The sequence below is a fragment of the Heteronotia binoei genome, chromosome 3, assembly GCF_032191835.1.
Source record: "Heteronotia binoei isolate CCM8104 ecotype False Entrance Well chromosome 3, APGP_CSIRO_Hbin_v1, whole genome shotgun sequence".
In the NCBI taxonomy this organism is placed as follows: domain Eukaryota; kingdom Metazoa; phylum Chordata; class Lepidosauria; order Squamata; family Gekkonidae; genus Heteronotia; species Heteronotia binoei.
The window spans coordinates 184,248,683-184,320,292 of record NC_083225.1 but is presented as its reverse complement, the minus strand read 5'-3'; the positions used below and the strand labels follow the sequence as shown (position 1 = coordinate 184,320,292).

The following is a 71,610-nucleotide window of genomic DNA, read 5'->3' as shown; positions in this document are numbered from 1 at the left end:
AAGTACTGGTACATGACCCGAGAGCAAATAAGGTACATCCTGCCTGCATTATTCTCACGCCAGCAAAAAAGTTTAGGGAAGGCACAGGATATCCTCCTGCAGTTTTGAAACCCATGCCCGCAAGCCAAACATTCTCTTTATGAGAAGAAATTAAGATCTTGCTATTAAAGAACTAGCAAGACTGGAGACTGGTTCTAGCCAGACACTTAAATAATGTTTTAGCGTTTCCTCGTAAAGAAGGTATTTCAATGCCCTGGATCGTTTTTTGCTTCCTTCTTTGCATCTTTTCTAGCACAAGAATGCCCACGCTAGCCCCATCTTGGAAGCTAAGCAGGCATGGCCCTGGTCAGTATTTGGAAGGGAGACCACCAAAGAATACCAGGAGTATGATGCAGAGGCAGGCAATGGCAAACCACCTCTCAGCATCTCTTGCCTTAAAATGCTCACCGGATTGCCATAAGTCAGCTACAACCATACAGGAAAAACTCACAAAAACAAAACACCCACATATTGCAAAAAAGGGTAATCATAACTTGAAGCACCATTCCAGCAAAGGCTGCCTTGTTTTCACTATTAGGAAAAGCGTCTTCCCTTTCCCAAGAGCCCCTGCCATAGAATTTCGTTTAGAATAGGGGTGTCAAACATGCGATCCGGGAGCTAAATCAGGCCTCTCGAGGGCTCCTATCAGGCCCCTGAGCAACAGGCTGTCACCTGTTTCTTTCTCCCTGTCTCTTCCTTCTGAATAACAGCTTATTTTCAAGGCTTGCTCAATCGCACAGGAACTACAGAGCAAAGCCTCTATTTTCTCCATTGGCTGAGGCTCCTCCCTTGGGAAGGAAGGGGGGGAAGGCAGAGCTTGTTTTTTCAGGCTCTTTCAATCGCACAGCAGAGCTACTGAGCCAAGCCTCTCTTCCTTCTATTGGCTGAAGCTCCTCCCCCTCCTGGTCCCCTGGGGAAGGAAAAGAGCCTGAGCTTCCTTTGCCCAGTTCCCTGGATCCCATGGGAGCGATACAAAGAAAGCGCCTTTAAGACCAACAAGTGCTAACATTTAAGCATGTTTTATTTTTTAAAAAACGTGTCTGTCCTTTATAAAGTTTATCTCTCTGCTCCCCAGGGTTTTTGTAGAAAAAGCCCAGCAGGAACTCATTTGCATATTAGGCCACACCCCCTGACACCAAGCCAGCCGGAACTGAGTTCCTGTGCATTTCTGCTCAGAAAAAGCCCTGCTGCTATCTAATCTTAAATAGGTATACACATGGCCAGGCCCAATGTGGCTCGGCCCGACAAGGTCTCATTTATGTCAGATTCAGCCCTCATAACAAATGAGTTTGACACCCCTGGTTTAGATACCAAATCACGGCAGTCAAGTTTCACGGCAAGACCACTTATTGGTCGCTGTTCCGAGTTCAAGTCTGTCAGCGTCAACAGTGTTTCCCCGGATCCCCACGAAGCTAACGCAAAGCAGTAAATTCAGTACATAACACTCCACCCCCCACAAAAAAAAATATTCCAGTGTGGCTATGAGCACAAAATGATCTGATTGAAACTTGCTGGAAATCTACATGCACAAGTTGGAGTAAAGTTTCAGAGATCAGCTGTGTTGGACCGCTGTAGCAGTGCTAAATTCTGTTCCATTAGCACCTTAGAGATCAACAAAACATCTGATCAAGGGAGCTCTGACTCTCAAAGGCTTATACTCTGACAATCTCGTTGGACTCTAAAGTGCTTCCGGATTAGAATCCAGCAAGTTTTAGTAGAGCATCTGAGAGAGATTTGCCAAAGTATTATTTCAAATACTTTAGCAAAGATTTTAAGATATTGGATTAGTGCGCCCCTGTTGCCTTGATGCATTTTACAGATGTTATATTCCTCCCCACCCACCCACTTTAAATCACTTGGCCAAGCCAGCCAGCAGTTTGAAGAATGCATTTAAAGTTAAAGTTGCTTTTTTCCCACCTCCCCTTCCCTCCCCCCATCTATTTGCTTTCCTTCCTTCCTTCCCTCCCTCCCTCTTTCTGGCTCTCAGACACCTGACATTCTTGTCTTGTGGCTCTCAAACATCTGACGTTTTTATGTGACTCTTCCATTAAGCAATCTTGGCCACCCCTGCCATAGAGTCCACCCTCCAAAGCTGCCATCTTCTTCATGGGAGCTCATCTCTGTAGTCTGGAGATCAGCTGAAATTCCAGATCACACCGGTAGGCTTGCAATCCAAATATACAGACAACTGCCAAGCTGCATCATTTGACATGACAGCTGATCAGGGTGGATAAAAATCAATGATTTTTTTTAAAAAAAAAACCCCAAAACCCCGGATTTTTTAAAATAAAATGCTTTTTTAGGAAAATATATTATCATCCAAAGGTTATTCCATCATTAAATAAGGATTAGCTTTTAATTCTGAAGCATAAGGCTGTATGTTCACGCAATGTTTAAATTTTTGGGTAATAAATTCTATTAATCCATTCACAATGTCAAGCCCTTCCAGAGGTTTCTGTAAGATTACCGGGCAGTTTCTCTGTCTACAAGATATTATCACAGAACACAGATGCCTGGTTTTGCAGTTCTCAAAACTGCAATTTGTGTCTGCAGAGATCACATGCCTCTCCCACACAGCAAAAATGTTATAAAATGAACACAGTTGAGAAAAAGACCTTAATCTCATTGTTCTACAAACCCATGTACACAGAATCAACCCCTTAAGTGCTAAGTTTCAAAAAGTTCAATGAATAGAAAAAGATTGCTCTGAGTGAAATAGATCTGATCAAGAAGGAAATTAAGTGTGAGGAAGGAGGGGCAAGCAGTAAAAATGAAAGTGAAACTTTTTGAGCAGAATACTCCATAAGATCTTTTACGTGTATAACCCAAGGTTTATCACATTATTCTTTCCCTGGAGGAATAAACCTATAATGGCAGCAGGCCGTAAAAGAGACCCAGTTTGGAAACATTTTAATAAAGCTCCTCTACCTATAATTTCATAATTACCTATCTATAATGCGTTTCTAATAGTATTTTTAAAAATCAGTGTTTTTATATAACTGTAAAACTAATATGAACAGCTGCTATTCTAAAAATGAAATCTTCATCTAATTGTGAATATTAAGGTTATATCAGCAAAAATGAGCCTTTATGTAGAAAACTGTGATTTAAATCAAGTCTTACTGACTAGTGATTTAAATTGTAAATCAATTTGACTTAAATCGAATCCACCCTGTAGTTGATATTTTTCTACATTAAAGCAGTATTAGATCAAGTAACCAGGACTCCTTGTTGGCACTTTTAGTTTTAACTGTATTGGGGCACAAGCGACTGAGAAGCAGCCTAGGAATGCTTACACCACAAGACTGAGTACGGTAGGTATCAAAGAAGTCCACTGATTTTCCTACAGAGGATTACTGGCACAGAATTAAGAGTTTAAGAGCCAAAAAACGGAAGTGAAATTGTTATGGGGGCACTCCAGAAAGGAATCCAGCCGAGAGTTATGGCTGTGTTACAGCATGAGTCCCTAACTCGGATTATTGCCCTTGAGCAATACTTGTTTAGAAAAAGGGAAAGCACCCAGAAGTTTCAAAAAAGGGAATGGGAGAACAAAGAAGAGGGAAGAGAAAGAAGAACTGAGGAATGGAAAGAGGATCTAACATTCTGAATGCTGCTTACTTGGAGATGGGTGATTGATGATCTGATAAAGCCAGCCTAATAACAAACGTCGATGGCTAGCTCCATTAAGATCTTCACTGTCTACTCTGACTAACTTTAGGTCTCAAGGAGTGAAAGGTCTTCCCCAGCATCTTTGGAAGCAAGTGCTATTAATTCGAGATGCCAGGAATTGACCCTGAGACCTTCTGCAGGCCAGTGCTCCCTCTAGGCTTAGTTAGTGTGAGCTAGCTCACAGTTTTTAAGCCTCCAGCTCACGCATTGTTGTCTTAGCTCAGGAAAAATGGCCCCAGAGCAAACTAATTTATGCAGTTGCTCACCACTTTAATACCAGTAGCTCACAAAGTAGAATTTTTGCTCACAAGACTCTACAGCTTAGAGGGAGCATTGCTGCAGGCTGTACCAATGTTCTCCAGGATTGCTAAAGTCCAAGAGGGGCCTGGAGATCTCACGGAATTACATCTGATCTCCAAACCACCTGCAAATGGGCAAAATCAACAGCTACCCATACACGGGCTGTCTCCCTTGTTGCTTCCGCCTCACGGAACAGTTTGCCAAAGGCAGTCAGAAGTCCCACTCGCCCAGCTTTCTGCAAACTGTGTAAAACTGAACCATTCAAGATGGTTTCGCTGCACCATTAACAAGGTCGCCGTGGACAACACGGTTTGACAAACTAGCTTAGAAAAATTATTCAGGACTGTGGTCTATACTGCTGTGTATTGTTTATATTCCACTCCTCCCAAAAACAGCTTGGATCGGCTTCCAACAGTATTAAAATTGCAAACAATAAATGCAATAAAAACAACAACATATTTAAAATTGTATACTATAGAACAGGCATCATATTCCGCAAACTACAATCAGTAATAATAGTGGCCACATAACACATTGATCTCAATAAAGCCTTATTAAATATTTCGCTTTACTCTGCTCTGGTAGTATCACTTTACTCTGTTCTGATAGTATCGCTTTACTCTGCTCTTGAAAGACTTCACCTGGAGTACTGTGTTCAGTTTTGGGCACCACATTTTAAGAAGGACATAGACAAGCTGGAACGGGTCCAGAGAAGGGCGACGAAAATGGTGAGGGGTCTGGAGACTGAGTCCTATAAGGAAAGGTTGAAGGAGCTGGGGATGTTTAGCCTGGAGAGGAGACAGCTGAGAGGTGATAGGATCACCATCTTCAAGTACTTGAAGGGCTGTCTTATAGAGGAGGGTTTGGAATTGCTTTCTGTGGCCCCAGAAGGTAAGACCAGGACCAATGGGTTGAAATTAAATCAAAAGAGTTTCCGGCTCAATATTAGGAAGAACTTCCTGACCGTTAAAGCAATTCCTCAGTGAAACAGGCTTCTTGGGAGGTGGTGGGCTCTCCTTCCTTGGAGATTTTTAAACAGAGGCTAGCTGGCCATCTGACAGCAATTAAGATCCTGTGAATTTAGGGGGAGGCGTTTGTGAGTTTCCTGCATTGTGCAGGCGGTTGGACTAGATGACCCCGGAGGTCCCTTCCAACTCTATTATTCTATTTAGTTAGTTAATTTATATTCCACAGCATAGGAGCCAGAGCTGAGAAGGCCCTGGCTCTAGTCAATGCCAGCCTGACTTTTTTCAGGCCAGGGACAGAAAGACAATGTTGCAAACTTGACCGTAGTGCTCTCCGGGGAACATAGGGGGAAAGGCAGTCCCGCAGGTAGAGCTTATTGTAAATAAGATTCTTTTTCTGTAATTTCTGTCCCACTTTATGTGTCAGGTGATTTCTTCTGCTATGCTTCAGTCCTTTCTAGTGCTTTCAGACTTCTAAAATCCTAATGCACGGGTTACTGAATGTCTCATTTTTTAAAAAAAATATTTATTTATTTATTTTACACTATATTGAGACATACAACATACAACACCCCGTGTCACTTTTCTCCACACCTCGTGCATTTCGCCATTCGTAGACCTTTAGTTATCCTTCTCATATCCTAAATGCTATTTACAAAAGCTGACCACACTCGCTCGAATTTCGCCCCCTGTCCTTGTCGTACACAAAATACTTTTTCATGACATGCCAGTTGTAACATTTCATCTTTCCATTGTAGCAAAGAGCCAGAAAAAGGGCCTTTCCATTGTCTTAAAATAATTCTTTTAGCTGTTATCATTGCCCGATATAACAACATTTTCTGTTCTCTTGTTAACCCCCACAGTGCCGGAACATAATTTAAAATATATAATGTCAAGGGAAACCGACCCTGTAGGTTCAACACACGTTTAACATATCGAGTAATCTGATGCCAAAATTCTGATAATATTGGGCATTCATATAGCATATGTTTTATGTCTGCCTCTAAGTTATTACAGCGCCAACATCTCGAATCCGGTTTCATACCACGTTTGTATAGCCGCATCGGCGTCCAGTAAGTTCTAAAAATGATCTTTTGATGTATTAATATTAATCTTAATTCAAATGCCGTTTTCTTTACATTTTGACAGATCGCCTTCCATTGTTGTGGCAATAAGGCACTGTTCAGCTCCACATTCCATTTATGTCTTAATTCATCCATTTCATGTACATTTTTTATTAACAGCTTATTATAAATCTTTTTTCGACCATCCTGTTCATGTATTTTATCAATTACAGCCTGTAGCATCTCTGGACACTCTGGAGCAGCTAGTGCATCTGGTCCATACTGCGCTCTTAATAAATGTTTCAGTTGATAATAATACCATAGCTGGTTATTTTTCAAATTAAATTTCTGCAAAAATTCCTGATTAGTTAAAAACTCATCCTGAGAATTTTTAATTTGATCTAATGTAAGTATACTGGCATACATCCATTGCTTCCATTTAATTTTCTGATCCCCAATTTTTACTAAGGGGTTGTCCCACAATGTCATTTTTTCATGTGAAAATCTTTCAAACTGTAACGCTTAATCTTTCCCAGGCCGTCCTAGTTGCAACGATTGCAATTGGTATTTCCTTGTCATCTGTGTGGACTCAGTGTGCGTAATCTGTCTTGAGTCCCTGTAAGAAAGATGGGCGATAAAAAATGTAAATGAAAATTTTAAGAAAAGGAAAAGAGAGTGCCCCTGAAGAAACTGGATGCTTTGGAGGGTGGACTCTATGGCATTATGTCCCACTGAGTTCCCTCCCCTTCCCCAACCTCCACCCCTCATATCTCTTAAGAAAAGGGGTGGAATTCTAGCAGGAGCTCCTTTGCGTATTAGGTCACACACACCCCTGATGTAGCCAATCCTCCTGGAGCTTACAAGGCTCTTTTTTGTAAGCTCTTGGAGGATTGGCTACATCAGGGGTGTGTGGCCTAATATGCAAAAAAGACCCTGCTAGAATTCTACCCCTGCTTAAGAATCACCTGCAGACAAGAATGAGCCCAGAAAAGCCATTCGCGCAACCGAACAACAACACAGGGAGGCCTCGAGAGATAACAACTTCCTATTGTCTGCATGGCCACAGCAATTACATTCCTCCCACTCTGGGCAGCCAGATAAGGGAAGATGGCATGGTCAGCGTTCACGGCCAAGGCGACGCAGATGTTAGGAAGCCAGCAAGAGGCTTCGCCTTACAAAATTAACAGCAATTGCTCCCTGCTGCAATTAAGTTCCCAAAGGATGAAGAGAAAAACTGTACTGCTGCTTAAGAGCTGCAGAATTTTATTTTTTACCACCTTCAGGGGAAAAACAGATGTTGCGCTTCTCTCACCCTGACAAGGGATCCACCTTCACACCCTACAGCAGGGGTCCCAACTCCCAGGCTGTGGACCGGTGGCAGTCCGTGGCCTGCTAGCAACTGAGCCGTGAGTTGTATAATTATTTCATTATATATTACAATGTAGTAATAATAAGACGACATAGGATTTATATCCTGCCCTCCACTCTGAATTTCAGAGCAGCGCACAATCTCCTTTATCTTCTTCCCCCACAACGGACACCCTGTGAGGTAGGTGGGGCTGAGAGAGCTCTCACAGCAGCTGCCCTTTCAAGGACAACTCTGCAAGAGCTATGGCTGACCCAAGGCCATTTCAACAGCTGCAAGTGGAGAAATGGGGAATCAAACCCAGTTATTTCAGGTAAGAGCCCGTGCACTTAACCACACCAAAATAAAGTGCACAATTGTATCATCCTGAAACCACCACCACCACAGGGGAGGGATGGTGGCTCAGTGGTAGAGCATCTGCTTGGTAAGCAGAAGGTCTCAGGTTCAATCCCCGGCATCTCCAAAAAAGGATCCAGGCAAAAAGGTGTAAAAACCTCAGCTTGAGACCCTGGAGAGCCGCTGCCAGTCTGAGTAGACAATACTGACTTTGATGGATCAAGGGTCTGATTCAGTATAAGGCAGCTTCATATGTTCACACACACGGTACGTGGCAAAATTGCCTTCCACAAAACTGGTCCCTGGTGCCAAAAAGGCTAGGGACCACTGCCCTACAGGATGCTTCAAATAGCTGCCACTTGATGCATTTACATCCATCCTGTGTTCATTGTTTCTTGAAAACACTGAGGAAGCTGCTTATATCTAATTCTGCCCTTGCTGCAATACACAGATGTGGTTAACAGTTCTAATCTTCTAACCCACTATAATCTTCTGAGGACAGAATTATCATCATCAGGTGCCCAAAGGAAAAACAAATAGTGACACAGAAACAGCATTTTAAGCAAGGAAGCTATTTACATAGGTACATTCATGGCAGAAGCACCTTCTCAGGCACGCATTCAAGTGACGCTTGTGGTCAGACAGCCATCGGACAACTCCTTAATGTTAGGTTTGGTTTGCATTTATCACGTGCCTTTTTTTAAGGGCCTGGAGAAGAACTGTAATACCTGGGATTACGTAATCAGGGCTACCTGAGCCATACACAACAGCTTTCTTCTACTGGTTGTCAAGATCCAGACGAGTTAAGCATGTTAATCTCTTGCTGCAAAATAGTAAAAAGTCCAGCAGCACCTTTAAGACTAACACATATTTACTGTAGCATAAGCTTTCAAGAAACACAGCTCTCCTCGTCAAATGCATCTGACGAAGAGAGCTGTGTTTCTTGAAAGCTTATGCTACAGTAAAATTTGTTAAGTCTGAAAGGTACTATTGGACTCTTTACCAGTTGCCAAGAGACCTCGCAAGTAGCGCAAAGGGGCCATCTAAAACCCTAGTACTCCAAAGGCCACGTGATTGGTACATAAGAACAGAAGAGAAGCCTTGGTAGACCAGGTCAATGGCCCATCCACTCGTATGCTCTGTATCACACAAAACCTGGAAATGAGAGAGCTTACATTGTTGAACTCATTTGTTATGAGGGCCGGATCTGACATAAATGAGACTGTGTCTGGCCAGGCCGTGTTGGGCCGGGCCATTTGTGTACCTATTTAAGATTAGGTATCAGAGATATAAACTTTTTAAAGGACACAGACAAACATGACTAAAGATTGCTTAATGCTTAAAATATTAGCACTTGTTGGTCTTAAAGGTGCTTTCTTTGTATTTCTCCCCTGGGATCCAAGGAACTGGGCATAGGAAGCTCTGGCTCTTTCCCTTTCTCCCCAGGAGGTGGAGGAGCCTCAACCAATGGAGGAGCCTCAACCAATGGAGAAAAATTAGGTTTTGCTCTGTAGCTCCAGTGTGATTGAGCAAGCCTTGCAAAGCAAGTTAAGACACAGAAGGAAACAAGAGAGAGAGAGAAGGAAGCAGACAAGAGCCAGTTCTTCGAGGGCCTGATAGGAGCCTTCTGGGGGCCTGATTTGGCCACTGGGCCGCATGTTTGACACCCCTGGTCTACCACATGAATGTGCTAAGCAGACCAAGTTTCTAGTACCCAGTGCTGACTTCCTGAGAACTAGGTCTTGCAAATGGGAAACCAGCCTTGCCGATATGCACCTTTTCCCCTATTCCACGGTTTTACCTTTCTTCCTTCCCAGCCTCGGCCACAATTTTTGGTTAACACACAGATGCCAATCCAAGCCCAAAGTTAACAAACCAAGACCCCCTTGGTCAACACAGTTGCAAGCTCACTTGAAACCATCATTTCAGTCTCCTTTATGGGAACTAGAATGTATATTGATGTACTTATGCTATAACGTAAGGGCCAAAGCTGGGGGGAAGACAGGGTGAGCTGACAGGCTGGTTCCAGATTTGTAAGCTGCGGTCTCTGTGGAGCCAGTCCTAAATCTATAGGAGGACAGTGCCTTGTTCTATGTGATGTGGAAACAAGGGACATATTTTTGCTCTACTTCCTTCACGTTTTGGGAGCTTTATTCTCCAGGGATTTCTTTTTTCTGAGTACCTGTTTAACGCTGCTGGTTAAACACAAAAATCTCTACTAATCGTAGTTTTATTTTTACAAAATGGAAACTGCATTGCCTATACAATGGCTCTCTTTCATTTCCTTTCAACTGCACACCACAAGTTTCACTTGCTGATGCTTTCTCCTGTATATGCCTGGTCTGAGGCAATGTGAGAGCAAGCCCCTTGGATCTAAAACCTCAAGGTTTCCCCAGAATGGGGCTTAATTTTTCTTGTTAAAGAAGGGCAATCTAGTGGAAATGTTCTGCCAGTATTAGAAAGCCCCAATGTTTTTGTTGTTGCTTTTGGCAAGTTTTTTGTGTGAGAGAGAGCTCGCGAGAGAGAGAGCTCGCGCAAGAGAGAGCGCACGTGCCTGGAAGTCATGGTTGACTTCTAGCAACCTCTAGTGGGGCTTGGACGTTCCAGAGAGGTGGCTTGTTTTCCTGCCTCCGCATCCCAGTCCTGGTATTCCTTGGAGATCTCCCATCCAAGTACTTGCCGGGGTCAGCGCTGCTTAGCTTCCGAGATCCAATGAGATCGGGCTTGTCTGAAAGTCCCACTCTTCTGATAAGATCACACAGAGCTCAGGTCTTTTCGTTTGCTTTGAATTTATTTCTTCATTTCTAGCCTGCCTTTTATTAAAATAGAATCCAATAAAAGCCATTAAACTCTCAACAATCGTTAGGCAGTTCAGTGTGCCCTTCATAAAAATGCATTCCGAAAGAGCTGCGTGGCACATCTTGCAGAATGATGCTCACCAGGCTGCACCAGGTGGGAGGCACAAAGAACGCCTGGGTGTGGGCAGCCCGTTTATAGCGTGGCATCTTCAAAAGGCCCCTAAAAGACGTAACCTCTATTGTCCTGACAGGCTGAAAGGCTCCGTCAGCTGTGGCTTCTCCACAGCACGGGGCTATTTTTAACAGGCATTATGATGTACCAGCTCCTTCCCCTCCACGTTGTTTGATTAGTTAAGGACCCTTATTCAATGGCTGCTCAGTGCAGGTTTTCTGTTTGGAATCCTGCTGGGATTTTAATTGCAAATGCAGTCAACTACGTGCAGATGTCCCTTTGCAACTGTCCCCATTTTAGTTTAGTCATTTCTCCGTTTAGTCATTTCTGGAGTGATACTTACAGCGCAATTTGCATCAGTTGCATCCGCCCCGAGCCCGTTTGGGAAAGGGCAGAATATAAATATACCAAATAAATAATAAAAAATCAATCCCAGGACAGCTCAGATTTAGGTTAACCTGCACAGTCCAATCTCTGCCTTGAAAGGAATTTGTTATCTGAAGTCTTCTGGTCTGTTTAAAAACTTGGTCTTGCCTGTAAGACACTGTAGGGAAGCTTACAGTTATCCTTTGCTTAGCACTATACCAAAGGTCCCCCAAGCTTCTCAGCCTGCAGGTACTGGAGGTGGAGCCTGCCACAACGTGGCTGCCGTATCTCACATTCAGTTGTGCCATGAAGATTGCTGTGCTGGGTTGGCAACTGCTGACGAAGGAACGTTTTTAAAAAGCTGCACAGCCTATCAACTCTCCAAAGGCCAATTGGAAGCCCTGCTGCCAAAAAGCCCCACCTGACTCCGCCCACTTTCTAAAACATCTGGCAAGTGCTAGAAAAGGTGTCAGTGGGCACCATGGGCAGAACGAGAAGAAGAAGAAGATATTGGATTTATATCCCGCCCTCCACTCCGAAGAGTCTCAGAGCGGCTCACAATCTCCTTCACCTTCCTCCCCCACAACAGACACCCTGTGAGGTAGATGAAGATATTGGATTTATATCCCGCCCTCCACTCCGAAGAGTCTCAGAGCGGCTCACAATCTCCTTTCCCTTCCCCCCCCCACAACAGACACCCTGTGAGGTAGATGAAGATATTGGATTTATATCCCGCCCTCCACTCCGAAGAGTCTCAGAGCGGCTCACAATCTCCTTCACCTTCCTCCCCCACAACAGACACCCTGTGAGGTGGGTGGGGCTGGAGAGGGCTCTCACAGCAGCTGCCCTTTCAAGGACAACCTCTGCCAGAGCTATGGCTGACCCAAGGCCATTCCAGCAGGTGCATGTAGAGGAGGGGGGAATCAAACCCGGTTCTCCCAGATAAGAGTCCGCTCACTTAATCACTACACCAAACTGGCTTCCAAAGGTGCAAGCATCAGGGAAATGGGCAGTTGAAACACAGCTGCAAATGAAAATATGCTATTCATCAATACTGCTCAGATCACCACCATAAAGGGTGTTGTGTGTGTGGACTCATGAAATATGTTTTCACCAGTGTTCCTGCCTGGCTCATTGGAGCCTGTGGACGGAGCTTGGGGACTCAGGAACAATGGGCGGTAGGATCCAAATCCCTGCTGCTCTGGTCCAATCACAGCCCCCCTTGCTGGTTCAAATGACCCAATGGTGTTCTAGAGCGGGAACCTTGAACTGTATATAGTTGGCCCCGTTGAATAGTCTTCAAGTTTACACGTTACCGTGCTGTAACTAATAAAGACAGCTATGATCACTGCAACTGCGTCTCCTCTCTGCACTGAACCCACTATATTATAAAGGGAGTTTGTTCCAAATTGGCCATATCTGTACCTTGCAAATGGGTTCCCACTCAGCTTTGCTCTCTGTAGGCAGCACATGTCAGAAATGGCACCTCCATACAGCAAAGATACAATTCACCTCCCCAAGGATCGCAGGGCAGTGCACATGATTTGCCACCTCCTCTATTTTATATCTCCCAGTAGTCATGTATGGCTGTGAGAGCTGGACCATAAGGAAGGCTGAGCGCAGAAGAATAGATGCTTTTGAGATGTGGTGCTGGAGAAGAATCTTGAGAGTTCCTTGGACTGCAAGAAGATCCAATCAGTCAGTCCTAAGGTAAATCAACCCTGAGTGTTCCCTGGAAGGTCAGATGCTGAAGCTCAAATATTTTGGCCACCAAAGGAGAAGGGAGCACTCCCTGGAGAAGATCCTGATGCTGGGAAAGACAGAAGGCAAAAGAAGAAGGGGACGGCAAAAGATGAGATGGCTGGACAGCATTACTGATGTAACAAACATGAGCAGACTTCGGAGGATGGTGGAAGACAGGAGGCGTGACTTTGTCCATGGGATCACAAAGAGTCAGACTCGACTGCAACTGAACAAGAACAACTATTTTATATCAACAACCTTGTGAGGTGGGACACAGAAGAACCAGCAAACTTTATGGCAGAGGAGAAATGCCTTTATTCAACACCAGCTCTACTGAGCTGTATGCACAATTCGCAATCGACTTGTTGCATTCTTATGACATAACACATACAAAAAAGGTTCATATTTTAAAGAATGTTAAGCCACATAAACCAATTCTGCTGGACTCTTTGCAGTTATTTACTTCATTTCTGCCCCACCTCTCTCCACAATAGGGATCCAAGGTGGCTTACAGAAGTCACCTTTCCTCCATTTTTGTCCTCACAACAACCTTGTGAGGTAGGTTTCAACTAAGTGTCTGCGACTGGCCCAAGGTCACCCAGTGAGCTTCCATGGCAGAGTGGGGATTAAGAACATAAGAGAAGCCATATTGGATGAGGCCAATGGCCCATCCAGTCCAACACTCTGAGTCACACAGGGGCCAAAAAACCCCAAGTGCCATCTGGAGGTCCACCAGTGGGGCTAGAAGCCTTTCCACTTTGCCCTCCCCCAAGCACCAAAAATACAGAGCATCACTGCCCCAGACAGTTCAAATAAAATGCTGTGGCTAATAGCCGCTGATGGACCTCTGCTCCATATTTTTATCCAATCCCTTCTTGAAGCGGGCTATGCTTGTAGCTGCCACCACCTCCTGTGGCAGTGAATTCCACATTAATCACCCTTTGGGTGAAGAAGTACTTCCTTTTATTCATTCTAACCTGACTGCTCAGCAATTTCATTGAATGCCCACGAGTTCTTGAATTGTGAGAAAGGGAGAAAAGTACTTCTTTCTCAACTTTCTCCGTTCTCCCACATCCTAGCGTGATACTCTAAATCACCAACACGACAGGAACTCTCTCCTAGTTGACTAGAGCCCTTCATCATCCCATCAATGTTTCCTTCTAAGCTGAGTTAGTACATGCGAGCTCACAGATTTTTAGCCTCCAGCTGACACATTTTTGTCTTAGCTCAGGAAGGATGACCCCGGAGCACACTAATTTATGCAGCAGCTCACAACTTTCATGCCAGTAGCTCACAAAATAGAATTTTCCCTCACAAGACTCCGCAGCTTAGAGGCAACATTGCATCCCATATGAATATTTATTGCAACATACAGAAAGCCCAACTAGTGGGATGGAAAAAACAGCCCGCTCCTCTCGAGACAAGCACTCAAAACCCTTCTTCCAGCATGAAGCTTACTGAGTCAATTGCCTTCAGCTCCATCTATTTCACAGGAGTGTAGCAAGGATAAAAGTGAGGAGGGGAGACTACACAGGCTACCTGGAGCTCTTTGAGGGAAGGCCGGGATAAACAAAACCAACAGAAAGAAGGTGCTATTAACCCAGCTTATATGCCACTATGGCCAAAGCAGTCGGGGCGGAGAGAGAGAGATCTGTTGTACTCTAAATTCAAGTGCCTATTGCAATTCTAAAAGAGAAAAGAAAAACAGGCACATCGTTACCCAAGCTGTGTTGAAGCCATTTGGCTGCAAGAGGATCCTATATAGCAAGAGTGGCCAAACTGTGGCTCAGGAGCCACATGTGACTCTTTCACACATATTGTGTGTCTCCTGAAGTCCCCACTGCCCCATCGGCGTGCTTGGAGAAGGCATTTGTCTCTTTAAATTACTTCTCCAAGCCAAGCCAGTTGGCACCCTAGAGAATGCATTTAAAGTTAAAATTGCTTTGAACATATGAAGCTGCCTTATACTGAATCAGACCCTTGGTCCATCAAAGTCAGTATTGTCTTCTCAGACTGGCAGTGGCTCTCCAGGGTCTCAAGCTGAGGCTTTTCCCACCTATTTGCCTGGACCCTTTTTTGGAGATGCCAGGGATTGAACCTGGGACCTTCTGCTTCCCAAGCAGATGCTCTACCACTGAGCCACCGTCCCTCCCCATTTATTGCTTTATTTCCACTTCCACCTCCCCCATCGTCTTTGCTTGGGTCGTTGCGGCCCGGGAAGGGAAATCCCCCTGCCAGTTTTTGACGGCGCACCGTTGATAGCAGCGAGCAGGGTCAAGAGCTTGGGGGTACTATTGGAGCCTTCACTGACGATGGAGGCTCAGATAGCAGCCACTGCCAAGTCCGCATTCTTTCATCTTAGGTGGGCGAGGCAATTGGCCCCCTTCCTGGAACGCGACGACCTAGCAACAGTGATTCATGCTACGGTCACCTCGAGGTTGGACTACTGTAATGCCCTCTACATGGGGCTACCCTTGTGTCGGACCCGGAAACTGCAGTTAGTGCAGAACGCCGCTGCCCGGCTGTTATTAGGGCTCCCAAGATGGGAACACATACGGTCGGGGCTCCAGGACCTGCACTGGCTGCCAGTAACATTCCGAGTCCAGTACAAGGTGTTGGTCATTACCTTTAAAGCCCTATATGGCCTAGGACCTGCCTACCTTAGGGACCGTCTCTCCCCACACGTTCCCCAGAGAGTACTACGATCGGGTTCACAAAACCTGCTGGTAATCCCCGGGCCAAAGGAGGCCCGTCTAAAATCCACCAGGGATCGGGCCTTCTCAATAACGGCACCTTACTGGTGGAACCAGCTGCCGGAGGAGGTGCGGGCCCTGTGGGACCTAGGGCAGTTCCGCAGGGCCTGTAAGACAGCCCTCTTCCGGCAGGCCTATAACATCTGACAATGAGAATATCTTCCGGATGGAACAAAAATGCATCTACAGACCGCTGGTTTTATTCTTATTCTGTTTTATTAATTATGGTTTTAACTTATTTGTAAATGTTTTTAAACTGCAGTTATGTAAATTACAATGTTGTAAGCCGCCCTGAGACACTTCAGTGAGAAGGGCGGGATATAAGTATAAATATAAATAAATAAATCGATTTGCCTGCCTGCCTGCCTTCCGGCTCTCAAACATCTGACATTCATGTCTTGTGACTCTCAAACATCTGATATTTATTCTATGTGGCTCTTACGTTAAGCAAGTTTGGCCACTCCTGCTATATAGACTCTTGTGGAACCGTTTCTCGGTTATGAAGGCAAGGATAGACTGCAGGGGGTTTCCAATCACAGCATTTGCTATTGGGCGTGGGGGGGGGGGGCAGCAATTCAGTAGGGAAGACCCATGCAATTGGCCTACACACATGAACAGCAGAAACACACATTACCCCAGTTGCTTGCAGATCAGGAGCTCAGCTAACTTGTACAACAAACAAAAATGCAAAACCAAGTTCAACTCCAGTGGCACCTTTAAGATGGGCTAAGTTTTATCTTGTTCTGCTGCTTTAGACCAACACAGCCACCCACCTGATGAAAGAATGCATCTTTCTGCTATCTGTAGATGACAGAAACAGAGCCACTTCCTCCATGGCGTTAATAGCTGCCTCTAAACAGTGCTCTCTGTGCACACCACGGACTGTCTGAACGTGGGGGCATTTGTGGCTTGCTGTTCCGTCTCCCTGTAGCTTATGAAGCTAGAAGCAGCTCGCATTTCTGGCCCTTGAACTAAACACCAGATATACAGAACTTTTGAAACCAAAGGTTTCAGGCACTGCTGACGGAAAGAAAACCTAACAGGGTGGTTAACAAGCTATGCTGAGCAAGCTCTTCATGGACCCTGGCGGCACACTTTACTCAGACGTTTCTTGCAAACAAAGTGCTTCTTAGAGAGAAGTCCGCAGTAGGGACTTTCCTGAGCAAACAATGTGCAGGCTCTCATCTGCTTAATCTTCCTGTAAACTATGATCTTGCTACAGGAGGGTGGACGTCCCCCAGTTCCCCCCTTCTGTAACACAACTATGTGTAGATTTGACGGGGGGGGGGCGGGGAGGAGAGAGGGAGACAGAGAGACAGACAGGAAGAAATTCATTTTCTCCCATCACCTTGGAGATGGAAAGTGCTGTCAAGTCCCAGCTGACTTACAGCACCCCTGTAGGGCTCCTATCATGCCCCCCCACCGAGCAACTGGCTGTCATCTGCTTCCTTCTCCCCATCCCTTGCTTCCTTCTGCATAACAGCTTGCTTTGCAAGGCTTGCTCAATTGCACAGCAGCCTCAGAGCAAAACCTCTATTTTCTCCATTGGCTGAGGCTCCTCCCTTGGGGAGTAAGGGGGGGAGGAATAGCTTGTTTTTCCAGACTCTCTAAGTCATACAGCAGAGCTACTGAGCCAAGCCTCTCTCCTTGGGGAAGGAAGGAAAGAGTCACAGCTTCCTTTGCCCAGTTCCCTGGATCCCATGGGAGAAATACAAACAAAGCACCTTTAAGACCACGTACTAACATTTTAAGCATGTTTTAAAGGTGTGCAGAGCCAGTTTGGTGTAGTGGTTAAGTGTGTGGACTCTTATCTGGGAGAACCGGGTTTGATTCCCCACGCCTCCACTTGCAGCTGCTGGAATGGCCTTGGGTCACCCATTGCTCTGGCAGAGGTTGTGCTTGAAAGGGCAGCTGCTGTGAGAGCCCTCTCCAGCCCCACCCACCTCACAGGGTGTCTTGTGGGGGAGGAAGGTAAAGGAGATTGTGAGCCGCTCTGGGACTCTTCGGAGTGGAGGGCAGGATATAAATCCAATATCATCATCTTCTTTAAAAAAATTAATTGTTTTTGTGGTCTTTATAACGTTTATATATCTTTGCAACCTAATCTTTAAGACACATACATGGCCTGGCCCGACATAGCCCAGCCCAACAAGGTCTCATTTATGTAAATCTGGCCCTAATAACAAATGAGTTTGACACCCCTGCATAGGGTTTCCAAGGCCAGAGATGACCAAAGGCAGTCTTTGCCATTTCGTGACTCTGCGTAGCCACCCTGGCCTTCCTTGGTTGTTTCCCATTCAAGTATTAACTGGGGCCAACCCAGCTTAACTTCCAAGATCTGATAAGATCAGTGTGGTCTGGGCCATCCAGATCAGGACCCCGTCACCTTAGCACCACTGGGGGAAGGAGGCAATCAGAGACAGTTCTTCCCTCTAGCGGCCTGATATTCACTACACAACCGTGTTGCTATTTAATTGAATTTGCAGGGAATTGTTTCCGGATACATTTGTTCTTTCTAAATACATGAAAATCTATTCCGGTCTCAGGTCCAAGATGGCAGAGGACAATTATTACAGCCAGTTTCTGCAGAGAGACTAATACGTTTGCCCAATTATACGTGCAACAGTTGATAAGAGACATCCAATACTTGGATAACGGCCAGGGGAACACTATTAAAGGTGTCTGTCTAAAGATTCAATTGCACGGGATTTTTATTTTATCATACACCTGGCTTCTCCCTAGCCCTCCCTACCAGTATTATCCTGGTAATTTTTGCTCGGAGAGATGCTGAGAATGTGCCCCCACTTTTTTTTTTTAATAGTGTGGTTTCTGATATCAGACTTATATCCCTTAATGAGCTGCCTTAGTGACCCTTGTGATGATGCCATCATAAAATATCAAACCATTTTAACGTTCCAGAACATCCAGTTGCTGACCTAAAACTAGGAGTTATCTTACAAAAGAATTTCCAAGGCAGATTAAAGAGACTGCTGAACTGCAACGGATCATGAAGCTCAAAGACAATGCATCCGCCTGGATTTAATCGAGACTTAGGTTTCCTGTCTCATCATCACCAATGCTGATTTCTCCATGCCCACAACCTCTCTGCGCATCCCACCTAATTCAATCACACCTGCTACTGTCATTTGCCTGCTAATGTCATTTGGCTTCTGAAATCACTCCGCTTTCCAACATGTAGGACAGACGGACTCACATTCTAGCTGTAGCTGAAGAAGTGAGCAGTGACTCACGAAAGCTCCTACGCTACAACAAATCTGGTTAGTCTTTAAGGTGCTACTGGACTCTTGCTCTTTTCTACTGCAAAATGAACCAAGGTTGTCTACGGACAATAAAACTGCATGGCTGGGGTTTCTTGGGTGTCAAGTTCCTAGCTGTTTTCTGCATCTCTTTGATGTAGCCAGTGGAATGTATGGGTAGAATGCTTAGATTACTGCGGAAATGAAAATTAACTCGCTTGCCTCCTAGGAGCTGGGAACCTACTTGGTATCAAGGTCGTAACTCCCTTCCTGGGATGTTTTGTAGAAAGCTTGGTAGTGAATGTGTGTGTGTGTGTGTGTGTGTGATTTGCAGCCACTAGATTTGAACTGTCTTCGTGCCCTAAATTAAGGAGCGCTTTTAACGGCCTTTGTAAGAGTATATATCCTGAGCCTACATTATTGTGTGCCACAACACTGTTAGTGTCAGTGTATCAGGCCTTACAATAAATCCTTATCCAAACACATGGAGACTCATCTTTATTGAAGGAAAATCGGGAACCTGACAATAGGGTGGGGGCTGTGGCTCAGGAGAAGAGAATCTTCTTGGTATGCAGGAGGTCCCAGGTTCAATCCCCGGCATCTCCAGTTTAAAAAGGGACCCAGGAGGAGGTGATTTGAAAGATCCCTGCCAGAGACCCTGGAGAGCAGCTGCCACTCGGAGTAGATAATACTGACCTTGATAGAATGATGGTCTGATTCAGTGTAAGGTCGCTTCATGAGCGTTCATTTCACAATAACCCCTCTCGGGGTGGGGGGACATGAGCATTTCTCTCAGCCCAGGAGGAAGGCTTCAAAACCGCCAGCAAGTTCTAGATGTGGCAAGTTCTCTCCTCTTTTGGATTTATTTTGCCCTGAGTGTTCTGTCTCTTTCCGACATGATCGAAGTCTTAACGACTCAAGCAAGACGAATTTCCAAATCAACAGAAGCGGCAGCTTGGACTTAAAAGTGGGACTGTTGGCCCTTTAAGAGACAGCAACCACGGAACTACAGAAACTATCGTTAATGGACTTTTTGTAGCTGCGTGTTTGTACTAATTTATTACATTTGACTTCTTGTGGTTTATTTAGTCACAATATAGATACTTTGTTACCTTTCCTAAGTGTTGTTTAATTCTGTTTTTTTTTTTTTATTTACAGGAGGAAGAGAAGGCAAATAAACATCCATGGGCTTGTTAGCTTGATTTCTTGTATTATGACAACTGCCCTTTGCAGCTCAAGGGAATTTTTAAGGCAGCAGAATTATCACAGGAACATGTTTGGCTAGAAAGCGGGTGAGCTTGGTCCTTCCCCTCATAAGGGAACTGGGCTGCCGCTGTGGATGTTTATAGTGCATTCCACGGGGCAGATCTAGCCACGCTGTTGGTGGTTGTCCTTGGAATTCCTTTGTGGGGTGGGGAGCTCCACATTGCTCTTGACAGCAACGGCCCACCTGTCCATTCTGGTGACAGGTGTTGCCTCATTGTTAACAAGCAACTACTTGGTCAGCCTCTTCATTATCAGCCTGCTGTGTGAAGCTGAAAGCTTCCCCAAATGATGCTACATTCTTCCCAGTGGAAAGTTTCCCAATTCCATACCCTATTTATCTATAGTCACCAAGCTGTTGTGTTCCAAGATCATCACATCAGATGGACTAAATTCAGCCTATGAAGAAGAAGAAGAATTGCAGATTTATACCCCGCCCTTCTCTCTGCATCAGAAACTCAGAGCGGCTTACAATCTCCTTTATCTTCTTCCCCCACAACAGACACCCTGTGTGGTAGCTGGGGCTGAGAGAGCTCTGAAAGAAGCTGCCTTTTCAAGGACAACTCTACGAGAGCTATGGATGAGGCCATTCCAGCAGGTGCAAGTGGAGCAGTGGGGAATCAAACCCGGTTATCCCAGATAAGATGCCGCGCACTTAACCACTACACCAAACAAAGATAGACAAACCCCAGTGCTTGTAAATGGTGTACTGGCCTTCTTTGCTAACAGTTAAGTTTTGCTAGTGTTTCAATTTTCCACATCATTATTATCAGGTAGACTGTTACGGTTAAATCCTTCTTTTGAGAGCCAGTTTGGTGTAGTGGTTAAGTGTGCAGACTCTTATCTGGGAGAACCAGGTTTGAGTCCCCACTCCTTAGGTTAGCCATAGCTGTCATAGGAGTTGTCCCTGAAAGGGCAGCCCTCTCAGCCCCACCCAGCTCACAGGGTGTCTGTTGTGGGAGGAGACACCCTGTGAGCTGGGTGGGGCTGAGAGGGCTGCCCTTCCAAAGTCAGTAAAATGAGTACCCAGCCTTGCTGGGGGGAAAGTGTAGATGACTGGAGAAGACAATGGCAAACTACCCCATTAAAAAGTCTGCCGTGAAAACGCTGTAAAAGCAACGCCATCCCAGCAAATGACTGGTGCTTGCACAGGGGACTACCTTTACCTTTTTAAGCTGCTCTGAGTCTCTGATTCAGAGAGAAGGCCGGGGTATAAATCTGAAGTCGTCTTCTATAAAAAAAAAAATCCTTAAATGCTTTTCTAGATGTATGGCTTATGGGCTATTAAACCTGAATAAAGTAAAGTGAAAGTTATCAGACAGCAGTAAAGTTACACTAACAAGAAAAGTAAAAGCTCTGGACAATTTTGACTGGTTAAGAAAGCATAATGCCGATACATACAGCAAACAAATCTAGGCATGATTCAAAGTACGCACAGGAAGCTGGCTCTTTGACCAACAAAATATTATGCCTAACACCCATTTGTCCCAATCACATATATTATGTGAAAATCTTTGAAACCTGAAATCTTTGATAACATATATTATGCCTTTAGATGTCCTCCCAAATATATGCTATGCCTTTGCCTTATTTAGTTTAATTTATACCACCCTACAACACCCCTATTGTTTACCATGTTTGCTTTGCTCCAGGGAATTATTTAAAATTCTTGTTGGTCTCTTTAAGGTGGTACTGGACTCAAATATATTACTGGAGAACAACGTTCAAGTCCAGGGGCACCTTTAAGACCAACCAAGTTTTAGTCAAGGTATAAGCTTTTGTGTGCATGCACACTTCTTCAGATACACTGAAATGGAAGTTGCCAGTCCATACACACAGGTAGAGGGTGAACTGCAAATTAGCACAACAAAAGGGATTTAACAGATGCAAGGAGTAAACTGGAACAGCAAGCTCCGTTTATATGGTCACTCTCTGTTAGGGTTTAATTCCCAGGGGGCAACAGTGAAGGAAATAAAGAGATCAAAATCAGAGATAGATGAGCAGACCTACCCTTCTTAACGGTGCTATGCTGAGACTAGCATGCCTCCCCCTCTGAAATTACCTTGCAAGGTTACTGCTAGAATAAGGGAGGGCAGAAAAGATGCATGCCTCTACCCCAAAATGGTGACCAACAGTGAGCAGTCCACAACTAAAGCCAGTGTTTTAGTGTCACCAGGAAAAGCAGCAAAAGGATGCAGCCACCCTCTCCTCAACCGGAGGGGGAAGACAGATAATTAAGTTACATCTTAGGAAAAAGCTGCCAGTGAAGCAGGAAACTTTTCATTTCCACACATCCTTAGGAGTAGAGTCTGCAGGGTGACCTCCAGATCAGTGCATAAAAATAAAGCTTCACCACGCTTTCCTAGGGGCTATTGTTTCCACTTCCAGTTTCTTTTGTCTCACCGTATCCTTAACTTAAATCAGGACACCGCAGAAGCATCTGCCAAATTACTATTCCAGTGAGGAACTCAAATTGTCACATGCAATGGAGGAAGCTTGTAAACTTTTACACTGCAGGCAATTCCAGGAAGGAGGCGTTGGCCAAGGGAGAGAGTGCAGGAAAAGGGGACACATTCGGTCTGTCTGCCTCTGAATATTCAAATAATAGAATCCCAGAGCTGGAAGGGGCCACAGAGGCCATCTAGTCCAACCCCCTGCTCAATGCAGGATCAACCTACAGTATCCCTGACAAGTGTTTGTCCAGCTTCTGCTTCAAGACTGCCAGTGAGGGGGAGCTCACCATCTCCCTGGGAAGCTGACTCCACTGCTGAACAACTCTTACTCTAAAAAAGTTTCTTAATATCCAGTCAATACCTTCCTGCCCTTTATTTAAACCCATAATTTAGAGCCCTCTGCTCTGCTGCCAAGAGGAACAGCTCCCTGCCCTCCTCTAAGGGACAGCCCTTCAGACTTCAAGAGAGCAACCAGGTCCCCCTTCAACCTCCTCTTCTCCAGACTGAACAGTCCCAAGTCCCTCAGCCTTTCCTCATAGGGTTTGGTCTCCAGGCCCCTGATTGGGTTAGACTGATAAAAGAAAGTACTTCTTGATATTGAATTTATATCCCACCCTCCACTCCGAATCTCAGCGTCTCAGAGCTGCTCACAATCTCCTTTACCTTCCTCCCCCACAACAGACACTCTTGTGAGGTGGGTGGGGCTGAGAAGACTCACAGCAGCTGCCCAATCAAGGACAACCTCTGCTAGAGCTATGGCTGACCCAAGGCCATTCTAGCAGGTGCATGTGGAGGAGTGGGGAATCAAACCTGGTTCTCCCAGATAAGAGTCCGCATACTTAACCACTACACCAAACTGGCTCTCAAAGGGTGATTAACACATGGAATTCACTGCCACAGGAGGTGGTGACGGCTGCCACCATAGATAGCTTCAAGAGGGGACTGGATAAACATGGAGCAGAGGTCCATCAGTGGCTATTAGCTACAGCATATTGATGGAACTCTCCGTCAGGGACAGTGATGCTCTGTATTCCTGGTGCTTGGGCACAGTGGGAGGGCTTCTAGTGTTCTGGACCCACAGGTGGACCTCCTGATGGCACCTGGTTTTTTTTGGTCATTATGTGACACAGAGTGTTGGACTGGACAGGCCATTGGCCTGATCCAACATGGCTTCTCTTATGTTCTTATTCTCATCTCAACAGAAGACATTACATAATTCAAGGTTCTTGTTCTGATTTTAGATGAACCAACAAGGCTGCTCACAACTTTCTTCTAATTTATGTTGCTACAATGCCACTTTTGGTTTACTCATTTATTGACAGTCCACATTTCTCAGCGAACCTCACTGCAGATTACACAATGTTAAATCAGTACAATCAATATGATGAGGCATCTAATAAGCAAGCCACCAGATTAGGATTGCAAAAACCTGAGCAATCCTAGCATATCAGACATGATACAAAGTGCAGATACAGTGCAGAAAAACTGGCACTGCATTAGTAAAAAGCAATGCAGCAACACGGTAGAAAAGTGCAGCAAACAGATACTATAACCTTTTTCGCACACAGCTCACCTCAGAGTCATGTTCCTCTTCACCGCACAGCGTCTGCTCGGATTTCCCACCATCTGCTCCGCAGAAGCAGGAAGAGCCGCGGCTTTTGCGTCGCTAACGTAAACTGGGTTTTAGCGATTTACATTTGCGACGCAGAAGCCCCAGCACTTCCTGCTTCTACGGAGCAGATGGTGGGAAATCCGAGCAGATGCTGTGCGGTGAAGAGGGACGTCACTCCAAGGTAAGCTGTGTGGGAAAACGGTTATTGTTCTGTACACAATGATATAGTCCACAGCCTTCCTGAACCATTCTGTTATGTGGTGGTAGTGGCACTTAAGTCACCAAGCTGACTTACAGTGACCCCGTGGGGTGTTCAAGGCAAGAGATGTCCAGAGATGGTTTGCCGTCGCCTGCCTCCACATCATGAGCCTGGTGTTTGCTGGTGGTCTTCCATCCTGGTACTAGTTGGGGTCAACCCTGTTTAGCTTCTGAGATCTGATGCGATCAGGTCACCCTTGGCTATCCAGGTCAGGACAGTGTAGCCTTATTACATTTATAGGAAGGCTCACCTGAACAACTCTAGTTTACACAGTTCCTGGAATGACAGGAATGTGGCAGATCTTCCTGACCTCCTCAGGTGGGCCATTCCACAGGACAGGGGTCCCAAGAGAGAAAGCATGGGTGTGCATGGGGGGGGGGGCTGTTGATCTTGGCCATTAGCAGGGTGGCTTCGGCCCTTGAGAGATAAGCAGTGCTGTCATGGCAGAACGTAAGAGGAAAGGCAGTCCTGCAGATATGAAAGACCAAGGCTGTGGAGGGCTTTGTTGGTGACAGACAGCACCTTGAATTCAACTCAGTAACCAATGCACAGCCAGTGAAGTGACCGCAGAATGGGTGTAATATGTCTTCTCCAGCTAGCTCCTAATGTTAAGAAACTGCAGCATTCCGCACGAGCAAGAGTCTGAGCTGATGTCAAGGGCAAACCCAAGAAGAGTGCATTAAAGTAGTCTAATCTTTTTATTTCTGTGGCATGGATCAAGGTAGCTAGACCAGATGAGTCAAGGGAGGGGGCCATCTTGCAGAACTGATGAAGCCAAAACGACAGGCTGGGGTTTTTTTGCAGCTGCTTAGTTGCTTCTCCAGCAGCAACACTAGCCCAGAATAACCCCTAGACTCTACTGCAGTGCAGCCTGTGTAGGGCTACCCCTGAAAACATTTCAAAAACTACAGGTGGTCCAGAATGCAGCTGCCAAGTTGCTGACTGGAACATCATGGTCAGCTCATATTACTCCAATTCTGCAGCAGCTGCACTGGCTACTAGTTAGTCTCCACATCCAGTTTGAGGTGTTGGTGTTAACTTTTAAAGTCCTTAATGGTCTGGGGTCCTCATATCTACGGGATCACAACTCCCATTAAATCCCCCCACTCTCTTTGGTCATCATCTAGGGGCCTCTTGCAGGTGTCTGGTCCCAAGATGGCTCAGTCAGCTGTCAGCAGGGAAAGGGCCTGCTCAGTTGTGGCCCCTACCCTGTGGAATGCACTCTTGGATGACATTAACACTTAACATTAAAACATTAACACTAAGATAGCTGGCTGCAGAAAAAACCACACAGTATCCAACAGGCAGGGCTTCCCTATGCATGCTCATGCCATGCTGAGTTCTTGTTTATGTACAGCTATAAGCAGTGTATGTTATCTTTAGATGAACCTACTCCCACCTCAGATGACCACCTAGTTTTCTTCCATGCTGTCACTTCCTGAAGGTGGGAATAATCTTCCTCTCACAAAGCCTGTTGGATACTGTGTGGTTCTTTCTCCAGCCAGCTACACTGAAAGTTGACACAGAAAGAGGGAACACCGGTTTACATCTCTACTCAGACAGCTCTTGCCACTGGTGCAAGTTAACGCAGTAAAGTTGCCATAATAACTGAGAAACGTCTTAATTATCAGCTGTGGGAGTTGCCATTACCCTGACTAGAAATCTACATACCAAATGGGGAGTTCTGAAACACCCTGGGTGGAGTCACAAGGCAGGTCTTTCTGCGCTGTCATGATAGCACTCAGGAGCCGATTCAAGAAGATCAACAAGCTTTCCACATGCCAGAAGACTGTTATGAAGCACACCAGGCACCCGTTCCAAAGAGTATGTTGCAGCAATTCGACTAACAGACTAAGACCTAGAAAACTCTCCAGATTCGAATCTCCACTTGGCCATGAACTCCACTAGGTCTAGGTCAGGGATGGCCGAATTGCAGCTCCGGAGCTCTTTCTCACATATCGAAGCCTCAACACCCCATTGGCTGGCTTGGAGAAGGCATTTGTCTCTTTAAATCACTTCTCCAAGCCAAGCCAGTCAGCAGCTTGGAGAATCCATTTAAAATTAAAGTTGCTTTCTTTCCACCTCTCTCCCCTGTCTATTTGCTTTACTTCCTGCCTGCCTGGCAGCTCTCAAACATCTGACGTTCATGTCCTGTAGCTCTCAAACATCTGACATTTATTCTATGTGGCTCTTACGTTAAGCAAGTTTGGCCACTCCTGGTCTAGGTGACCTAAGGGACAGGTATCTTCTCTCAGCCTGACCTACCTCACAGGGCTTCGACAGAAGAGCAAGATTATGGTGTTACTGCACTCGATTCTTGTTCAGAGGATTGCTGAGGATAAAAAAAGGAAGATCCATGTGCGTCACCCTGATCTCCTTCAAGCAGGGGCAGGATTTTTTTAAAAATATGCTAGACATATTCCTGCAAGCATTCTGAAGTGGTACATCCCTGTGCAAAGTTCACCATGTGAATGTACAAACTGGCTCAGTCCAGCAGCAGGGCCTGTTCCAACAACTGTTTCATTTAGAATGAGAGCAGCATAGAAGCAAGAGTGGTCAATGACATGAAGTTGTTGTTGTCACATACAAGAATTATGCACAACTTAATATAAGATGCTCCTACTGACCTTGAAAATCCTGTGTGGCCTAGGGCCGATGCACCCTAAGGGACACCTCCTCCATAAGAACATAACCACGCGCTCTGGTCATCTCTGGAGGCCTTGCTTCGGTTGACCCCACCATCTGGAAAAGGGCCTTCTCGGTCATGGCACCAAAACTTTGGAACTCACTTCCCAGGAGGTTCACCTGTCTCCCTCTATCAGTGTTTTTCACAAGCAGGGTGAAGTCTTGCTTCATCTGGCATACCCCCAGTAATTGTTACTAGCTCTCTTTCTAGGAATGTTTATGCATTTTAAATTTTATAATTTCAATTGCATTTATAATTACTCAAATATTGTGGGCTTTGTCTGCTGTGTTATAGACTCTGATTAGGTTGAAAGGTGGCATTAAAATGCGAATTACGGTAAATGGCTGATGTTTACTGCCTTGGTGATCCTGCTTGGTTCACAAGGTGGCATGTAAATTTTCTAAATAATACAGGGAACAGGATTGACAGCAGTGACACTGTGTAGCAGGGGTGTCAAACATGCGTCCCGGGGGCTGAATCAGGCCCCTGAGCAGCTGGCTGTCATCTGCTTCCTTCTCCCTCTCTCTTGCTTCCTTCTGCATCACAGCTTGCTTTGCCAGGTTTGCTCAATATATATACTTATATTTTAAAAAATCTGTGTGTTTGTCTGTGTCCTTTATAAAGTTTATATCTCTGCTACCTAATCTTAAATAGGAACACACACGGCCTGGCCTGACATGGTCTGGCCCGGCAAGGTCTCATTTATGTCAGATCTGGCCCTCATAACAAATGAGTTTGACACCCCTGGTGTACAGCATGTCTCATCCTCACCTCATTCTTTTCTACTTATGTTAATACTATTCTCTACATGGCTCAACATCTAATATGCCATCTTTTGTTTCAAATACCTGAAATCCTAGTTTTGTTACATCGCTTATCAGATGTTGCACCCTGTTGATTACATTGATTGACATCCACCCATCATGATTCTCAGCAAGAGAGGCAGACCACAAAGGAGATAACATACAATCGCCTGCATAGCGCCTACCATGCTGTTTACAGAGGGCAAGCGGGACAGTCTGTTTGAGGAAGAAGAAATGGACACAACTTTGACATCAGAACTGGCAACAGCTGCCGGTTTTTATCTACCAGGACCAGAACATCGCATCATCAGGTATTTTAGAGCTCTCCACTAAAGGAAGGTTCAATTAAGGCTATTACAGAAAGGTCCTTGCGCTTACCAACACAAAATTGAAGTAAGCAGACCATGTTAAAACTATACATTTCACAGAAACCCACTGCTCTCATTTTTGCCTCTACCTCTACTCTACATATTTAGCCGGCTGAAGTTTCATTACACGCATCACCAGCTCATGGTGGCTTTTCCTTCAATAAAGTTGCGTCTTTAGGAAACCACTTTTGTTCTTTTTGCAGCCCAAATTATGTAATTAAATTGGCAATCGTTATAGAGCACGGATTCAATTTCTCAGGGCCAATTTGGTTAATAATGATACAATTAAGATATTGGCATACCGAAATTCCCAGTGGAGGACGTTGGAGCCCCATAATTTAAAAGCACCTTTTAAACATTACCCTAGCAGTATCAGAAGCAATTATCTCATGGGTTGTCACTCCAGCACCCACATGTCATAAGGAAATCTGAAACCATGTGGTTACAAGCAAAACCCCAAGCGATCAACACACCTCCAGACACTACAGAAACAGCATTTTTATTTACATTGTCTATAGTCCACCTTGACTCAAGGCAGATTACACAGAGTGAGTGAATACAAGTGAATTCTCCTACAGGCTTTTTAGTCTTGTGATTCCCAATGTCAGATCTGTGTCCATTTATCCTCTGGCAAACAGGCTGAGCCCTAGGCCAAAGGATAAATTCATTATGTTGCATGCTAATTTACTGCTCACCCTCTACCTTTATGTATGAACTGGTATCTGCCACTTCGCTGTATGTTACATGGCTTATCAGATGTCGCACTGTCTTACCCCACCCCTCCAGCGAGTTGTTTACGGGAGGGGCGGGGTACAAATTAATGGAAATAAATAAATATTTATGTTTCTCTTCACTGTGTGTTACAGTCCTTCTCGGATGTTGCACTCTATCATACTCCACCCCTCCTGCGAGTTCTTCACAGGAAGGGCGGGGTACAAATGAATGAAAATAAATAAATATTTATGATGTTTCTCTGCCTATCTCTTACCCTCGCCCAAAAGCTGTTAATTAACACCCTTCAACTTTAGGCAACCACTTTCATGGTCACAGTGTGGCGACTCTCTTATCTCTCTTCTAAGTTGTTCAAATGACTGTTTTCCTTTTATGCCCTTGGGAATTTAAAATGTTCAGTAAACAGGGGGATGGAGGGAGGGGGTTATGCCTGGGAACGGGATTTTTGCTGTCCCATGAGTTACTGAAGACTGTCTCTCTCTTTTTTCTTATAAAGGATGAACTCTGACTGTTCAGGATGCCAGCCTGTTGTGGAACAAGCTGGTGACAGAATGAATTGCATTCTTACATAAAAACTACCTACTTTGATAGAGGAAAAGCCCTGAAGTGAGTTTTTCTCTCCCAGACAAATCTTGCAGAAAAGGTGGGAGGATTTCGTTGGAAGTACAACTTAAGAAAATCCCCTTACATAAGATGATGATATTGGATTTATATCCCCCCCTCCACTCCAAATCTTAGAGCGGCTCACAATCTCCTTTATCTTCCTCCCAAACAATAGACACCCTGTGAGGTGGGTGGGGCTGAGAGAGCTCTCACAGCAGCTGCCCTTTCAAGGACAACTCTGCAAGAGCTATGGCTAACCCAAGGCCAATCCAGCAGGTGCAAGTGGAGGAGGGGGGAATCAAACCCGGCTCCCCCATATAAGAGCCCGCACACTTAACCACTTCACCAAACTGGCTCTGGTCAGGTGTCTTTGAAAAATTCTCCAGAGCATAGCATTTTGGAGAGCCAGAAGGCCACTGTTCAAGTCCCGTTGTTACCCATAAGCTCACCAAATGCCTCTTGTAAGTCACTGTTATCGGCCTCCCTCATAGAAATGCAGCATGGGAATACTTCACAATTCCCCTTGGCGTTGCTGCAAGTGCCTTCGGGGTCCTGTTCTTGAACCAAAATTGCATTCAAAGCTCCAACCAAAGCTCCAAGGTCCCCACTTAAGGGCAGCCTAGCTGTTTGGGTTCACCCAGACATGGGAATCATGTGAATGGAGTCCTCAGCATTTCTCCATCCACCTGAACCACAGTTTGAAGGGAAAATGACTCACAGGAAGAAGTGCTCATTTGCCCCCGACAGGATCGGGGCCTTTAGATACCTGATTTTTGAAGGGGGAGAGCACAGAGAGAACTCCTAGCATCACTACTGTTTGAACATCAAGGTCACCATTATTATGGTTTGATATAGATACAACTAAACCATAATAATGGTGATCTTGATGCTCAAACAGTAGTGATGCTAGAAGTTCTTTCTGTGCTTCCCCCCACAACCTTAAAAATCAGGTATCTAAAGGCCCTGATTTGGTATTGATACAACTTGGGAAAGGCAATGCAAACCACCCGCAAAAAGTCTGCCAAGAAAACGTCCTGATGTGACATCACCCCATGGGTCGATAACGACTCGGTACTTGCACAGGGGACTACCTTTACCCCTATAGATACGACTCACGTTAAAATGAACAAAAGAAACTGTCTACCCTCTCACTAAATAAACTACACACTGTAGACAGCAAATGACTCCAAACTTCTTCCAGAATTTCAAGGCAGCCTCAGCTTTGCCATTTTATATTCAACTAGGTGACTACAAATGAGCAAGATTTGCAGCCCCTTAAAACAATGAAGAGATTTCCAAGCTATAAGCTTTAGAGAGTTATCCCTGCATCAGATACTAAAGAATTAAATGCCCTTTTGCCGCAGATTCCAGTTTTCAGCAGTCTCCAGCCAGATGTGTTTGGGGAGTTCAAAAACAGAAGATGCAAGTTGAGACACCAATACTGGAGTCTATTCTGTAAGGACATTGTACAAGGCAGCATTTGCTAAAGCTCTCTCAGCACCGTACAAGGACTATGCCAATGCAACTGGAGATGTGAGAAGCACAGAAAGATCACCACCTAACAACCTCACCCCTAATGCAAAAGCCTTCCATTCCATCGCTGGCCACAATACTCTTCATACAAATTGGATACAAGCACTAAAGCTTCATGAAAGAACCACCCTGAAAATATAAATAACGAAACTCTAATACAGGTTGTTTATGAACTAATATGATGTATTTCAAGGACGCAGGGATGAAACCAAAACTTTATCTCTGAACAATTTAACTATTACAGGGAGCAAACACTCTTAAAAATTCACCCATTGTTGCAATATATTTTTTTTTCTTTCTAAATGGAGCTGGAAAGGAAAGGTCCCCTGTGCAAGCACCTGTTGTTTCCGACTCTGGGGTGGCGTTGCTTTCAGAACGTTTTCACGGCAGACCTTTTTACGGGGTGGTTTGCCATTGCCTTCCCCAGTCATTACACTTCCCCCCCAGCAAGCTGGGTACTCATTTGACCAACCTCGGAAGGATGGAAGGCTGAGTCAACCTGGAGCCGGCTACTTGAACCAGCTTCCGCTGGAATCGAAGTCAGGTCGTGAGCAGAGGGTTCTGACTGCAATACTGCAGCTTTACCACTCTGCGCCATGGGGCTCATATATATAAGCAAGCCACTTATATATCTGGTTCCAGACCTTCACTTCTGCATATGGCATAATGCTCTCCAATTTTGAGCTATGCAACAATGAGCCCAAGCATGCATAAGGAGAAAGCTATTTTTCATTTAAAGCAGGACCAAAGTCTTTCTTTACTGCTGGCAAAAAAAAGCTCTTGTTTTTTGTATATATCCTCACTGTGATTCCCCTGTTGTTCCTGCAATCCCCAGGTGAGGGCAGGGGATCCCCCAGTTTGCCCCCCCCCCCGCTTCAGGGTCATCAGAAAGTGGGAGGGGGGAGGGAAATGCAGGGCCGTAGCCAGGATTTTAAAAGTCAGGGGGCACCCTTTCTCATCCACTGTGGGGTTTGCTGCTTCTCAGAAGCTTTATTTATTTAATTTATTTTATTTAGTAGGCTTATATTCCGCCCTTTCCCCTGAACGGGGTAGACACAAAAGCTGGAAGCTCTGAAAGTGACCAAGTCAAAGCAGCTGACCCTAAGACTTTGGAATCAAGAAGGGATTGCGTCTTGCATGCAAACTGGGGGGGGGGGGTCCTTCCATCTCCCTCTCCCCAGCCCATTCCACATGACTTCCTCTGCCTCCTCCTCCCTCCTCTCCACCTGCTGCTTTTGCTGTTTCAGTGCACTGTGCCCTACTCAGCTCTCCCAGCTCAGGCTGCTGCTCTCCGGGGTGCAGCCATTTCATGAGGTTTTTTTCACCTCCAGCTCACACATTTTTGTGTCTCAGCTCTGGATGGATGACCCCAGAGCACAATAATTTATGCAGCAGGGCTCACAACTTTAATACCAGTAGCTCACAAAGCAGAACTTTTGCTCACAGCTTAGAGGGAACATTGGGTAGAGGTACCAAATTTGCAGCACGTCACAACCTTGCTTCTGGCCCCATCCCCCAAAGCCTCCATGCCCCAAAGCCCCCAAAGCCTCCATGCCCCAAAGCCCCCAAAGCCTCCATGCCCCAAAGCCCCCAAAGCCTCCATGCCCCAAAGCCCCCATGCCCCAAAGCCCCCAAAGCCTCCATGCCCCAAAGCCCCAACCCCCCCAAAGCCTCCATGCCCCAACCCCCCCCAAAGTCTCCATGCCCCAAAGCCCCCAAAGCCTCCATGCCCCAAACCCCCCAAAGCCTCCATGCCCCATCTCCAAAGTCTCCAAATATTTCTTGAATTGGACTTGGCAACCCTACTACAAGAACCAACAACTGTAAGGCTTTAAAAAAAAAAAAGACGCGAAATATGCAAGCAGAGTTCACAACTCTCCCGAGGGGTCTCCTCTGAGGAGCCTCCTCCAGCCCAAGTGGAGGGGGATCCCCCTCCGCGCCCCTCTCACCTTCTGGTCGAAATAGCAGGTGCGATAAGAGCGGCTGAGGGAACCGGGGACGGGATCCGGGAGGGACGCCGAGCGGAGGCGAGGGAAGGAGCCCGGGACAGCCGTCGCCACCCCGGCCACGAGCAGCCCCCAAAAGTTCCACGACCACCTCATGCCGGCTGCCTTTTCCTCAAACGCCCCAGGCGCCGCATCGCCTCCTTCTTTTATACCCCAGTCACAGGGGGCGGAGCAGACTGGGGAGGGCGGGCCTGACTCCGCCCCCCGCCGCCGGAGGCTCCGGGCTGGCGCACCTTTGCCTGTGAGGCCCCACCCCTCTGATGTAGCCAATCCTCCAGGAGTTTACAGGGCTCTAAGTACAGGGTCTACTGTAAGCTCCAGGAGGATTGGCTACATGAGGGGGGGGGGGTGCGGCCTAATATGCAAAGGAGTTCCTGCTACAAAAAAGCCCTGGGGCGTGCCCAAAGAGGAGAAGAGGGTGGAAGGCGGGCCATGCCCTCTGCGGATTGGTCGAGCTCAATTTGGGATTGACAGGCCGGGCGGTTGGAGCGGGGCGAACGGATTTCTAGGGACTGTGGCGGCGGTTGAAGAGGAAACGAGAGCTTCGATTGGCTCACAGACGGGCTGGGGGGGCGGGTGAGAAAGGTGAGGCTTGAGCGGCGATTGGCTGATTTTTTGAGGCGGGAAAGAAGTCTCTGCCGGGGTCGTCTGCGTTCCTTTCCCCTTCGGGCCGGTCAGGGCGGCTCGTCGGCGGTTGGTGCGCGCGAGCCCCGAATAGGTGTCGTCACTTCCTTGTAAGGGAGAAGAGGGGGCTGCCTGGAGGATGTTTGGGAGAGTGGGTAAGTTTGCCTGGGTCCTTTCTCTTTAAAAGGTTCCTGTCTCTTTAAAAGCCGCCTAACAGGTAGGAATCCAACAGGTGTGGATTTTCTTCCTACTGTGGAGAGAAGAGCACAGTGGAGGGGGGGATTCCAGGCTTGCGTGCTGAACCAACTGAGTTGGGAAATTCCCAGAGAGGGTGGAGTTGGGAGAAGGGAGGTACCATAGAGTCCACTCTCCAAAGAAGCCATTTCCTCCAGCTGAACCGACCTCTCTTGTCTGGGGTTCAATTGCAGAAGCAGGAGATCGCCAGGTCCCACCTGGAGGTTGGCAACCCAAGTGCCACCTGGATTTCTCACCCATTTATGTTACTGTTGAATCTATTATTCCGTGTTGTTGTATCTAGCAAGTAAGGAGCCCCGAGTTCGATCCCGACGGAAGCTGGGTTCAGGTAACCAGCTCCGGGTTGACTCAGCCTTCCATCCTTCCAAGGTTGGTAAAATAAGTGCCCAGCTTGCTGGGAGGAAAGCGTAGGTGACTGGGGAAGGCAGTGGCAAACCACCCCGTAAAAAGTCTGCCATGAAAGCGTCATGATGGTCGCTCCAGAGTGGGAAACAGCTGATGCTTGCACAGGGGACTACCTTTACCTTTTTATCTAGTAAGTGGGTAAGTTTGCCTGGGTAAGCTGCCCTCTTTTCTCCCTTGCTGGGCCCCACTGGAGGGTTTAGAAGCTGCCTAACAGGTAGAGAACCAACAGGTGTGGATTTTCCTCCTGCTGTGGAGAGAAGAGCTCAGTGGACTGCGGGGGAGGGGTGTTCCATGATGTTTGGGGAATTCCTGGAGATTTGGGGGTAGATCCTGGGAGGGTGGGGTTGGGGAAACGAAGGGACCACAATGGGGTGCAATTCCATAGAATTCCACCCTCCAAAGCAGCCATTTCCTCCAGGTGGACTGATCTCTGTTGTCTGGAGTTCAATTATTAGGGTTGCCAGGTCCAGCTCAGGAAATATCTGGGGAGTGAGGGCTTTGGGGGTGGAGCCAGGAGACTTTGGGGGTGGAGCCAGGAGCAAGGTCATGACAAGCACCATTTGAACTCCGCAGAGAGTTCCTGCCATCACATTTCAAGGGACCACATTACTTTTAAATGCCTTCTTTTCCATTGGAAATAATAAAGGATAGGGGCACTTCCTTTGGGGGCTCAAAAAATTGGACCCCTTGGTCCAATCTTTTTGAAACCCAAGGGGTGTTTTGAAGAGGCACTGGATGCTATGCTGAGAATTTGGTGCTCTGCCTCAAAAAACAGCCCTCCAAGCCCCAGATACCCATGGATCGAGGCTCCATTATACCCTATGGGAATTTGTCTCCATAGGATATAATGGAGTGCCTGGCAGACATATCCCTCTACCCCCCATTTCTGATAACCCTGAAACGGGGGGAGGGCCTGCAAACCAGGGCATCCCCTGTTCTCAACTGGGAATTGGCAACCCTGTCAATTACACAAACAGGAGATCTCCAGGTCCCACCTGGAGGTTGGCAAATAGAGTCCTACCTGGATTTCTCACCCTTTTGTGTTATTGTTGTATCTATTATTGATGGCGAGGCACTGTGGTGGAGTGGCTAGAGTATTTGGTCCAAGACCTAGGTTGAAATTACCGCTCCGTCCTGAAAATTGCTGGGTGACCCTGAATCAGAAACTGCCTCAGCCAAGCCTACCTCACAGGGTTGTTGTGAGGGTAAAATGAAGGGCGGTAAACAATGACTGGGTGCCTCAGGCTGGTCACCTAGCTTCTCTCACAAAGTTGATGTGAGAACAATGTAAAGTATGTACATACGCTTCCCCAAGTTTCTTTGAGGAAAGGTTAATATGCACCAGGGAGATATGTACAAGATTTCTGCAGTACTATCACATTGCTTATTAGATGCCTCCTCGTTAAGAACATAAGAAAAAGCTCTGCTGGATCAGACCGGTGGTCTATGAACTCCAGCATCCTGTCTCACAAAGTGGCCATCCAGTTCCTCCAGAGGGCCCGCAATAGGTCATAGAGGCTGAGTTCTTTCCCTGATAAGAACATAAGAAGAACCCTACTGGATCAGGCCAGTGGTCCATCTAGTCCAGCATCCTATCTCATACAGTGGTCATCCAGTTCTTCTGGAGCTCCACCAACAGGGCAGAGAGGCCAAGGCTTTCCCTTAATTTCTCCTGGCTCTGGGATTCAGAGGTTGGCTGCCTCTGAATGTGGAGGTTCCCTTTAGTCACCATGGCTAACAGCCACTGTCAGGCTTATTCTGCATAAATCCATCTAATCCCCTTTTCAACCTATTTTTTCCTGTGGCCATCACTGCATTCTCTGGCAGCAAATTCCAAAGTTTAATCACTCGCTGTATAAATTCCCAGATTCTTCCCTCCCCCCTGGGCTTTAAAGTATCACATGGCAAACACAGAATTAAGCCTCACATTAAGGAGATGGCTGAAGGCCACTTGAAACAAAGACCTGATGAATGTATGCTTCAGATCTATACATCATAAGACTATTTCACAAGTACATCTTTATAAATAAAAGTTGCCTTGCCTAAAATGCTGTTTTTATGTTATATTTGACTTAAGTTTTGAGGAGTGGCAATAGCATCCAACCCCTTTTTCTTTACTTCTTATGGAAATTTTGGAGGTGCAGGGAATTTTAACGGGAGTTATATACACATAGCGCCAATCAGCACACAATGCTTAGTCATTCTGCTTAAGCACAAATCCTCTGGACAGAACCGGTTTGCACCTGCTAAGGGAAGCTGTCAGGAACCATCATAGATCAGGAACTGTCAGTTGCATTAGACTCCAGATAGATAGATAGATAGATAGATAGATAGATAGATAGATAGATAGATAGATAGATAGATAGATAGATAGATAGATAGATAGATAGATAGATAGATAGGGGGAGGGACGGTGGCTCAGTGGTAGAGCATCTGCTTGGGAAGCAGAAGGTCCCAGGTTCAATCCCCAGCATCTCCAGCTAAAAAGGGTCCAGGCAAAATGGTGTGAAAAACCTCAGCTTGAGACCCTGGAGAGCCGCTGCCAGTCTGAGAAGACAATACTGACTTTGATGGACCCAGGGTCTGATTCAGTATAAGGCAGCTTCATATGTTCATATGATTGATAGATAGATAGATAGATAGATAGATAGATAGATAGACAGACAGACAGACAGACAGACAGACAGACAGACAGACAGACAGACAATTTTATTTGTATCACGCCCTCCCCGCCGGAGCAGGCTCAGGGCGGCTAACAACATCATTTGAATTTCAACTATACAAAGAAAGGCAAAGAAAAAAAATTACATTTAAACATTAAAATTCTGATTAAGTTTAAAAATTAATTAATTAAATTAGTAAAAGTGCTAACGCTGAAGTCTTACTAGCAAGCATATGCTGACACTCCCCCTAAGACTCAGGCGATGAGTCCCAGCCTTTGTTTCACAGATACAAATTTGTCCACATTCAAACATTTAGTGAACAGTACCTTGAGATATCTCAATACCCATTTTGCAGCCATTGATTCTATGCTCTGGCACTCTGCTTTAAGCCATACAAGCCTTTGTTTAGTTTCAGCACAAGTGTTAGTGTTTTCAAACCCATTGAATTTGCTTCATCTATTCGGGCATTTAGATACTCAGTTGTGAAGTCAAAATGATGCACCTGCATCTTTTTATTCCCAACCTTGCACAATGCTGTTTTCAGCGTATCAGAATTGACTGTAGGGGCAAACACTGTGTTATAATCCTGACCTCCTATCTGGGGAAACCCCCATGCTACTAGCCTGGCTTTCCTTTGTAGCCCACCGTCCAGTAAGACTTTCATTTTGTATACCCAGCGGCAACTGATTACATTTTTGTTAGCAGGCAAATCAGTTGGCGTAAACACTTCATTTTCAGTAAGAGAATCATGTTCTGCTTGCATGGCAGCCTGCCAAGCTTGCCTTTCCGACTCAGGCAAAGTTAACACTTCCTGGTAACTCTTTGGTTCTCTGACATATACATGGTTTACAGTATCAGTATCATACCCAAACCTGACTGGAGGTATACCTTAGGTACTTCTGGTAGACACTCTAGGTACCTTTTGCACACTCTGGTCACTCTCAGAGGCCTGTTGCCTAGGAGATGCTATCTCTTGTTTTACACTTGGCGAAGTTTCCTCTGATAAAGGAAGTGCGACCTGTGAAGGCAATTCGTTAGTATGCACTCTGTGCCAAATCTGGTCTTCGTGAAATTGGCAGACCTGCTAAAGCTCAGTGTTTGATGCTCATTAGCAAACCTGTAAGCCTTCATTCCAGTCTGATAGCCTAAAAATAAAAGCATTTTAGAGCGAGCACCCCCTTTCCTTCTCTGTTTTAAAGGAACATTCACTCAGGCTTTTGTGCCAAAAATTCTTAAACGTCCCAAACTGGGGTTTTTGTTGTATAACACCTTATAAGGAATGTTATCTATGGACTTGGTCCAAATTCTGTTGCATATATAGCATGCAGCTTTCAATGCTTCAGCCAAGTAAGTTATTGAAAAACCAGCATCAGTGAGCATAGACTGCATCATATCTTGCAAAACTCCCCCCTTTCTTTCAGCCACACCATTCTCCTGCGGTGTTGACACATTTGCCACTCTATGAGCTATACCTTGTGCTTGTAACCATTTGTAAAATTCAGAAGACATGAATTCACCTCCCATGTCTGTCTGCAAAGCACATATTTCACCCAATTGTTTCTGTACCTCGCGTGCCCAATATTTTTAGTTGTGAATACCTCGGACTTCTTTTTGAGCACATACACCCATGAGAACCTGGAAAAGTCATCAACTAAAATTAGAGCAAACCTCTTATTCGAGTGGCTTTTGGGGAAAGGTCCTATCACATCTGCATGTACTAAGGCTAACGGTTTAGCAGACACTCTTATCACTTTTCCTGGCAACCGGAAATGCTTTTGATTTTGTGCGTTTGCACACTTCACAGTCAAGGAATTCTTTATAGTCTTTCACTCCCTCATGCCCCACAATAGCAAGTGTTTTGTTTACGGTGTTAAAACTGGCATGCCCCAGCCTTCGATGGAGCAAGTGCACACAATTGTCATGAGGTTTGTTATTTGTTACCACCTGTGCCCCCACAGATGAATTGTCTACAACATAAGCATTGTTTTGCAACCTTCCCACAACACACACCCGGCCACCTTTCATTATTTTACATGAGTTGCTGGCAAAAGTCACGGTAAAACCAGCTTTGTCCAAAGCCAGCACACTCAGTAAATTGTTTTCAAGAGCAGGAACACACAGCACTTCTTTAAAAGTGTGTTGCAGTGCTGGGAATGTAACACTTCCCTGACACTGTACAGCAGAGTTCCTGCCATCAGCCAGACTCACATGTTGTAATGATGAGGAACGAATGTCCTGAAGCAAAAGTTCGTCTCTGCAAAAGTTCTGAGACACTCCAGAGTCCAAAATCCATGTTCCATGTGCAGTAGCCACATCTGTGACCACCATTGTGGCCTTTTGGCTGTGTGAAGAGTTGTGAGTCGTGCCTTTCTCCTTCCATTCTGGGCACACTCGTCTCAGATGTTTTGTAGATCCACAACAAAAGCATTTATGTACTCTTAGAGCAACTTGAGATGCCTCTCCATGCTTGTTACTCTCTGCTTTGCCGGTCTCGCAGCTGGCCCCTTGCGCCTCCTCCACGTTGAAATGCTGCCACGTCTCTGAGGAACGCAGCTCCCTCTGCCTGTCTTCCTCTTCCAGCAGGCATCCGGTAATGTAGGCCAAGGTTAGTTTGTTAGCTTCTGTAGATTCCAGTGATGTTATAAGCAATATTGTAATCCACAGACAGGGAACTGAGAATAATAAATACTTTATCCTCCTCTGAAACAGTTTTTCCACGCTGTTCCAGGTGCTGAAAGCATTCAGCCAAAGTGTTTAAATGAGCCCTTACAGACTCCCTCTGTCTCATTACAGTCCAGTACATGTGATGGGTAATTGCTATCAGAGACCCAGCTGTGCTTTGCACGTACACAGCCTTCAGACTGTCCCACGCCTGTTTAGCCTTCAGCTTACCAGATACGTGCACAAGCTGGTTGTCTGCCACACTCAAAACGATGGTTGCAAGAGCTTTTTCGTCCTTGATGTCGTCTCCATCTGAGGGAGTGTCGACATACATCCACAGACCTTCACGCCTCAGATAATGCTCCATCCGAAGAGCCCACACATTATAATTGGTAGAAGTGAGCTTCTCCACCAGCAGAGCACTCAGAGCCTGAGCCATGCTGTCGTCTCCGTCCGGCAGCTGGTCCTCAGAATCACTCCCGTCCTCCGTGCTGTTATCAGGAGCCTGCAAAAGAACAGTGGCAGCACAATATATGAAATACAAAAATACAAAATATTGTGCACAAACACTCTTAACTGGTGTATATAAAGTTCTATTATAATGAAATGAACAGCCTACAACAGTGGGCATACATTCATACAGTATAAATAGAAATAGAAAACAACAGTCTCAAAACAATATTCCAAGGAGGACCCCACACAGTCACAGAGTTTTCAAAATGAGTACAATGACTCAAAAATAAAGTTCCACAGGAGTCCCTCCGTTGTTTGTTGACTTCTGAAGGACAAATTCTAGCCTTCACGCAAACCCCGGATTTGATTGCGTTCCGCTGCTCCTGCAGCTCCTGCAGCTTCCTCGTAAGTCAACTGAAAAATCCAGCCAAGTTCTTTCTCAAACGCCCATTTTGATATCTTAATTTGCAGCTGCAGACATCCACTCAGTCATAGGCCACCTCAGCAGTTCAGCCTCCTTCAGAACCCCCAGAGCATGGCGCAGCGGAAGCATGCTGGGCCCATAACCGTGTTGGCATATTCGCAGGTACGCTCTGGGTTCAAGACGCTTAAGAATATACAGCACGCAGACTTGTGCTTAACTATATACATGTATTTACAGATATACAAGTTATAACTGTCCTGGTATACACCGGTCAAAGTGCTTCATCAGACGATACGTACGATAGCAGAAGATATACTGTACAAGCTCTCCTCAGTTATATACACATAGCTATATACAAGCACCAATCAGCACACAGTGCTGAGTCATTCTGCTTAAGCACAAGTCCTCTGGACAGAACCGGTTTGCACCTGCTAAGGGAAGCTGTCAGGAACTGTCACAGATCAGGAACTGTCAGTTGCATTAGACTCCAGCCTGAAGTCTTACTAGCAAGCATATGCTGACACCCCCGCCTCCAAGCCTTTTTCATAACTCTGAATACCATTCAGCCCACTGGTGGTACATCCAGAGGAATTAGCCATGTTAGCCTGTTGCTGCAAAATAGTAAAGAGTCCAGTAGCACTTTTAAGACAAACACATTTTGTTGTAGCGTAAGCTTTCAAGATCAGCATCTGACGAAGAGAGCTGTGTTTCTCGAAAGCTTATGCTACAGCAAAATTTGTTCGTCTTAAAGATGCTACCGGGCTCTTTATTCAGCCCATTGATTTCTTCCTCACTTAGGGTTAATTGATCCCAAAAGATTACCACCCCTACTTATGCAGCTCTTAAGGTACATTAGGATTTTGTTACAAAGCAAGGGTAATCAGAATTTTTCAACCAAATACAGTTTTCAACATTTGTAAGACCTCTTTATGCTGCAATCTTATGCATGTCTGTTTAGACGTAAACCCTGCTCTGTTCGATGTGGCTTGCTTCCAGGTAAGCATGCAGAGAACTGCAGCCCCAACCACTGTTTGAACCCAGGGTTTCCACCAACCGTAACCCTCTAGAATTAGAATGAGTACAGAGTTTTTTCTTGCCATTCAAAGGTGCAAACAACTGGTCTCAGGGCAACCTCTGCCCATACGCAGTTCAGGATTGGCCCCCATGTTGCCTTCTTTGTGTGTGTTTTAAATAGCAAAAAACCTCACAAAAATCAGGAGTCCTGTGACTGCTTAAAGAGCAATATCACATTTAAATTTTTTTCATGAAGGTGGATTCAGGTGGGTAGCCATGTTGGTCTGAAGCAATAATGTATCTGAGGAAGTGTGCATGCACATGAAAGCTTATACCTAGTCTTAAAAAGGTAAAGGTAGTCCCTGTGCAAGCACCAGTCGTTTCCGACTCTGGGGTGACATTGCTTTCACAATGTTTTCACAGCAGGCTTTTTACGGGGTGGTTTGCCCTTGCCTTCCCCAGTCATCCACACTTTCTCTCCAGCAAGCTGGGGACTCATTTCACCGAGCTCGGAAGGATGGCAGGCTGAGTCAACCTGAGCCGGCTACCTGAAACCAGCTTCTGCTGGGATCAAACTCAGGTCATGAGCAGAGAGTTCAGACTGCAGTACTACAGCTTTACCACCCTGTGCCACGAGGCTCTTATACCTACTAGTCTTAGTTGAGTCAAAATCTGTTTTTCTGGATCAAACTTTTTGTTTAAATTAATGTAAGTTAGAGTTAGTCCACTAGAGGGCAGTAAACACTGGAGCAAAGAACAAGGGCCCTGTCGTGTATAGAGCCTTAAATCTGACACCATTTAATATTTTTTAGGAAAGCAAAATGGATGAATGTGCTTCTGAGATCTTCAAGCCGAGCTAGCCTGATCTCATCGGATCTTGGAAGCTAGGCAGAGCCAGCCCTGATTGGTCCTTGGATGGGAGAGCGCCAAGGAAGTTCAGGGTTGCTACGCAGAGTCAGGCAATGCAAATCACCTCCGCATGTCTCTTGCTCTGAAAACTACAGGGTTGTTGTAAGTCAGATGTGACTTGACTTTCCACCACCATTTCTTTTGACTTCGGTGGGGCTCTTTTGTACTGGGAATGGGGAGGCCAGTGCTGGTCTAGCTAATGCCAGTCTTGTACTTCACAGGACAGGCTCCTGTACAGGACAAAAGAGACCCAGAGCAGTTAGAATGTCGGACTAAGATCTTGGAGACCCGGGTTTGAGTCCCACACCCTGCCGTGGGAAGTTTACTGGGGGATCTTGGGCCAGTCGCACGGTCTCGGCCTCCCTTGCAGCATTGTCATGAGGATAAAACAAAGGAGAAGAGTACGGCGTAATACACTGGGGAGAAAGGCAGGCTATAAATGAAGTCAATAAATAAAAGAGTAAGGTCTGAGTAATAAATGAAGAAGCTAAAGAGGCAAAAAAGGCATAAATATTTTGCGACATCTTAAATGCTAATGTTTTGTAGCATAAGCTTCCCGGGGCCAGAGCCTCTGTAGAGGGACTGATGCATGTGTGGGGTCCACAAGGTGTGGAATGGCAGCCCCCACACTGAAATGATGCTCTCTGGAAGCGGAATGAACAAGCAGGTGACCTACAAGGACTTGAGAGCCAATGCGGTGTCATGGTCAGAGAGTCAGACTAGGATCTGGGAGGCGCATCTTTGAATCCCCGCTCAGCGACGGAAGCTTGCTGGGGGACCTCGTGCCGGTTACACACTCTCAGGCTAACCTTCGTCGCTGGGTTGTTGGGAGGATGAAATGGAAGAGGGGAGAGGAGAAACTGCTTTAGGTCCCTATCAGGGAAAAAGGTGGGATACAAGTGAAGTAAATAAATAGCGGTCCCTTAAAAAGATGCTCTTTTACTTCTGTAACATGGCTACCTTTCGAGAAGGTGAATCAGAGTAGGCAGAAGAGAGAATAGTATAAAATGAACACAAACCAGAACAGGAAGGAGAAGCTAAGCAAAACAGAGGAGTGTGGGATTCCTTGGTTCCTTTTAGTCTTGCTAAGAGAGACTGAGCGCCACTGAAAAATCAGGATTTCCGTTATAGGTGTGTGGTAAGCATTATTCTTCGGCTTGTGTCCACAGTCAGAGCATTACTAGTGGTTAAAAAAAAAACTAGTTACACTGAAAATAGAGTGTAGACATTAATGCTTACTTCTGTGCCTTTGTTTTATTACAACAAAATTCTAACAAAATTAAAATTTCTGGAAATAGGGGATGAATTTTAGCCTTCAGTTCCTGCAAATCAGCCACTGAGGTGTCAGCAAATCCCTTGGATGGATAAAGAAATACCCTTTCAGCTAATTTTCCCTGTTTAAACATTGTTTCCCAAACTTTTGACAGCAGAATTCAACTTAATTTCCCTTAGTTAACAAGTGCAAGGCTTCACTCTGGCTCTTAAGAAAGTATGCCTTTAGAGCAGGGGTGTCGAATATGAGGGCCGGATCGGACATAAATGAGACCTTGAGGGGCCGGGCCATGTCGGGTTGGGCCGAGCAATGTCAGGCCGGGCCGTGTGTGTACCTATTTAAGATTAGGTAGCAGAAATATAAATTTTATAAAGAACACAGACAAACACAAATATATATATTTTAAAAACTTAAAACATGCTTAAAATGTTAGCCCTCATTGGTCTTAAGGATGCTCTTTGTATTTCTCTCACAGGATCCAAGGAACTGGGCAAAGGAAGCTCTGGCTCTTTCCTTCCTTCCCCAGGGGACTGGGTGGGGGGAGAGCCTCAGCCAATGGAGAAAATAGAGGTTTTGCTCTGTAGCTCCTGAGCAGTTGAGCAAGCCTTCCAAAGCAAGTTGTGATGCAGAAGGAAGCAAGAGAGAGGGAGAAGGAAGCAGATGACAGCCAGTTGCTTGGGGGGCCTGATAGGAGCCCTCTGGGGGCCTGATTCGACCCCCCGACTGCATGTTTGACACCCCTGCTTTAGAGTACGTCAGTTGCACATCCTCTGAGGAACCGCAAATACTGTCTGATTGGAAGAAAGTTAACCCAGAGCAATGACTTATACAGAGATACAGTGGGTGACCAGCCACACATGCTGAAAGTTGTTTTTTTATGTGTCTGTATTAATTTGCTGGAATGACCCACTTATATCTAATGCAGACTTAGGGTGGAATGACTTGCCGTTTGCTGTGGGCTGATTGCATGGGGAGAGTAGTAAATCAAGCAAAGAAACAGCGGGCAACTTCTTCTGTGGAGGCACAGTCTTAGACTGCAAGACCTTTGAACGCTTCATTTCTTTGCACTTTAGTAGTCCTACAACAACATGTCGTTTGCCAGTTCCTGATTTAGACCTTTGTCAGCTTTTCAAACTTTACTTCTTGGTAAATAAAAGAGTCCCATGGCTAGAGAGGTAAAATTTCCAGAAATTTTGAAACTTGGACAAAAAACCCCGTTTTTTTCTGGGTTTTTTTTTTCAGAAAAAAATGGAAATTTTTGGGGAAATTTTTTTAAAAAATGCTACATTAGTACTTTTTTCTTTTCCAGGTTGAAAGTCATTTTGTTACTTTAGGAACATAAAATACGACTATGGACAATTTTACTTGGCATGAAATTATCACAACTAGCTTATTAAAAATATAGAGTATCCAAAACAATTATTACAAACAGAATTTACTTTTTAAATGATATTTATTAGTAATTGTAACAAATGGAGCAACAATCTCCTGAACTGTTTACTATTTGAACACCTTGTCTTAAAATATTTTATTCATCGTGTTAAAAGAAAACGTTCCATAATCAATTTCTTTTTTCAATTTTTCCAATTTTTCAGAAAAAAAGAACAAAAAAGGCTTCAGAAAAAAAGCTGGTTTTCCCCCCAAATTTTTCCGGGTTTTTTCTGGGCCTTCACGTCCCTACCCGTGGTGCAGAGTGGTAAAGTTGCAGTACTGCAGTCTGAACTCTTTGCTCACGGCCTGAGTTTGATCCCTGCGGAAGCTGGGTTCGGGTAACCGGCTCGAGACACAGCCTTCCATCCTTCCGAGGTCGGTAAAATGAGTACCCAGCTTGCTGGGGGGGAAGTGTAAATGACTGGGCCATTTCCTGACTGAATTATTAGAGTTTTCCTTATTCTTGTGGCAAGCCAGCCAGATTTTGCTGATTTGTATGTAATCTCAGGATTCTTATCGTCAAGAAGATTCTTAAGGAGTTGCAGGTTTTGACTACTGGTAAAAGGTATGGCCGTGGAAAATGGAAGCTCTTCTCGATGATCATTATAAGCCTCACAGTCAAATATGACATGGACTAAAGATTCAATACCATCATTGCAGCGGGGGACATAGTCGTTCTTGGAATGGCACTTTTTTGTATCTCCCCTCCACCACCGCTGAAAGGAGAACATCCCACCTCACAAGAGTAAACGTTCTCCTATATTGATTATTTGTTAAGCGGTATAGGTAGGGCATCGGGGTCACCCTGTTAATTGGTTCTGTCAGAGCTTGCCATTTGGTTGTGCTGTTAAGGTCATTTTGTCTGACAACGTTCAGTGAATATTTGAATGGAGGATCCTGGTAATCGCATGATAAATCCCACAGTTGGCCAAGAGTGTGGGGTTTTTGTGTTTTTTTTTAATTTTATTTTTTTATATTCTATTTAGCCTGTTACAACAAATATTTGTAGCTATATACATTTCGATCTCTCCCTTCCTCCCTCCCTCCCTCCCTTTACTCTTAGTCTTTTCACCCCAGCCATGGGCACAAAGTCTTAATCTTTCACTGAATGTCTTTTCTTTCTTCTTTCAATATCCAATCTAGGTAGGTCTTCCATCTAGTCTTAATTTCATTAGATTTCCCTTCCCATGTTGTCTCTTTGTTGATTGACGCCACGATGTCTGACTGTATAAATTCAAACAAATAGTTGTGCCAGATTTCTACTGTCCATTTACTTTTGTCTTTCCAACCCAGAGCTATAACCGCCTTTCCCGCCAGTATCATAACCTTAACTAAATTTTGAATACTCCTGTCCATTTATCGGGCCTCCTATTGCACTTAACAACATTAGATTAAAATCTGTAGTTAGTGTTATATTGCATACTTTTCTCATAATTTCGATAATTTCCTTCCTTCCGAACATTCCCACCACATGTGTGCATACCAACCTTTAGAGTGTTTACAGTGCCAGCATAATGGGCTTAATCCTGGAATCATATTAGCTAGCTGTGCTGGTGTCTTATACCATTTTGTAAGGAATTTAAATTCAAGTTCTTTAAATTTAGTTACTTTGATTTCTTCTATTCCTTTCATAATTTTATCTGCCATCCTCTCTGTTATCTGACCTTCATGGCTCCATCTCCTTTGTAAGTATTCTGTTATTTTATCCTTATTTATTATCATATTTCTATATATTTTCCCTACCAAACCCTTTTTTTGCTTTGCCATTTCTTTGTATATTACTTCCATTGGTGCATCTAATCAGAGTCCTTCATTTTCGCTAATCGTTTTTACTGCCTTATATAGCCCAGCTATTTTTAACCAATATTGTTTACCTATCTCTTTTGTTACTTCCTGTAAGGGTTTAAGGTTTCCACTTCTAAACATATACCCCACTCTGTGATAACCTTTAAGATTTAACATTTCCCACCAATTAATTTCTTGTACTCCCTCGTTAACAGTTTCGAGGGGTGCCCATCTAGAAACTTTTCCTAGCCAATAGGGTTGCCATTTCTTCCAAACTTCTAATGATGCTCTTCTAGGGCCTATTGTTAGTTTTAAGTCTTTATTTGTAACTTTAGAAAAAATGCCTAATCTACCTATATTATTATTAGTTTCATTCTCAAAGTTAACCCACTTCTGTGTCTTTTCCTCGGCTATTTCTAATAATGGTTTTAGTTGAAAAGCTTCATAATACTTGTTTAGGTCCGGGATTCCCCATCCAAATTCTGATTTATGACTATATATTATTCTCTTATGGAACCTGCATTTTTTACTGTCAAATATCCACTCTTTTAATGCTCTGTTCCATTGTTCAATTTTATTTTTCATTGTTCCCAGAGGCAACGTTTGAAATAGGTACGTTAACTTTGGTACCCAAATCATTTTGGCACTCCTTATTCTAGATGATATCCCCAACGTTTTATTTTCCCATCTTTTCATGTCTCTCTCTATTTTTTCCATATTTTATCATAATTATCCTTTATCATTTTATCAATTTTTTTTTTTGCAAAACTATACCTAAATATTTAAATTTCTTAACCCCCAATCCTATGTTCGTACTCCTATTTATCTCTTGCCTTTCTTCTCTATTTACATTAAGATCTATGATTTCTGATTTTGCCATGTTGCCCTGAGCACTTTTCAAAGTCCCCTAAAATAATCTTAATCTCGTTAACTCCTTCTTTAGGGTTTGTCATGATTACTATAATGTCATCTGCAAATAGATTGAGCTTCATTTCTTCATTACCTACCCTGTAGCCCTGGCCAAGAGTGTGCTAACAGATGTCTGTAGCTACTTGTTCATCCTTCTGATGAGATCGAATTACATACATGCAGTGGCCAAGTGACAGAACTCTGCCTTCTGTTGCATAAAAGTGGGCCTGGTAATCCCCAAGAAGCGTGCACTCCGCAGAACTGGTAGCAATCTTGTAGCCTGGTTTGTTGTTTTTTTTATAGCTGACTCTGGCAGCACATGAATGGCAGGAGAAGATTCCTTACCGCCTCTGTAATATCGGTCCAGAACTCCAACTTTGTGTATCCATCGTGCCAAAACTGCTTTTCCCGGCTGCACCTAGATTTGGAGAGGTAAGTCCAACCCACAGCATTGCTAACGACTCAAGAACGTTCCCACTGAGTTGGACCAGAGGTGACGGGCTACTTCCAACACTTTGCTAGGTAGGGGGTCAGCATCAGAACTGGACCCATTGCATAGCAGATTAAAGACAGGGTTACCAGCTTTCTGGGGACGGTGTGCATTCCTTTGCTCACACCGCACCCAGTTGCCTGCCGCTAGAGATGTAAAATTCCAGAAATGTTGACGCTCCGTAATCTTTTTCCCCCCAGGGTGCAGGATATATGCATACTTACTTCCCTGTCAAAACTAAACTCTTTCTGATCAACATAAAATGCACCATTTACAAGGGTGTCAAACATGCAGCCCAGAGGCCAAATCAGGCCCCCAGAGGGCTCCTATCAGGCCTCGGAGCAACTGGCTGTCGTCTGCTTCCTTCTCCCTCTCTCTTGCTTCCTGCTGCATAACAGCTTGCTTTGCAGGGCTTGCTTAATCACAGAGGAGCTACAGAGCAAAACCTCTATTTTCTCCATTGGCTGAGGCTTCTCCCTTGGGGAGGAAGGGGGGGAGGCAGAGTGAGCCAAGCCTCTCTTCCTTCTATTGGCTGAGGATCCTCTGGCTCTCCCTAAAGATAGGAATGTGCATTATTTAGACCAGGTGTGTCAAACTCATTTGTTATGAGAGCCAGATCTGACATAAATGAGACCTTGAGGGGCCGGACCATGTCGGGTCGGGCCATGTGTGTACCTATTTAAGATTAAGTAGCAGAAATATAAATTTTATAAAGAACACAAACACAGATGTATTTTTTAAAAACTTAAAACATGCTTAAGACGTTAACACTCATTGGTCTTAAGGATGCTTTCTTTGTATTTCTCCCATAGGATCCAGGGAACTGGACAAAGGAAGCTCTGGCTCTTTCCTTCCTTCTCTAGGGGACTGGGGGGGGGAGCCTTAGCCAATGGAGAAAATAGAGGTTTTGCTCTGTAGCTCCTGAGCAATTGAGCAAGCCTTGCAAAGCAAGCTGTTATGCAGAAGGAAGCAAGAGAGAGGGAGAAGGAAGCAGATAACAGCCAGTTGCTTGGGGGGCCTGATTCGGCCTCCCAACTGCATGTTTGACACCCCTGATTTAGACAGAAACTGTCTCATAGAGTAACAATAGGTTGGTTGCACTGCCAGCATGTCTGGATATTAAGCTAAACTTTATAACATGGAACTTTTTTATGGTGTATTATCACTGAATGTACCCTTACCTGGACGGCCCGGCTAGCTGATCTTGTTGGAGCTCGAAAGCTAAGCAGGGTTGGCCCTGGTTAGGACTTGGATGGGGGACCACCAAGGAAGTCCAGGGTTGCTATGCAGAGGCAGGCAAAGGCAAAACCACCTCTGAGCATTTCTTGTTTTGAAAAACCCTACAGCAGGGCTGGCCAAACTGTGGCTCGGGAGCAGTGTTCCCTCTAAGCTGAGTTAGTGTGAGCTAGCTCACAGATTTCTAACCTCCAGCTCACACATTTTTGTCTTAGCTCAGGAAGGATGGCCCCTGAGCACAATTATGTATGCAGTCGCTCACAACTTTAATGCCAGTCGCTCACAAAGTAGAATTTTTGCTCACAAGACTCTGCAGCTTAAAGGGAACACCGCTCAGGAGCCACATGTGGTTCTTCCACGTGTATTGTGTGGTTCTTGAAGCACCACCACCCCATCGGCTGGCTTGGAGAAGGCATTTGTCTCTTTAAATCACTAAGCCAAGTCAGCCAGTAGTTTGGAGAATGCATTTAAAGCAGCTTTCTTTCCAGCTCCCTCCCTCCCTCCCTCCCTCCCTCCCTTCCTTCCTTCCTTCCTTCCTTCCTTCCTTCCTTCCTTCCTTCCTTCCTTCCTTCCTTCCTTCCTTCCTTCCTTCCTTCCTTCCTTCCTTCCTCCCTCCCTCCCTCCCTTCCCTCAGACATCTGACATTCATGTCTTGTGGCTCTCAAACATCTGACATTTATTATATGTGGCTCTTGCTTTAAGGAAGTTCGGCCACCCCTGCCCTATAGGGTTGCCATAAGTCAGCTGAGATTTGACGGTACTTTTCATCATCACTGAACACGTGATTATAGAATCTTAATCGTTGCCAATATTATTCACATTAAACAAAACTTCAGACAAGGTGGCATATGTCTATAGCAGGGGTGCTGAACCCATTTGTTATGGGGGCTGGATCTGACATAAATGAGACTTTGTTGGGCTGGACCATGTCGGGCTGAGCCGTGTGTGTGCCAGTTTAAGATTAGGTAGCGGAAATATAAACCTTATAAAGGACACAGACAAACAGAATTAAAGTTTAAAAAAAATTCTTAATATGAAACATGAGCAGTCATTAAAGGTGCTTTCCTTGTATCTCTCTCATGGGATGCAGGGAGCTCGGCAAAGGAAGCTCCGGCTCTTTCCTTCCTTCCCCAGGGGACCAGGAGGGAGAGGAGCCTCAGCCAACAGAAGGAAGAGAGGCTTGGCTCAGTAGCTCTGTGCAATTGAGAGAGCCTGGCAATGCAAGTCCTCCCTCCCCCCTCTTCCTTCCCAAGGGAGGAGCCTCAGCCAATGGAAAAAATAGAGGTTTTGCTCTGTATTTCCTTTGCAATTGAGCAAGCCTGGCAAAGCAAGCTGTGATGCAGAAGGAAGCAAGAGAAAGGGAGAAAGAAGCAGATGACAGCCAGTTACTCGGGCCCGATAGGAGCCCTCTGGGGGCCTGATTCGGCCCCTGGGCCACATGTTTGACACCCCTGGTCTATAGATTAATGTGAGTTGGTCTGAAACAACAACAAAGTTTGAGCCCAGTGGCACGTGTAAGACCAGCCAAGTTTTATTCAAGGTATAAGCCTTGGTGTGCATGCACACTTCTACAGATAATTGAAACTGAAGTTACTAGTTCATGCATATAGGCAGAGGGTGAGCAGCAAATTAGCATACCTCCTGCATATCTCCAGGACCGCCTCTCCCCATATGAGCACCCCCCCCCCCGGGCCCTGAGGTCAACTGCACAACATCTTCTTGTGATCCCTGGTCCTAAGGACTCCCAGCTGGCTTCAACAAGGTCCAGGGCCCTTTTGGTCTGGGCCCCCACCTGGTGGAATGAGCTCCCACTGGAGATCCGGGCCCTGCGGGACTTATCCAAGACAGAGCTTTTTCGCCAGGCTTTTCATTGACCCAGCGTGTGTCCCCTGAAGTCATAGCTTCTCCCACCATCTTATCAGCACCTTAAAATCTAGGTGCTTCAGTTACATTGGATACTGTTTTGCTAATTCTGTGCTTCTGTAATTTTACAAATTTGTAATTATGTTATTGTCTAGTCTGGATGTGGTTTGTTTAATGTTCCTGTAAGGTTTTTAATGTAAGCCGCCCAGAGCCCACTTGCGGGATAGGGCGGGGTATAAATAGAAAAATTAAATTTAATTTAATTTAAAAGGTGTTTAACAGATACAAGGACCAAACCTATCCTTGATTTTGGCTCACAGATCTCCTGCGCCCCATCTGTTTTTGCCCTCGGAATCCAAAGTTGCACTGAGATTTGAACTGAGCCCTCCCACATCCGTATTCAACTTAAAGAGATCATTTTGATCCTTTCTGAATCAGGCTTTCGTTTGCCTTCCTATAAAGCTGAGGGTTAATTTCATCAAGAATTTTGCTGCCTAACCAAGATGCGTGCTTGCAAGGCGTGAAAGCATGAGATCATTCTGCCTTATCTTCTGCTACCAGGTTCAGCTGCCTGAAGTGTGGCTGCTCGGGTGAGGCCGGAGAAGCAAACTATAGGTATCGGCTCTCGCTCAAAGTCGCCGACACTCACGGGGTGTTCCTGGTGACTGTATTCGGCAGCTGCCTGGAAGCTTTCTTTGGAGTCACAGCAAAGAGCCTGCAGAGGTAAAAGAACGCAACACTTCCGTCCTCCCGACCGAGCCGCCTCCCACCCACCCTCCCCCTGCATCCCAGTCTATGTGCGATTTAATTATATCTCTAAAACATTTGTTGTTCAGCTAGCTGCCTGGTTACCAAGCTGGTATGTGTTAATAAGGGCAATTAAATTTGTGCTGCTATCAAAATATATATATATATCGTAGACCTTTTACCAGGCCAGTATATTCTGATCTGCAATACTGTTGGGCTTCTGGAATCATAAGTACATAAAAAGAGCCCTGTTGGATCAGATCAGTGTTCCGTCTTGTCCAGCATCTTGTCTCACACCAACCAGTTCCTCTGGAGGGCCAGTAACAGAGCACAGATGCAGAGGCCTTCAGAAAAACCATCAGAAGAGCCTTGCTGGATCAGACCGGTGGTCATAAGAACACAAGAGAAGCCATGTTGGATCAGGCCAATGGCCCATCCAGTCCGACACTCAGTGTCACATAAGAACAGAAGAGAAGCCATGTTGGATCAGGCCAGTGGCCCATCCAGTCCGACACTCAGTGTCACATAAGAACACAAGAGAAGCCATGTTGGATCAGGCCAATGGCCCATCCAGTCCGACACTCAGTGTCACATAAGAACACAAGAGAAGCCATGTTGGATCAGGCCAATGGCCCATCCAGTCCGACACTCAGTGTCACATAAGAACAGAAGAGAAGCCATGTTGGATCAGGCCAATGGCCCATCCAGTCCAACACTCTGTGTCACATAAGAACATAAGAGAAGCCATGTTGGATCAGGCCAGTGGCCCATCCAGTCCAACACTCTCTGTCACATAAGAGAAGCCCTGTTGGATCAGGCCAATGGCCCATCCAGTCCAACACTCTGTGTCACATAAGAACATAAGAGAAGCCATGTTGGATCAGGCCAATGGCCCATTCAGTCCAACACTCTGTGTCACATAAGAACATAAGAGAAGCCATGTTGGATCAGGCCAGTGGCCCATCCAGTCCGACACTCAGTGTCACATAAGAACACAAGAGAAGCCATGTTGGATCAGGCCAATGGCCCATCCAGTCCGACACTCAGTGTCACATAAGAACACAAGAGAAGCCATGTTGGATCAGGCCAATGGCCCATCCAGTCCGACACTCAGTGTCACATAAGAACAGAAGAGAAGCCATGTTGGATCAGGCCAATGGCCCATCCAGTCCAACACTCTGTGTCACATAAGAACATAAGAGAAGCCATGTTGGATCAGGCCAGTGGCCCATCCAGTCCAACACTCTCTGTCACATAAGAACATAAGAGAAGCCCTGTTGGATCAGGCCAATGGCCCATCCAGTCCAACACTCTGTGTCACATAAGAACATAAGAGAAGCCCTGTTGGATCAGGCCAATGGCCCATCCAGTCCAACACTCTGTGTCACACAGTGGCCAAAAAACCAGATGCCATCAGGAGGTCCACCAGTGGGGCCAGGACTGCTAGAAATCCTCCAACTGTGCCCCCTCCAAGCACCAAGAATACAGAGCATCACTGCCCCAGACAGAGAGTTCCAACAATAAGCTGTGGCTAACAGCCACTGATGGACCTCTGCCCCATATGTTTATCCAGTCCCTTCTTGAAGCTGGCTATGCATCTATTCTATGCATCTAGTCCATCTAGTCTAGCATCCTGCCACATACAGTGGCCAAAGAATTCCTCTGGAGGTCCAACAACAGGGCAGAGAGGCCAAGACCTTCCCCGATTTTGCTTCTTGGCATGGGAATCTAGAGACTGTTTGCCTTTGAACATGGAGGTTCCCTTTAGTCACCTTGGCTGGTAGCCACTGATAGACCTCCCCTTCAGAAATTTGTCAAATTCCCTTTTAAAGCTGTCTGTGCCCGTGCTACATCCCCTGGCAGTGAATTCCACATTTTAATCATGTCTCTGTGTAAAGAAACATTTCCTTTTTGCTGTCCCGTTTTACTCCCCTTCACTCTCTCTGTCCTTTTAAGGGTCCTGAAGCTAATGGCAACAGTCAGTAGGATTTTTTCTATGGCACAGGAATCTTCTTCCCTTGCAAGCCTATAGCTTTTGCCCCGCAGTTCACTCCCTGGCTTTGGACCATCTAGAACTGTTTTGTACCAAGTCATAGAGTCATAGAATCATAGTGTTGGAAGGGACCTCCAGGGTCATCTAGTCCAACCCCTTGCACAATGCAGGAAACTCACAAACGCCTCCCCCTAAATTCACAGGAGCTTCATTGCTGTCAGATGGCCAGCTAGCCTCTGTTTAAAAACCTCCAAGGAAGGAGAGCCCACCACCTCCCGGGGAAGCCTGTTCCACTAAGGAAGTGCTCTAAACTCACAAATACCTCCCCCTGAATTCACAGGATCTTCATTGCTGTCAGATGGCCATCTAGCCTCTGTTTAAAAACCTCCAAGGAAGGAGAGCCCACCACCTCCAGAGGAAGCCAGTCCACTGGTCCGTGTAGCAGTTATCTGTTCTTAGCTGGCAGCAGCTCTCCAAGGTTTTTTCCTAGTCCCCAACTACATGTGATCCACTTTTGACCAGGGAGTTTGACTTGGGAACCTGATGCATTCAAAGCTGCTCACAGAACTCGGACTGTAGAGGGCGTTTAATCCCAGCCAGACTAGCAATTGCTGTTTCTCACACAATGTGGACTGCAAACATTTGTTGTTGACATGGTTTGTTCCACGAGTCGTTAGAATTTTCTGGGCCTTCACGTCAACTCAGCCAATGAGCATCAGGGAATTCGCTGCTGCAGACTCAACACAATACAGGTCGCTCACCAGCGCTGTGTGCGTTGTGCAAAATTCTAGCTATCGAGGGCATGGATTAACTGCAGTAATGATTTCAGTGGCCCTCGTAGCACAGATTAACACCTTTCAAAATCCTTTTGCTGATTTACAAGCACTGCGCATTTTTGTTTTAAATAAATGCAGAGTGTTGAATTTGTGAAGGGGGGGGTAGTTTTTGAAATCTTGAGGGCGCCGATTCCATGGCTGATGTCTGGAAAAAAAAACAGAGGTTATGCTTTTCTGGAATTGAGAGGCAGGCAACCGCAAACCACACTTTCATCCATAAAATGCATTCAGATGGGAAGTGACATTCCAGGTGTTGGAACTCAAGTGCATTCGCTAATGTTCCTTTGGTGCTCCTTCCAGCACGCGATGCGCAGTAATGCAAAACGATTGTGCCTGAACATTATGAGTCTCCTTTAAAGAGCTTTGTCTTCATCGGCGGAATTTCAGTGCGGCGTTTCTGTTTTGTCGTTTAAAAGGTACATTGAGGACTTGAACCCGGAAGCCGGAGAAGCAGCCGAAGAAACATCACCAAGCGCGGTGATTCGGGCCGTTGAGACCTGTTTCATTGGGAAGAAATTCATCTTCGGCGTGAAGGTAAATGTTTCTTCTCGTTGCATCGGGTCCCTGCGCGTGCGGAGCTCAGCCACGGGTTTTAAAGGCGCACTCGACTCTCGCTTTGTTCTGCCGCTTCAGACCAACACGGCTGCTCACCTGGATTTGAAGTGCGTTAGCAAACCGTAAATGCAATTCTCATGGCAAAGAGTTACAAAACGCAAAGAGTTGGCAGCAAGCAAAATGTAGTTAATGCAGATTCAGGTTGGTAGTCCTGTTGTTCTGAAGCAACAGAACGAAGCGTTGAGTCCAGTGGTGCCTTTAAGGCCAACAAAGTTTAATTCTGGGTATAAGGTTTTGTGTGGATGCACAGTTTTTCAGATACACTGAAACAAACTTCCGCAACCATTACATATATCTCGGGGCGGGGGTGGGGGAGGTTTAGTTGCCAGGAAGGGCTAATTAGAGTCTAGATGCAAAAGTAATTGAGGGATAAGTATAGCTAAGATTGGATTAAAGCAGCTGGTAAGATCTGTGAACAGCAGAAAATTAGCATACAGGTAATACAAGGAGCCCCGTGGCGCAGAGTGGTAAAACTGCAGTACTGAAGTTCGAGCTCTCTGCTCGCAACCTGAGTTTGATCCCGGCGGAAGCTGGGTTCAGGTAGCCGGCTCGAGGTTGACTCAGCCTTCCATCCTTCCGAGGTCGGTAAAATGAGTACCCAGCTTGCTGGGGGGGGAAGTGTAGATAACTAGGGAAGGCAATGGCAAACCACCCTGTAAAAAAGTCTGCCGTGAAAATGTCGTGATGCGACGTCACCCCAGAGTCAGAAAGCACTGGTGCTTGCACAGGGAACTACCTTTACCTTTTTTCTTGGTAAATGAACGAGTACTTTTCACAAGACAGTTAACACGCATTTCACAGGGGACTACCTTTACCTTTTTTAATACAAGGGTTAAACAGATGAGTCCAGTGGCACCTTTAAGACCAGCTATACTTATCATTCAGTTATTAATGCATCTTGACTCTAAGCAGCCCTTCCTGGCAAATAACCCCCACCCCACCTTCTCTCCATCTATATGTAATGGTTGAGGAAGTCTGAAGCTGCCACTGGGCTCAAACTTTTGTTCTGTAGTTAAGGCAGTTTCCCATCTCTTTGTCTGCAAGATCACATTGTGGGTGTCTCCTTATATATGGGGGTGCATCTAATTATCCCTCCTAAAGAGCTTCCTGCAGCTTATTTATACGTTTACTTCATTTATACCCCTCCTTTCTGCCCAAGAGTGGTAAAGCAGCAGTACTGCAGTACTGTGATCTGAACTCTCTGCTCACGAGTTCTATTCCAGCGAAACCTGGTTCAGGTAGCTGGTCCGAGGTTGACTCGGCCTTCCATCCTTCCGAGGTCAGTAAAATGAGTACCCAGCTCGCTGTGGGGGGTGGGGAGTGTAGATGACTGGGGAAGGCAGTGGCAAACAACCCCGTAAAAAAGTCTGCCGTGAAAACATTGTGAAAGCAACGTCACCCCAGAGTCGGAAACAACTGGTGCTTGCACAGGGGACCTTTCCTTTCTGCCCAAAGGTGAACAAATGCAGCTTATATCGTTCACCATTTGCCCACTGTGTCCACATATCAACCCTGCGAGGTAAGTTAGGCTGAGTGTGTGTGACTGGCTCAGAGTCACCCAGCAAGCTTCTGTTGCTTAGTGGGGGATTTGAACCAGAATCTCCTAGCTCCTAATTCACATCTCTTATGAGAAGACAAGAGTCACCAGAAAAGACAGTAATGGAAGACGAAGATGATGACAAAGAAGATGATGATGATGAGAGCCAGTTTGGTGTAGTGGTTAAGTGAGCGGACTCTTATCTGGGAGAACCGGGTTTGATTCCCCACTCCTCCACTTGCACCTGCTGGAATGGCCTTGGGTCAGCCAGAGCTCTGGCAGAGGTTGTCCTTGAAAGGGCAGCTGCTGTGAGAGCCCTCTCCAGCCCCACCCACCTCACAGGGTGTCTGTTGTGGGGGAGGAAGGTAAAGGAGATTGTGAGCCGCTCTGAGACTCTTTGGAGTGAAGGGCGGGATATAAATCCAATATCTTCATCTACCTCACAGGGTGTCTGTTGTGGGGGAGGAAGATAAAGGAGATTGTGAGCCGCTCTGAGACTCTTTGGAGTGAAGGGCGGGATATAAATCCAATATCTTCATCTACCTCACAGGGTGTCTGTTGTGGGGGAGGAAGGTAAAGGAGATTGTGAGCCGCTCTGAGACTCTTCGGAGTGGAGGGCGGGATATAAATCCAATATCTTCTTCTATTATGATGATGATGATATTGGATTTATACCCCGCCCTCCAATCTGAATCTCAGAGTGGCTCACAGTCTCCTTTACCTTCCTCCCCCACAACAAACACCCTCCTCTGACAGCCTTTCAGATACTTCAAGAGAGCCTTTAGGTAGGTGGGGCTGAGAGAGCTCTCCCAGAAGCTGCCCTTTCAAGGACAACTCCTATGAGAGCCAAGGCCATTCCAGCAGGTGCAAACAGAGGAGTGGGGAATCAGACCTGGTTCTCCGAGATGAGAGTCCGCGCACTTAACCACTACACCAAACTGGCTCTCGAGAAGAGACGAAGGCAGCAGGGAAATAGGAAGACCCGGCACGAGAGCCACTGCCCTCATTTTGCAAGACCTGACCGTGCTCTTAATGACAGGACACTTTGGAGGTCATTTATTCATAGGGCTGCCATAAGTCGGAAGCCACTGGAGGGCACTTAACACATACATACAATCCATGTCTCTAACCAGGACACTGCTGAAGTTGGAGGGAAGTTCCTTAGGATGTAGGAAGACTTCAGACTTGTGGCAGGACAGGGGTAGGATCTAAAAGAAAAAAGAGATTAGATTTATACCCTACCCTTCATTCAGAGTCTCCGAGCGGCTTGCAATCTCCTTCCCCTTTCTCTCCCCACAACAGACACTCGTGAGGTAGGTGAGGCTGACAGAAACTGTTTTTGGGAGAACAGCTCTGATGGAGTTGTGACTGACCCAAGGTCACTCCAGCAGGTGCAAGTGGAGGAGTAGGGAATCAAACCTGGTTCTCCCAGACTAGAGTCCACGCACTTAACCACTATACCAAACTGGCCCTCTGCCTCATGTTCTGTGGGAACAGAGCTTAGTTCAATAAGATAAACTTGTTAAACACATTTCATTGTATAGCTGGGGTCTTAATCAGGGTTAAAGCTACAAGCCATGTCTCATACTAAGGTTGTGTCCTCTTGTCAGGCCATAGTTCAAAACTGGAAGGGAGAAACGGCTGAAAGAAGAATGCAGGTGCCAGGTTTGGGGTGTAACCAGAAGTGATGCCACTGTCACAAGATGCTCTAGGATTCACTTGAAACTTGATGGTAGATGATAAGAGTTTTGGGTGACTCCTAGAGCATCCCACGACCTGGTGATGTCACTAACGGTTACGCAGCCAGAAGTGACATTGCGATGTGCCATTCTGCTCCTCCCATTGGTGGGGATAATCGATGGTGGAAGTGCTTAATAAAGCACAATTCAGGAATCTTGTCTGAAAGAAGGAGCAGGCAGGCAGTTGCTGGGAGGGCAATTTTAATTTCTCCAGGCGCAAGATGTCAAGAAGTTTTTGACCTTTTGACATTCCCCAGGGACAGCCACGCAGCCTCCAGTTCCAGCAGCTAAAAAGTCATTTTGTGCCACCAACAGCAGCTCTTTTCGGCAGCTTTATCTATTTTCCCCTCCCGTCCAATCAAAGCCACAGTTCCCAGGAGAGGCACAAAAATCACATTGCTGCAATAAAAAGCCCCTCTCTAGGCCGTTGGTTTTTATTTTTCATTTCCAGCCCACTGTTGATTGGGAGTGGGTAAATGATACATCCCCCCAGCTGCGCACTGTTGCCGGTGCCGAAAGATATCCGGGGAGTTTGAGCATCTGCCTCCAGACACCCTGCATGGGAGGAATTCTAATGAGCAGGGCTGGTCCTGCTGATAAAGATGAGGCTGCCTCTGGAGAAGTGAGTCTCTGCTTTGGGAGTCTTGTTTTACAGCCCTCAGTTCTAGAAGGTGAAAACTTGGGCTGAGTTATTGCTAAAGAGGTTAACCTGCATCTGGGCTGCATCGCAGCTGATGAGAGTATAAAGAAACTTTCCCGGAATGCAGAAAATCTACATGTTGGGCAGAAACAAGACTGGAACCCTTTTTGTCATCTAGACCAGGGGTGTCAAACATGCAGTTTGGGGGCTGAATGAGGCTCCCGGAGGACTCCTATCAGGCCCCAGGCAACTGGCTGTCATCTGCTTCCATCTCCTTCCTTCTTCATAACAGCTTGCTTTGCCAGGCTTGCTTGATTGCACAGGAGCTACAGAGCGAAACCTCTGTTTTTTTCATTGGCAGAGGCTCCTTCCTAGGGGAGGAAGAGGGGGAGGAATAGCTTGTTTCGCCAGGCTCTCTCAATTGCCCAGCAGAGCTACTGAGTCAAGCCTCTCTTCCTTCTATTGGCTGAGGCTCCTCCTCCCTCCAGTCCCCTGAGGAAGGAAGGAAAGAGCCAGAGTTTTTGCCCAGTTTCCTGGATCCCATGGGAGAAATACAAAGAAAGCATCTTTAAGATCAGTGAGTGCTAACGTTTTAAACATGTTTTTTTTTAAATTTATTTGTGTTTGTGTTCTTTATAAAATTTATATCTCTGCTGCCTGATCTTAAATAGGTACACACATGGCCCGGCCCAACCCGACATGGTCTTGCTCAACAAGGTCTCATTTATGTCAGATCCGGCCCTCATAACAAATGAGTTCAATACCCCTGATCTTGTCTCTCAAGCGGATGGAATTTTTGTTTTCCAAAAGAACATTCTGTCATATGTGCTCCACCGCCTTCTGTTTTCAGTCTGAAGCAGTATAGACCAGGCACACAATTACCTTCTGCTGTGCAAAACTCAGAAAAAAACTGTGGAACAATAACGAACAAATATTGAAAAAGTTATTTTATAAATGAATCAAATTTTCAGAACAGTTCATAAATACATCCTACTACAAAATATACTGAATTCCTAAAGTTCCAAAGCACAAAGTGTGGAGAATACAGTTCCAAGAATATTTCCCGTTCACACTTGTCAATTTCAGACTTCAAGCGCTTGTAGACCACTCGCCTGCATTCGCAGGTGAGTTAAAGTGCAGTAGAATTCTGCGTGCAGTTGATTTTATTTTTTTCATAAACATTTCTCTTCTTTGCGAAATAGCCAAGATAAAATCTTCAACCTTTACTTCACCTTTACATTGAAAGTGGGTAGCCAGTAGCCTCTGACAGTATAGCCGCCTGTGATACTGTTTCTGAAGATTCCTTTGTCAAAGAGACATAACCCACTTATCATATTATCACGAAACACCTCATGCAGCACTAGCCTTGGAGAAAACACCAAGACTAGTGCTGCATGAGGTGTTTTCTGATGATATGATAAGTGGGATATTGTCTCTTTGACAAAGGAATCTTCAGAAACAGTATCACAGGCGGCTTTACTGTCAGGGGCTACCGGCTACCCACTTTCAATGTAAAGGTGAACTAAAGGTTGAAGCTTTTACCTTGGCTATTTCGCAAAGAAGAGAAATGTTTATGAAACAACTAAAATCAACTGCACGCGGAATTCTACTGCACTTTAACTCACCTGCGAATGCGGGCGAGTGGTCTACAAGCGCTTGAAGTCTGAAATTGACAAGTGTGAACGGGAAATATTCTTGGAACTGTATTCTCCGCACTTAGTGCTTTGGAACTTTAGGAATTCAGTATATTTTGTAGTAGGATGTATTTATGAACTGTTCTGAAAATTTGATTCATTTATAAAACAACTTTCAATATTTGTTTGTTATTGTTCCACAGTTTTTTCTGAGTTTTGCACAACTGATTTGTACTGTACTTTTGGTGGTTGTACACAATTCCCTTCTGCCTGCCTATCTACTGCAGAGGTGTCGAACTAATTTGTTATGAGGGCCGATTTGGAGATAAATGCCGCTTTGTCGGGCCGGGCCACACGTGCCATAAAATGTAACACAAGGTACTGGAGATATAACTTCACAAAGGTTACCGGAGCTATGAAACTTTATAAAGATGATTTCAGATGCTAAAGGAATAGAACCTTTTTTTTTTTTTTTTGCATTTAGGGCTGGTATCTGAGGGGATACGATTTGTTTTCTTGCAGGATTCCGAAAAGCAAGATGGTGCCAACCGCTTGCAGAACGGCTCTCAAGTCGGCCATTGCCCCAGAGCTCTCACAGCCTGTCAGATGTTTGCCCCGAATCCCGGGCTGGTGGGCTGCACCGTTCTCCATTACCTCCATCAGCACCGACGCTCTTCCGGTTCCAAAGGCAGTCACGGGGGCGGATGGTCTCCTGGCGGCCTCTTCGCAGCACTCTATCAGCCAAGCGGCGAGCTTAGTGACTTACCCAGCTCTGGGGACCAGGACGTGGTTCCTTCCACTCACGCGCATTGTCTTTCAAGCCTCTGGCCCCAATCGTTTGGACTGACCTCCTCATCCGTTTCTGGGGGGATAGCTGCAGATCCAGCAGCCTTAGATTCGAGGAGAACTGCTTGCAATGAGCAGCAATGGGACAACAGTCCTTTTTCTCTGCAGCACTGCAACCAATCTATTGGCAAGTCCCAGGACGATAACCTGACTGCAAATGAGAGGGACGTACAGGGAGGTGATAAATTTTGTTTGTGTCCTACTTGGCATAACAGCGTTTTTGTAACAAAGGAGGCACAGAGCCATTCCTCAGAAAGAAATGATTACAAGGCACCGCAGGATCCATTAGAAATAGGGAAGAAAGATTCCCCTGGCAAAATTAGGAAACAGCATAGCCATGGTCTGGAAAAATCACCGAACCCTCCGCAAAAGTATTCTTTTTCTCCACTCGTCTCGTGTGCCAGCCATTCTAAAGATGGTAGAAGCTCCCAAGATGACCCATGGTTTTGGGATGAACTGCCCTTTTCTGAGAGCCTAAGTGAATTCATTGCCAGAATTGAGAATGGCAACACTGTGGTGTCACCAACAGAGGCAGAAGTTTGGGGATACTTCCCAGCCAAAGGGGCCGGTGAAATCCATGGACGCGTTGACCAGTTGCCCCCTCAGCTAGATGTCCCTTCCGCAACTGGCCAAGCACATGAGAAGCTGGAGGCGGTAGCTGAGAAGGTGGACGTGTCCAAACAACCTGTTCTCTCTCGTCACCAGTCTAACCAGCTGTCTCCTAGTGGCAAAGAAGATCAAAAGGAGACCTCTTTCAGCGCTTTGTCTACTCAAGGAAAGGATGAATGGGAATGTCTACCTGGCCATCATCGGATCCCTTTGCCTCAGCTCTCTCCAATTGCAATTAAGCCTTCCGGTTTAAAGGGAAGTTGCCTGTTACCCAAGAAAGGAGCTGACCGAGATGCTGCTGGTCGCGAGAACCACCATACCTCTTCTTTAAAGGCTGCCAGTAACTGCCTCAAAAGCCCTGTCCACTTAAATAGTGAGTGTGAGGACAGTGTAACCGTCTTGAGAAAGGCAGAAAGCTCTCGCTGTAAGCCAAAACAAACAGCATGCGAAAATCTGGACAAAGTTCGCAATGGGCAGCCACTCCCAGAGGTACACGAAAGTCACTGTCAAGGGGGTGAGAGCAGCAATTTGCTATGGGACTCTTCCATTTACCCCCAGGGCAGTTACAACGCTTCAGCTGATCTCTTTGACGCTAGCACCACGGGGGCAGAAGTCGTCGTAGGGACGTTAAGCACAGGCCAGGTGTTCTCGGCACAGCGGGGCACACTCACTGCAAAGCCCACAGCTTCGGGACGCAAGCCAAGAGCGTCAGAGGCTAGCTGGAGCACGTCTCGTAGTGAGCTGTCCTTCCTTGATTTGTTTGCTGCTTCTGACCCGAAAGCAAGCACCCCGCGGGCTAGTTCGGCACTTGTGTCGGAACACAGTCCTTCAAGCCCCCAAGACTTTGTGCCTTCTTCTCAGTCCACTCCTCGGGTGCAACCACGTCAACAGGCAAGGCTCCCTCAGAGGAAAGCCTCAGTTCTTAGCAAATTGGCACTGAATGAATCACATTGGATCAGTGCCGAATGGAAGAGACCCTTCAAACGCCCATCAGTAAAGCAGCTCTTCAACAAATTTCTGCAATCCGGAAGGCCAAACGACGTGAACTCTGCAACGACTCGGGAGTTGTTTATCAATGGTAGCCCAGCCCAGGAGCTGTCCGAAAATGACGATGCAGAATGGATTCCTCCGTCCGAGAAAAAACGAAGGCAGCCGCTTCCTTTCCAGAATCAAAAAACGTTTCGGTCGGGGAGGATCCGGGACATCACGGAGAAGACTCCTTTTTCCGAAAGGCCAACAAGATGGGAGATTCCAGGAGGTCCCGTTGGGTTGGCAAGAGCCGAGTTCTCTCCTAAAAAACGGCAGCCGGCGGAGGTTAATGAAGACGTGGCTGATCCCAAGCAGGTAGCGGTGGGATCCCCTGGGTTTCGTGCCTTTTCAGCCGGCGGCTGGCCAAACCTGTCTTCCACCCCTCGTTGCGCACCTGACTCAGTGAATTGGTCTCCTGAACTGTTTGGAGACAGAAGTCAGCTCCTCACTACGGAAGCCGTTGTGAAAAGCCCTACCTCAGATGCCAGTTCCCTTCTGAAGCGTGCCCTTTTCAGGCCCAGTTGGAGCCATTTTCAATAGATCCAAAGCAATTGTGTGATGGGAAAGAAATGCTTTAAAAAAAAGAAAATCATCCCCCCCTCCCCCCGTTTGCGCACACATTATATTTTTTGCTTTCCTTGTGACATTTTTAAGCAAGGAATTACGTCTGCTTGTAAAGCCTTGGTCATGGCGCAGCTGAAGTAACTGTCGCTACGCCGTCCCCAATTTTCACAGAGTATTAAAATAATAATTGTTTTCTTTAAAAAAAAGGAAATAAAGAAAAAATTCCCTTCATACGTGGACATTATTAACAGCTCTGATTTAGATATTGCTCGGTCACATCCTCGGCCCCAGAATTGCTTTAGCGCAGCCCCAGAATTGCAAGCCCTGCTGGCAAATAGTTATGTTAACTAGATTATACTACCTCACAGGGTGTCTGTCGTGGGGGGGGGAAGGTAAAGGAGATTGTGACCGCTCTAAGATTCCGAGTATAGGGCAGGATATAAATCCAGTATCATCATGGATCGTACGCTGAACATGAGTCAACGGTGTGATGCGGTGGCTAAAAAAGGCAAATGCAATTTTGGGCTGTATCAACAGAAGTATAGTGTCCAGATCACGTGATGTTACTCTGCTCTGGTAACACCTCACCTGGAGTATTGTGTTCAGTTTTGGGTACCACATTTTAAGAAGGATCTAGACAAGCTGGAACGGGTCTAGAGGAGGGCGACAAAGATGGTGAGGGGTCTGGAGACCAAGTCCTATGAGGAAAGGTTGAAGGAGCTGGGGATGTTTAGCCTGGAGAGGATGCGGCTGAGAGGTGATAGGATCACCATCTTCAAGTCCTTGAAGGGCTGTCAGATAGAGGATGGTGTGGAATTGTTTTCTGTGGCCCCGGAAGGTAGGACCAGAACCAATGGGCTGAAATTAAATCAAAAGTTTCTGGCTCAACATTAGGAAGAACTTCCTGACCGTTACAGCGGTTCCTCAGTAAAACAGGCTTCCTCAGGAGGTGGTGGGCTCTCCTTCCTTGGAGGTTTTTAAACAGAGGCTAGATGGCCACCTGACAGCAATGAAGATCCTGTGAATTTGGGGGGAGGTGTTTGAGTTTCCTGCATTGTGCAGGGGGTTGGACTAGATAACCCTAACTAGATAACTCACTGAAAGTGTCAAGACAGTGTGCGTTTGCAATAAAAAAGGCCAATGCCATGCTGGGAATTATTAGGAAGGGAATTGAAAACAAATCAGCCAGTATCATAATGCCCCTGTATAAATCGATGGTGCGGTCTCATTTGGAGTACTGTGTGCAGTTCTGGTCGCCGCACCTCAAAAAGGATATTATAGCTTTAGAGAAGGTGCAGAGAAGGGCAACTAGAATGATTAAAGGGCTGGAGCACTTTCCCTATGAAGAAAGGTTGAAACGCTTGGGACTCTTTAGCTTGGAGAAACGTCGACTGCGGGGTGACATGATAGAGGTTTACAAGATAATGCATGGAATGGAGAAAGTAGAGAAAGAAGTACTTTTCTCCCTTTCTCACAATACAAGAACTCGTGGGCATTCGATGAAATTGCTGAGCAGACAGGTTAAAACGGATAAAAGGAAGTACTTCTTCACCCAAAGGGTGATTAACATGTGGAATTCACTGCCACAGGAGGTGGTGGCGGCCACAAGCATGGCCACCTTCAAGAGGGGTTTAGATAAAAATATGGAGCAGAGGTCCATCAGTGGCTATTAGCCACAGTGTATGTGTGTATATAACATTTTTTGCCACTGTGTGACACAGAGTGTTGGACTTGATGGGCCGTTGGCCTGATCCAGCATGGCTTCTCTTATGTTCTTAACCCTGGAGGTCCCTTCCAACTCTATGATTCTTTGATTTCAGATTGATTTACAACTCTGTGCCGTAACAGCGCCAAAAGCAACTCCGCCCCATTGCAAAGGTGCACACTCTCTAACGTGCCTTATTTTTAACGATTTAAAGGTATTCATCCCCTTTCTTGTAAATAGCTCAGAACATGAACACATGGAAACTAACCTTATACTGAATCTGAACGTTGATCCATCAAGCCCAGTATTGTCTACTCAGGCTAGCAGTGGCTCTCCAGGGTCTTTCCCATCATCTACTTGGCTGGTCCTTTTCAACTGGGGATGCCGGGAATTGAACCCGGGACTTTCTGCATGCAAAGCAGTGGCTCTTCCCTCTCAAATTCTGTATTGTAGACTGGCAGTGGTTCTCCAGGCTCTGAGGTCTTTCCCATTACTTACTGCCTAGTCCTTTCAGCTGGAAATGCCAGGGATTGAACATGGGACCTTTTGCATGCCAAGCAGATGCTCTACCGCTGAGCCATGGAACCTCCCCTTACAATATATACCTTGAAACCAGACCTGCACCAAAAAGCAATCTTGAATGATGTAAAACGTAAGAAATTGCCTTCCCACCACAGAAGCTCTTGACAACTGTAAAAAAATAATAATAATCCAAGCTATCTGCAGAAGGATCTCTCAAAGAGGCCTGGCTTGAAATGTTCCCTCTAAGCTGAGTTCGTGTGAGCTAACTCACCTTTTTTTAGCCTCCATATGTTCACAGGATTGCACTATTACTGCTACACCTATTCCCAATCACACATGCACAGTTCATAGTCTTAGCCTGAGGCTTTTTTAAAAAAAAAGTTATAGCAGAATTAATGTTACAGGGCAGAGCCAGGTCCGTTCCCATTTTAATTAGATCTGAACCCAAAACAGCAGAGAGCCGGTTTGGTGTAGTGGTTAAGTGCACGGACTCTTATCTGGGAGAACCGGGTTTGATTCCCCACTCCTCCACTTGCACCTGCTGGAATGGCCTTAGGTCAGCCATAGCTCTTGTAGGAGTTGTCCTGGAAAGGCACACATGGAGAGAGCCCTCAGCCTCACCCCTCTGCTGTGAGAACCCTCTCAGCTCCACCCCACTCACAGGGTGTCTGCTGTGGGGGAGGAAGATAAAGGAGATGATGAGCCACTCTGAGACTTAGTGGACGGCGGAATATAAATCCAATGTCGTCTTCTGTGGAAGAGCATCTGTTTGGCATGCAGAAGGTCATAAGAACATAAGAGAAGCCATGTTGGATCAGGCCAATGGCTCATCCAGTCCAACACTCTGTGTCACACAGTGGCCAAAAAAATTATGTATATACATATATATATACACACTGTGGCTAATAGCCACTGATGGTCCTCTGCTCCATATTTTTATCTAACCCCCTCTTGAAGCTGTCTATGCTTGTAGCTGCCGCCACCTCCTGTGGCAATGAATTCCACATGTTAATCACCCTTTGGGTGAAGAAGTACTTCCTTTTATCTGATTTAACCTTTCTGCTCAGCAATTTCATCGAATGCCCACAAGTTCTTGTATTGTGAGAAAGGGAGAAAAGTACTTCTCTACCTGCTCTATCCCATGCATTATCTTGTAAACCTCTATTATGTCATCCCGCAGTCGACGTTTCTCCAAGCTAATGTGGAGAAGGAGTGGGGAATCAAACCAGAGTACAGTCCACTGCTCTTCACCACACCACCACGCTAGCTAAGGATCAAAACGTGATGGAGAATAAGCAGAAAAGGATAAATGGGGGGAGAATCGCTTTCCACACGCCACTGCCTTGCACTTCATTGCAACGAAGTTCAGCGTAGGTGCAAGGAAGAGATCTTGGGAGTTGCAGAGGACAATGCAACAAACGGACTGACTCAGTGTGCAGTGGTGCTGAAACAAACAAGCTCCAAGCTGGGGGTTATTGGGGAAGGGGCTGAAAATGAAACGCGCCTGTGTAGATCCGTGGTGCAGCTTTGTCGACAATATTGTGTGCGCTGTTCTGGTTCCCGCATCTCTAAAAAGAAATTGCAGAACTGAAAATGAGTTTAGAAGGCGGCTGCCAAGCTGATTAAGGGATAGAGAAAGTTTTTTCTCCCCGCTCCGGTAACACCCGCTCCGGGCACCCAATGCAGGATAAAGTTTTTTCTCCCCGCTCCGGGCACCCAATGCAGGCGATGGACATTCAATTAAGAACGGACAAAAAGAAGTACCTCCTTATTCAACAAGTAATTTAAATCGTGGAATTCACTGCCAGTAGATGAAGTCATTGGTGCTGGCATCAGTCTCCTCAAAGGGGGATTAGATAGCGCCAGGGCTTTTGTTGGAGCTTACAGTAGGCCCTGTGCTAAGAGCCTTTTAAGCTCTTGGAGGATTGGCTACATCAGGGGGATGTGGCCTAATATGCAAAGGAGCTCCTGCTACACACACAAAAAAAGTCCTGGATAGTGCACAGGCCCATCAGTGGCAACAAGCTATGGTGGCTAAAATGAACTTCCATGCCCAGAGGCAGTAGTGGATGCCAGTGCTAGAAGGCAATGTCAGAGGAAGGTCTTGATCTGTAGGTAGCACCCCCCCCCCCCTCCTATTCAAAACCAGATTCTGGGCTAGAGAGACTACTAGTCAGATCTAGCAGAACTTTCTTGTGTTTGCTTTTCCTTCATATACCACATGGAATCTGTTCCCATAAGCCTTTTGATAGGTTTGCAAGGGCTACTTGGTGGTAGCCCCGACAGTGTTCTCAGTATTGCAGAGAATGCTGGAATGACATCCTTGCTTCTGTTCCTAATTTAACACGGGCCCAGCATATGCATGGAAGAAGAAGGTGGTGGTGGTGATGGTGATGATGATGGAGGATTCATATCCTGCCCTATACTCTGAATCTCAGAGGCTCAAAGCAGTCACAATCTCCTTCACCTTCCCCTCCACCACAGACACCCTGTGAGGTAGGAGGGGCTGAGAGAGCTCTCATAGCAGCTTCCAGAGTTATGGCTGACCCAAGGCCATTCCAGTAGCTGCAAGTGGAGGAGTGGGGAATCAAACCCGGTTCTCCCAGATAAGAGTCCACGCACTTAACCACTACACCAAACTGGAAGGCAGTAAATGTTTCTGTCCATATGATCCTGCCTACCCCTGTAAGAGACCTCTGTGACATGAGCTGTCAAAAGAGCCAAGCAACAGCTGGTGGTGCTTCCTGAAGCCCGTGCATTTAAGAAAAACATGCCATGATCACAGAAACCGCTGCCAGCCAGCACTCTGTGTGCCCCGGGGATAGCTACAGACACAAATATTGCCATAAAAACCTCTTCCCTGGAGACAAAACACACCCAGTTGCTTGTAGAGTATGCAGGTTCTTAGATCTCCCCAAGAATTTTAAATTGCAAATCGGGAACTTTCCCTACAAAACATTTGCCTTTTCTTCTTTGAAAAGAGTATAAAGGGGAGAAAATAGACGCTCAGTTCCGTCAAGAGGAGGGTACTGCAGGCCTGAAACCGTGCAGCTGTGGGAAATGAAAGACAACATCTGGAACGTGGCTCTGCTACAAAGGGGGGGGACCCACAGCACGAAACAATACGCTGCTGATTGAGCTGGGTAACAAATGGGCACTTGGATACAATGCAGGCCTCCCGCCCCCAGCGGTTCTTCCAAATGTTTACTAAGACGACTTTTGTTTTCCTGGTGGGGGGGGGGGGTGGGGAAGGCCAACTTGCACAGAGTGTGCACTATTTATTCATTTTGCTTTCATTGTGCCAGAGATGACAGAAGATGAGGATTTTAAGTCCCTTCCCTAAGTGGTATACTCAGCATTGGCACTTGGGTTTTTTTTGGCCACTGTGTGGCACAGAGTGTTGGACTGGATGGGCCATTGGCCTGATCCAACATGGCTTCTCTTATGTGACACAGAGTGTTGGACTGGATGGGCCCTTGGTCTGATCCAACATGGCTTCTCTGATGTTCTTATGTGACACAGAGTGTTGGACTGGATGGGTCATTGGCCTGATCCAACATGGCTTCTCTAATGTTCTTATGTGACACAGAGTGTTGGACTGGATGGGCCATTGGCCTGATCCAACATGGCTTCTCTTATGTTCTTATGGCCGTATTTCTTAATACAGAGTTTCCCAACCTGTGAGCCAGGACCCAAAAGCGGGTTATGGGCCAGCCTTCCCTAATGCCCCCTCCCCGCCGGGCCCTTGTTTTACATTTTGGAAACCAAGAGCTGATCCTGGAAACAGCATCTTTCACGTCGTATACTGGTTGATATGTTTCCTTCACTGCGTGTACATATTGATCAAGTAAAATGTGTTCCGAATCTTATTGGGGATTAGAGGGAAGAATGGGGGAAGAAAAGGGTGGTCAGCGGCTGGAACGTGACCTCCATAAACAAAGGCTTTGGATGCTGTGGTGCTTCTTGCTCGGGCTTCATAATGGGGGAAGCTGCACCCTTTCTGCAGTGTATGTTGGCTTCTCCTAGAGTGGTTAGCCACTCTAGGAAACAGAATGCTGAACTGGATTGGCGCCAGTGTTCCCTCTAAGCTGAGTTAGCGTGAGCTAGCCCGCAGATTTTTAGCCTCCAGCTCACACATCTTTGTCTTAGCTCAGGAAGGATGACCCCGGAGCATGCTAATTTATGCCGCAGCTCACAAATTTAATGCCAGTCGCTCACAAAGTAGAATTTTTGCTTGCAACTCTGCGGCTTAGAGGGAACATTGATGGGCACCGAAGTCATCGTTTGCTCAGGGCACCAAAAGACTTTGGGCCAGTCCTAAGACAGGTCACCCTTCCAAGTTGATTTTGACTTGTGGTTCGTCATACCAAAAAGCTTGGGAACTGCCACCTTAAGAAGAATCCCAGGGCAGTGGACTGAAGGGCCATCTCGTCCTGCATTCTGCTTTCCACAGCGGCAAGCCCACGTGCTCCCAAGCACCCCACAAGAAAGCGCTAAGGCAACGATCCGGTCCTTGCCATTCCGTTCAACAGAAAAAGACAGTGCAGCCCCCAAATCTGGAATCTCCAGCTAGCCTCAATGTCTAACTATAGACCAAATAATCCTGCGTGAATTGATCTTGTTCCCACACACCACGCCGCATTTTGCGGCAGCAAAATCCATGAAAGGTAAACGGTGGGACATGGGAATCGCTATTTTCAGCTGCCCCGATTCTCCCGCTTATCGGTTTCATCGGGACGGCCTCCAATTCTAAGAATCATAGTGATAATCAGAGCTTTTGGGGGGGGGGGGTAGAAAAAGCCCAGCAGGAACTCATTTGCATATTAGGCCACACCTCCTAGTGCCAAACTAGCTGGAACTGTGCTCCTGTGTGTTCCTACTAAAAAAAAAAAAAATCCTGGTAACAGCAATAAGCGGACCCATGGTGCAAATAAAACATTTCCAATGGGGCAGTGTTCCTTCTAAGGTGAGTCACTGGGAGCTAACCAATATTCCCTTTAAACTGCAGAGTCTTGCTGTGAGCAAAAATTCTACCTTCTGAGCTACCGGCATT

At 45.9% G+C, this 71,610-nt stretch overlaps 2 protein-coding genes across 3 annotated transcripts in view; one reads left to right on the top strand and one right to left on the bottom strand.

Annotated features, from left to right (window-relative positions):
- Positions 1-33,264, bottom strand: part of PRCP (prolylcarboxypeptidase) — a 254,800-nt gene extending 221,536 nt beyond the window's left edge. For both annotated transcript variants that reach the window (XR_009555235.1, XM_060235200.1), the window contains exon 1: positions 33,090-33,264. Coding sequence is in view for 1 of the 2 variants with exons in the window: in XM_060235200.1 (XP_060091183.1) it covers positions 33,090-33,242 (153 nt within the window). In the remaining variant the exon portion in view is untranslated. The remainder of the gene's footprint in view (positions 1-33,089) is intronic.
- A 14,981-nt stretch (positions 33,265-48,245) lies between these two features.
- DDIAS (DNA damage induced apoptosis suppressor) lies at positions 48,246-64,561 on the top strand. Its single transcript, XM_060235197.1, has 4 exons — positions 48,246-48,384; positions 52,103-52,264; positions 55,534-55,651; positions 61,805-64,561. Exons 1-4 carry the CDS (start codon positions 48,272-48,274, stop codon positions 64,304-64,306), a joined length of 2,895 nt encoding a protein of 964 aa, XP_060091180.1. The 5' UTR covers positions 48,246-48,271; the 3' UTR covers positions 64,307-64,561.
- Positions 64,562-71,610: the final 7,049 nt, after the last annotated feature.

Bases quoted from the DNA above. Each gene is read 5' to 3' on its own strand.
- DDIAS (XM_060235197.1), top strand. From the start codon at position 48,272: ATGAATGGCAGGAGAAGATTCCTTACCGCCTCTGTAATATCGGTCCAG. The intron at 48,385-52,102 runs GTAAGTCCAACC...TTCTGCTACCAG, and splicing joins CTGCACCTAGATTTGGAGAG to GTTCAGCTGCCTGAAGTGTG. The intron at 55,652-61,804 runs GTAAATGTTTCT...GTTTTCTTGCAG, and splicing joins AATTCATCTTCGGCGTGAAG to GATTCCGAAAAGCAAGATGG.